Source organism: Pezoporus wallicus, unplaced genomic scaffold (assembly GCF_028554395.1).
Source record: "Pezoporus wallicus isolate ANWC-B61680 ecotype Strahan unplaced genomic scaffold, APGP_CSIRO_Pwel_v1 scaffold_6445, whole genome shotgun sequence".
Classification (NCBI taxonomy): domain Eukaryota; kingdom Metazoa; phylum Chordata; class Aves; order Psittaciformes; family Psittacidae; genus Pezoporus; species Pezoporus wallicus.
The window spans coordinates 5,565,889-5,637,977 of record NW_026641753.1 but is presented as its reverse complement, the minus strand read 5'-3'; the positions used below and the strand labels follow the sequence as shown (position 1 = coordinate 5,637,977).

The window sequence follows — 72,089 nt, the reverse complement described above, 5'->3', positions numbered from 1 at the left end:
TGTCTGCTCACCTCACTTAAACCCTGGCACAGACATAGAAATGGATTGAAACAGATGAACTCAGTAGTGAGAGTTGTCTCTATGCAGGGCAGGCATGTAAGGCACTAACACTGAAGTATGCAGCCAGCCAGCCTGGGGTTTTGAGAGGAATCTACCAGAATGATGTTTGTGAGTTCTGGTTTTAATGCAGTTGGCAGTATCCTCTCTTACAAGTCGAAAATTGCTACTCAGTTACCCATGTGTGGATGAATGTTGAACAGAAAAGACTCTGCACCTGGATACATTGTATCTGACAGTAAATGCAGCTGGATACATTGATCTGACAGTGGGGCTAAAGCAAATCTAGTGCTGGTAAGATGCATTAGCATGGGAATTCGAGGTGTCTGTTTCATTCATAGTTTGTACAAGTTGACAGTCAGTGTAGCTTTGGTCCTGAAATACGGGAGAGAGCTGAAAGAGAGAAGGTGATGTCACGGGTTTCATTTTCCTCTGCAAGAATGGTAACATCTGTCCAAGTTTTGATGCACAGCTGGGTGAAGTACAGCTTTCCATTGCCACAGCTGTTTGCTTAGTGAACGTGAGCTAGAGCCTTCAGTCTCTTAGCATGCTATGAACTCATGCCTTCACTAGAAGGAGACTTGAGATTTCTAAATGACTCTTTCCTAGGCTTCCTGTTGCCAGCCGGAACTTCACTTACTTTTATCATCAGAATGGTCTAATCTCAATAAGGGGTTTGTACCACTCTGCTGTGTTAAATTTTAATGGACTGGAGGGGAGGGTGGCATGGCAGCGTGTGTGTGTGTGTGTGTTTGTTAAAATGTGAATGCTCTCTAGAGCATGCTCTAAAACATGCCCTTTAAACAGACAGCTTACGTAGTTCTGCATATGTATCTTATTTGCGTTTGGAACATTTGTGAACATACAGAAAAATCAAATACAGAAGGGTAAGGCCAGTGAAGCATTTTGCCAGATTAATAGCGCATTTAAGCTTTAGCCTCTTCCTGTAATGGCAAGGTGTAGTTGGCATTTGTAGGTTCATCTCCAGGCACATCACTTGTGCTTCTTGCACTGTAGATGCTTCTGGCATATCTGGCAGCTCAGTCACTGACATTTTGGTGAAAACTCTAAAGCTCCCTCTCAGAGCTCTTCCTGAAGAGATCTGGCTGAGATGTGAGAGCTAATGACTGGAGATGGGCAGGAAGCTAGATCAGATGAGATAATAGTCTTTTCTGACCTTAAAATCTTGCAGTAAAAATAACAACAATAAATCAAAATACCTCAAAGTTTCAAGTATGACTATTACAGACTAAAATTTACTTTGCTTGCTGCCACGCTGATGTTTAGTTTTAAAAGCTTACTTGGTTAATTCATAATGCTCAAAGGATTGCATATTATGAATGCTAAGTCTTACAGGTTCTGAAGACAACATAAAACTTTTCTGAATCCTAGACTTTAACTGCAGTGCTTATACCCCTGCGGTTTTGATGTTCTGAGTATTACTTCGATCACCTTTTTATATAAAGTCTGTAAATCAGCATTTAAAAATAGTTTTTGCTTAGAACATTATCTCCTGTGGCTGACTGCTTGTGCACACTGATATTACTTCTTCATCATGGAAGTGGTCATTGGGGTGACCATCTACATAATCAGGACATTAATTTTGTATCATAATGTTTAAATCAGGTGAGAATGAGTACATGCATTTTCAAATACATGCATTTTCAAAAACTAAGTTGTGAAATAAAACTACTTTTTTTTCTGCCTTTACTGGCTACATTGCTGCTTTTTCATGTACAAAAGGCATAGGATCTTCTGTTTGCCTTTGGTCTTGCTATAAGTGATGTGCTCTCTATTTTTTATTTCTCATTGTTTATGCTCTGTCTTGCAGATTCAGCAAAGATGGGCAACTGAGACTTGAAGTTGAAATAGAAAGCAATCATTATTTAGTTTTTTAACACTGAACCTTCCTGTCTTATTGATCTATAGCTCATTGATTGATTGAAATAGATCACATGCCTCCCACATCAAAAGCTGAGCTGTTGCTACCTGCTCTGGGGACAACTGTGTCCTGTTCAGGAAAGCCGTTATTGGAACAAGCTGGGATGAGTTATCACATGCATTTATTGAACATTCCAGAATGAAGGATGAAATTTTTGCCCCAGTGAAGTCAGTAGGAGTTTTAAAATAAATTTCAGTGGGGTTGTGTGTTCATAGAGGCTTCCCATTTCCAAACCCCTGGACATTCAATGTCCTCATGCTATTGCTCTAGTATAAAGAAGAACTATTCAGGCCCATATGAGACAGAAAACACAGGTTTAAGCTGCCCAAAAGATCATTTCTATCAATTAGAATCTCTTCAACATTTATTAGGAATTAGGTCATGTTGTAGCTTGGGAGGTTAAAATTAGTTTGTCACATCTTCCATGTAGGAGCACCTCCTGCTGGACTGCCCAGCAAAAGATCAGAATACAGATGTCTTCAGAATGCCAAGACTTGGATTTAATACTCACAGAGTATTAACCCAGGACAGATAAAGATGTTTCCAAACTGAAGTTACGAGGATTTTTGTGCTTCATGGACTCCCAGGCATTCCTAGGATCTCATTAGAAATGTGTTAATAATTAATATAAATCACCCAAACCTGGATTAATAGACTGAACATTCCTTTCTGTCAGAAACACAAGCTATCTTTATAGTAGCAATCTTACCTGCTTAAGAAGCTATTTTGTTTTTTAATGGGGTTTAACCAATATCCACAGGTGAAAATTTCCAAAAGGACTTGGAAGAAGGCAAAGAACCAACTGTGTAGTTGTAGTAGTTCCATACTGTGTGTAGAAATGTGAGTAAATACATCTGTATACAGCCATACATTTATGATGTACACTTCCTGTATTTAGCTTTGGAAAATGCAGAAGCACAATCTCCTCCATTCACATGTAGCATACTAAGCATCATTTGAGCAGTAGCTAACACTATCACACTAATAACAAAGCAATATTTGAAGAAAATCTGTTCACTTGATTTTCATTTCATTCCAAGGTGTATGCATATATAGTGGGTATCTCAGGATTCATCTTTCACACCTGTTTGCAGTACTGTTATATCAAGGAAGGATTGCAAACAGGCTGTATAATCCTCATTGCTGTGATATTATTATGCCTGTACAGAGAAAAGCTTCGGAGCACATGAAACGATGTTTTCTGGGCCCTATGGTTCCCCTGCATAGCTTTATCATTATTCCTCTCAAATATTACATTTTATGCTGCTACTTTCTGACACTGAGATTGTTATCTGGGTGAAATCAGCCCACATCCTCCTAAGGGTTAAGGAGAGGGCAAATGTGTTAGCTTAAAAGATGTGCAGTGTCAGTGCAAGCATGGAAAGCAAAGTCAGTAGGTGCAAATCACTTGTAAAGTATAAAACTCAATGCATGAGAATAGTAATGAAACATTATTTACAAAATATTAGAAATACAGATTAATTCTTTCTGTCACCTTGGTTTAAATTCTAATGAATGTACACCAAGACAAAATGGCACTTTTCCAGAAACCCATCCTGTCATGTGTTCACCCTCAAGTCTTTCACAATGATTATCTCAAGGTCCAGACTGGTGACTGTGTCAGGCAGAGCAAGCAAAACGACAGAGACTTCCTCTATTGTTCTCTGGAAATTGCTGTGGCCTCTGCAATGTCATTTGCTCTTTCCCTTCCACTTGAACTCTCAGTTCCTTCGCCAGCACTCTGTAGCCATGTCCCATCTTCAGTAAGGGGAAGCTATGATAATGAGGGGACAGATGGGATCTTCTTCATGAACTCTAATCTCTTTCACTTTCATTGGTGACAGGTGGTGGAATGAATTCAGTGCTAATGGGAGCTCCTGAACTACCGGGTAAAATTTAAATCCCTGGCAGAGGAAAATTATCATGTGGTGAAAGTACCAGACTTTGGTTCAGGTGCTCTTCTGAAGACTTCTCTTTGATTTGTGGCATGACACTTAATCTTCTGTGCTTCATCCATAAAGTGGGGATAATATTGCCTTCTTTTCTTAGTCCAAGAGAGGGTGATGATTCACACAGGCTAGAAAGGAAAAGACATACAAAATTATAGCTTGAATTTCAAAAGGCTCATATTAATGCACTGTGCAGAGTATCTGGAGCAATATTGAATGAATTATTATTGTTTTCACGTCCTATGAGCCATCATTTCTTTTCAGCCCTTGAGCATCCCAAGTTTCTGATACAAAGTTTACTCTGAGCAAACACCTCTCAGAATTGCTTTTATTTCAGATTGAAGGAGAGAAACGGGAATAAATGTATTAAGGAACTAATAGAAGATCAACATGAGAGAGAAGGCAGAAACCATTCTCTTTATCTCAGCCATTTTGAGCAGCTGTTTTGTCCTGTGTGGAAGCAGAGAACATGGGACTGCATTATTTAAACAGATGCAAATGAAACAGAGAATCAGGTGGCCCGCTTACACCTCCAGAACCAAGAAACCAGTATTTTAGCACAAATCTCCATCTCTCTCTGGGGCAGCACTGTATCACTCTTTCTCATAAAGAACTGTCTGCTGTTCATGTGTGAACTCCTGTCTTCTTTCCTTGTCAGCCAGGTGAGGTGGGGTCTGCAAAGGGAGGAGGTGTCATTAGGAGTGCAGGGGGGCACAGGCTGATGACCCAGACCTCCCTGCCTCTAAGATGTGTGAGTGCAAGAGAAACAGGTTTGGCAGATGGCTGCTTCCTCAGTCGTGCAACAGGGTAACTTCACAACTCCACTGGAGAGGTCCCTCAGAAGAAATAGCTTATTCCTTCATGTAGAAAGTATACTGTCTTCCCCCTTCCACCCCAGTTTCCCCAGAAATGCCCTAGTTAGTAGAATTTCTTCATCCATTTAATCCAAATATTTTTTGTCCTGTTTCCTTTCACATGAAACCTGGGATCTTATGTCTCAATGTTTTCAGATGTTGGGACTGAATGGTTTGTATGCTCTTGGATATTGAAATTACTTTTCTTTCTTTCATGATAACCCTTCCATTATCATTTGCTTTCAACTACTCTCTAAAAAAACCCTTTCACTTCAGTGCTGAGAGAACTTGCTAAATGTCATAAAATTATTTGTGAATTTCTAGTGAATTTTCTTGAGGAGAAGAGAGCAGTAAGGGTCAGAAGAATGCTGATAATACATGACTCGTCTGTATAAGGCTTTTATAACAAAACTTGGAATCCAGTCAAAAATAGATTGCAGATAATACTCTTATTCCATGAAGTACAAAGTTAAAAAGGGGTTAGTGCTCTTGTAATCCAGCTTACTTGTGAAATTTAGGAGTATTATAAACTCTGAACAGTTTGTGACAGATGTGACATTTCAGTGGCCCTGGCACTTTCAGAATAAACTTTGCTAAAAGCCACAACGGCAGGTTTTATTTTGTGTCTCTTCCTTTCTGATACTGGGTGGAAATACACAGATATTTTTTTCTCTTTAGAAGTTTTGTCTCTGATCATCATTCAAGGACCTTTGAAACCTTATATGTAAGACCGAATTAACCAAGACTATAATTAGGAAAATCAAACATTGCTTATTATAAAAATGAGTCTTTTTCAGTTCATTTTCTTAGCATGTGCTCTCATGCAGTGGTTATGCCTTGTGCAGAATGTGGGTGCCAGGGGAAGTGACCACAAGCTGCACAAAGAACAAGTGGTATTTTCTGTTTTGTTACATCCTTCCGTTATGTAGGTTGTGATATGATGTATTAATAAAAGGAAGATGATCTCCTACCTGTAGGTAACAGGCTTTAGCCAAGGACTATGCAGTTCAAGTCGGAGGAAGCTCTGTAGTATCACAGATGGACAGAGAAAGATGCAAAATGGCTTTTGCATAACTACATGGATAGGAGGGTGCAGATGACTGTTTTCTCTTACCGTGCCCATATTTAGCTGAGAACTCTGCATGGTGGTTGTTCCCTTCTCACCTTAGCTTCTTAACAGTCTCTATTTCATCTTTATTGCTATATTTTTGATAACAAAAAGGATTTTCCTGATCTGTGGGGAGTTTAGCTGCAACATTAGTTTATTAAAGCTAGAAAAATGTGAGTTTTTCTTCTTTTTATTAAACTTCTGTAGAATGGTTCTTGTCCTTGCTACTCTAAGTCTGTGTAGTGTCACATGCTATTTCATCTAGTAACTCTTCATCAGCCTTGTACACACCAGCTCATTTTTAACTGCAAGCAAACCTTGTATCTGCAGTGAAGAGGATCACTTCTGCATATGCTTTAGCTCAACAAGAGAGTATACAAGAGAATAAATACATCTTAAGTATATAAATTTTTTTTTTTTTTTTTTTTGGCAACAGGTTTGCTGGGAAATTGCAGCATTCTGAAGCTGGTGAGGAATTTCTCCCCATGTTCATGTTATAAAAGTGGTGCTTGGGCAAAATGCACTTACATGAGAGAGGGCTTTTTCTTTGAGTACAGGCTTTCTGGTTTCGTCAGGGTCTGGGTTACTCAGTGCTGAGTGCAACACTTCTTACTGTGATCCAAACAGATACGCTGCTAGGAAGCTTTTATGTTGCAGTGTTCAAATAACAGGTCACTTCTCACTGAATGTTTCTAGCCCTAATTTTAATTAAAAATCTACACAAGATTTTCTTTTCTATTATTTTTTCTGCTTCAGGCATTTGTTTGTTGTAAGAAAGATAAAAGATGAAGGATTTCAGATAGCCTCTCTTTTTGGAACAGCTTGTAAATCACTCTGTAAACTTACTTATGTTTAATGCTTTCTGATGGCAATAGCTTCAGCTGTGTAGACAGATTAGTTTTGTTTTCCCCCAGTTTTCCTCCTGTGGATCTCGGCACTTTGTCACTTGGTTAAGAATACTTACCAAGCTCATGAAGAGCAGGCAGGAGCTGCAGGAAAGCTGGTTGTGTATCAGCTGGTAGGCAAAGTGCTTGTATGAACATCCTTGTCCCCAGCTGCCTGGCTCAGCCAGTATTGCCTGTGTGAGGTAGACGGAGGAATGAGAACTGCAGCTCCCCTTCTCACACTGTTCTTGGGTGCTGTTGTGCAGACCCACCACTGTCAGCCATTGAGGCTTAGCTCTGCAGACGGAGTGGGGAAGCTGTAGTGGAGACTTGGGTCCTGCCAGCCTGGTTGAGGAGGTGGTGAACACTTGCAGCCATCTTAAAATGTTGCTGATAAATCTGCCCATGTTCTCCAAGCAGATCTGTGAGCAACCCATGAAACAGCATTGCTGAAATAGTCTAAGAAATGAGTCTGTTCTAAGTCTGTTCTAGGAACGTAATCACACAAGATCGCTGATACGCTGCAAGGTCTGCTTCTTGACGTAGGTGTGTCTATGTGGTAGTCAGACAAAACCCCAAAATGTTATACTTTGTGAAGAACACAGCTGGCCTATCATCCAAAATGGCCATTTTAATTCATTCTAATGAATATTATGCATGAAGAAATTTTGGATATAAATGAACACATTTTATGTCCTTATAAAGTTAGTGTTACATTTGTTCTTAAAGCTTGAAAAACTTGTTTGTTTAATGTGGCATTGTTAGTTAAAAAAGCAAGCTAATAACTAATGATAGCTTTTAATGCAATAGCAAGCATCTTAGTTTTCAGGAACAGATAAAATACTACAGATGAATGCTACCTACCTATTAATTTCTGGTTTAATATACACCAGGTTCTTGTTACCACAGTTATGTCCCCCTTCCTATTCATTTCCATTTGAAGTTGCAGTATTCCAATCCACTATGCTCGCTTGCTGTGTCATTAGCCTGGAACAGCAGAATGTACTCTGTCCCTGGGAAGGACTCTATCTGTGGTGGGTTTACACTGAAAAATGAGAGAAAATATAGCAAAGTATGGTAAGGACAGCCTGTCATATATTTCTGTACCAGAAAAAAAAACAAACAAAACACCTCTGCAAAAATCAAATGAGCCCTCTCCTTAGAGCTCACTTAGCAATTTATCAGAAAAACAAATCTTTTACATGGGAGGATTTTGGCTTTCTCATGTTTCACTGGCAGTGTTAAAGAATTACACAGGGTTTAAAACCCATGTAGGTCAGTTTAATCGACCCAGTGTCTCAAGATTTCTGTGTATCGGGTGTATTTTACTGGTACTTTCTTTAGGGTAGAACTGTATCCTAAAGAAAGGGATCAGCTTGGACAGACTGGCAAGGCTGTCATTCAAGAAGCATAAACCTTCTCCCCTGTGCAATTAGGGAGCACAGTCACTACTGACCGGCTAACCCTGCCAGTTACGCTTCATTGAGGAGTAACTTGTCAACTGTCACTTTTTAGCTTGAAAACTAGAATTCCTGAAGGCTCTTTAAGATAAGTAGCTGCTGCAAGGAGATTTGTTTCCTTCAATAAAGAACCTGCTGAAAGTCAGAGCCACGGGGTTACTGGGTCTTCGAAGGCTCTTAGGGCTCAAATCAGTCGTCAAATAGGGTACGCTTGGTCCAACAGCAGCAAGTCAAAGGTACGGTGGTGGTTCTTTGGCTCTGAGACAGTGACAGGAGGTTGGGGGATCTTCTTACTGAAATTCATTTCATTGTTTTCTCTTTCCTTGAAGAACAGCAGGAGCAAAATAAGCAGCAGCAAACACCATTCCCCCTCCTGCTTTTTGGAAGGACTCCCTTTGGCTCAGAGTCTGTGCTGCTTTAGGAGTGACAGCTCACTCCTCAGAGCTGTAGTTCTGTCTTCACTGAGCACCTCTGAAATAGTGTAGGAATTACATTACCTGTTAGCTGTAGACTTCTCTCTGACCTCTTGTCTCAGGTGGTAGCACCAGGCATCCTCTTTTGTGATTTTACCATAGAGAGGAATTTAATCTGAGTGTTTAGTATTCTTGTATTTAAATGAGATCAGTTAACATATTTGCTTCCAGCTCCCATAGAGGAGGACCATTAACACCTCATTGCTTACAATGTATCTACAAAACTCTGTGCATATCAAGTAGTATTGGAAATTGCCTCTGCTGGCAGATTAGCCACCAGGCTGTTGTTACTGATCCTGAATTCCAGTAGGCTAACGGAAGAGTTGCACGTGTAATATAGTACATGATCAACTAATGCAGCTGGCTGGACCAGCTGTATTTTGTTCTTGAAGCACGGACTTCTCTGAAGACCTGTCTGAAATAGGCCATGATTCTGGTTTCTGCACGAGGAAAGGGTTAATGCTTTAGGGGAGGGTTCGGAAGCCAGGATTGACAGTAGCCCGCTAAGGAGTGAGTTTGACAGCCAGAGAAACCACAAATGCAAGCCGGTGAAACTGTAAGAGTCAATAATTGCAGGACAGTTGCCTATTTTTTAGCAATTGTCCACCAATGAATGTGAAATAAAAGTCCCCAGCACAGAGACTATTGATAAACTTTTAAGGCAGAGACTGTAGAACAACTTCTCTAACTAGTAGTGTGTCTAATGTTTATTGCATTTGATGGTAAGCTTGGAAGTTTTGTTAATAAGATGGTCAGGAATCAGTCAAACAGAGAAACTATAGCCTGGGGGGAAAAGCACCTTTTTGCTCTCTTGTATTGGTTTAAATTTTCTCCAAGTGAGTAAGTCAAGCAGAACAGGAAGTCTTGAAAGCATTTGTTCTCTTGCTCCTCTAAACTTGGCTGCTCTGCAGTGCTAAAATCCCCAGTCAGCAGCTGAAGAGGTGAGATTTAAAAACTGGATACAGTTTGAATTAAATCAGCATTTCAAAACCTGAATTTCAGTGTTTGTGTGCTAGAAATGAGAGAAGCTACTTGTACCTACTTTAAAATAGCTTGATGATGTTCCCTTCCTCCTAAGTGTTGGATTTATATGGTATTGTTATTCTTCAAGGATATGGCACTTTTCACTTCCCAGGTGTTCTCTAGTACTTTCAGGGTTTTAAAAAGCTGTTGTTTTAGTTCTAACAATCCTCAGCTGCCTGGAATAAAAGAATGATTTTGGATCCTTTTAAGGAGAGAAAGAGAGAGGAGAGGGAAGTGTTTGTACCTTCGTGTTTCTTGATGCGTAGCATGTGTAGACCACTACACCTGTGTTGCTGGGTTTTCTCTGGCTTTCATGAGGAAGTGGAGATGTGCTGGGGAAGCATGTCATCATCTTCTGCGTTCCAGTTCAGATCTCTCATAATGTGCCTTGTGAAAAAGGAAAGGGAAAACTATAAAAACCTGAAAACATCCTTTAACTAAGTTGGTCTGAGTAAGGTGCAAACATGACTGCTCTATACCATGTTAGAGGTGGTTGTATTGCGTGCTGTGACATGACTCTCAGTGGCCTGGTGCAAATTGATGCATACTTTTCATTGCTTTCCTGTCTGGACTGTACTGCGTCCTGAAACAAGCAGTTCACAGGTAAAACTGCCCTGCTGCTTTATGGAGCTGTTTTACAGAATACAATACTACACTCAAAATGTTGTTGTCATCAGAATTACCTAGATTAACCTAACATCTGTGAGGAAACATAGCGAGGCTGACAGCTTGTTTGCTAATCATGAAATAGAATATTGTTAAAACTGGAGAATGGGTCGTCTTTGATTAGCTGGCTTAAATATATGCTATGAACAACATCTAATGCAACGATCAGTCATTTTGTGCTCGTCTGAGTAATTTTAGAAGTGAAATAAAATTGACTTTTATGGGAAACAATCATACAGGAGATAGCTCTATGCGTGTGGTTTAATTGTTGCTGCTTTTCTCTCTTTTTATGAGGTTTCAGAATATTATGCCTTTTTTACAACAATTCACTGGTGTGCTGGGGACCAAGGCTTTATGTACAAAGAAGAGTAACTGGATAAGAGCCAAAAAGAAAAACACGCACACTGTTAAATTTATAGCCTACATGAAATAGATAATTCTCTATTCTGCTTATTAACCTCTCCTGCAGTCTAGTTTGCATTCAGGAAATGAAATCCCATACTAGTTAAAGGGCACTGTGTTACGCAGTGTAATAATATTAAAATACAAGATGTGTAGCTTGGTGTCAGGAAAAAACAATAAAATCCCTCAAACCCAAAGGAATAATTGACTTGTCGTAACAAACACAGCAAGCTCATGACTTGGTTTAAGGGTCTTTTCTGGCAGCTGACAGGTCATTTCCTCCTGTCATCCCTTATGGTTACTTGCACCCTCACTTAAAAAACTTATGGCCGAATATATCTTGGTACCTACATGCAGTGCAGTTCTGAGGAGTGGTAAGCCAGCACAGGGATAATGAGTGGTGGTGTTTGGATGTTTGTTGGTGGTTTTGGTTGGTTGGTTGGTCCGGCCTGTTCAGGTAGTTTTTGTTTGCTTATAAGGTTAATAATCTTATTTTCATTTTGTAACTAAATATTCTGTACTGAGTGATATTGCCCACACATTTAATGTTTTACCAAACCTCCCTAGAATAATGTGTATTCTCAAACGTGACTGTCACGAGCCTGCTGTGATTATTTTCAAGGTAATTCTGAAAAGATTAAACTTGCTTAAAGAAAAACAAAGGAAAGGTAATGACACCTCTTCTACTTCATGACTAAAACCTGTTTGCACTTTGTATAAGAACTTCACAGTATCTTGCAAGGTGAATCAAAAAAATGATGGAGGTTTGCCAAAAGCAAACAAAATTCTTGATCACCTCATTCTGGGGCTGTGACTGTTGCTCAGGCAGCTTCCACAGTTCTGTCTAGAAGCAGACAGGATTGTGGAGGGCACATGTCCAGGCAGAAAGGGAAGTAGTAATTTATACCCCAATGAAAAATACTGAGAAGTGCACAATGAAGTATTTCATAGTTTCTTGAAGAGGAAAAATTCATTATGTTTTCTTCAATACTTATTCAGATTATTCCCTTCAACTAATTATTTGCTCAGAGATGCTTTTGCATCTTCAGTGGAAGCACACGAAATATCTCCCTGGGTGGTTATATTGGTGTTTGTTTAGGGTAGATTCCTGTTTGTCTTCCAGATGTCTTCATCTCTGCTGTTCAAGGAGAAGAAATTAAGAGTTTACTCAGGGACTTTATCTTTGTCTCATCAAAGAATGCTGACTTTACGAGGTAGAGAAAGTAACACAACAATCAGAAATGCACATTTATTAAATGTAAGTATTAGTATTCATGTGGGGTTGAGAAAAGGGAGGAGCGCTTACAGTGTTAGCAGACCAATGTCTCAAGGTTTTATGTTTCTCTCTGAACATGTTTTAATTTTCAAGGGCAACGTATTATTCAAAACAGGATATTGGGCAAAACTTAAGTAAGCAAAACACTACACATGTTGTAAACATTGCTTGCAAACTGTAACTGGAGTTGGAAGAAAATTGCCCCTTATATAATTGATGAAAGGAGAAAAATAAAGAATCCTAGTCTGTTTGGTTTTATTTTCGCTCTGGAGCTTAGGAAACTGACATGGCTGTATCCCCATGCTCAACTTAAACCCCGTCTCTCATTTTACCAGAAGGGAAAGTGTACTTACAAGAATATTTCCAGGTTTTGTGATTAGCTGATGCCTGTTGGAGGCAATACTGGAGAGAGTTGGCATTGCACAGCCAAGTGCTCAACATGGCTGCACGTGCCCAGAGCACACATCCATGCAGCAGAGCTCCTGCTGCCCCTTCCAAAGCCTGTCAGAGGGTGACTTTCCCAGAGCTTGATGATGTCTGGCCTTCCCAGAGCCTGACACCATGGGTGTCCTTCCCAGAGCCTGATGGAGGCAACAGCTGTGTTGCTTCCAGCTTCTCTGGAGCTGGAGACGTTCTCCGATTCACCCTTGACAGAGGGGGCATGGGGACATTCTGTGATTCCCCCTTGTCCCCTTCTTGACAGCAGATGTCTGAGAAGGGAAAGAGCAACCACTGCTTTAGTTCAGAATGAGCTGTCTGAAGGAATTGTGTTTATTTTTTCTTCTGTTGTGGCACATAAATGGAAAGGGGTTGGCAGCACTTATCGCAGTAGAAAGAGCAACACTAAAAATTACAAAAGAGGACTTGACAAACATGTAAAGTGGTTTTTAATTTCAGACACCCTGGAGCATGATGCATTTGAAAATTTTTAATTGAGAGCTTGAAGTTTGATAGATTTAATTGTGAAAGATAGTTGAAGTCCTGAGCCCAATGAGAACAAACAAGAATGTATAGCGTTTTAAAGCTTTCTTTTAATGTTAGAGAGCCACCCTGTGCATAAATATGCCTTGTTTGTATCATTCCTGCTGTGACCCCTCCTTCCACAAGCGACTGAGTTCATCTCTAATTTTCAAAGCCTATATTTTTGTGTCTCGGAAGCTGTAAAATCACATATTAAAAGAACATGAGTGGGGGGACTCATAAGCCTCAGGCCAGCCGCGTAACCACAGGAACCACACAGGGCTTTTGTGTCTGCCAGTATGAAGGCCAATAGCGCTGTGTGTAGGTACCGTGTGTTGTCAGCTGTCAAGTTAAAACCACTCCACTATATCCTGAATAGGGTTTTAACACATTTCTTCAGGAAAAAAAAAGAGTTTGTATCATCTGTTGGTTTGGGGTTTGGGGGGGGGTTGTCCTTTCTTAGGCTCGCTTTATGAATACATTTATTTCAGTAATTCTTTCAGTTTTATTCCAAGTTTCCAGCAGACAAATTTCAAATATATATCATCATATTACTTAAATACAGGGTTGGGGTGTGTGTGTGTGTGTGCATGTTTGTCTGTTTTTATCATACTGGCATGGTGTGCTCAAACACCACTCAGTTACACCCCTGTTTACTCAAATAGGGAGATCTACAGGGATATATATAGGGAGAATTAATCAGGTCCATCTGTGAGTTAGCAAACTTGTGTATTGCTCAGGTAAATTGTCTATGCTTCATTTAGAAGGGGGTTTTATTGTTAGGCACTGTTAGTGCCTGGTTGAAGCTTGGAGAGCTTAGTGCTGATGATAATTCTGCCTACATGCATGTCATATAGGAAAAAGTCTCCTTCATCCTGGTCCCTGAAGGTATATCTATTTAGAGGAACATTTTTAATTACTCTTTATTATGTTGCAAAACTTCCTTTGGGCTTTGTAGAGACAGTTACTGATAGAGAAGGAATCTTAATATGGAAGCCAGGAAAAATGATCAACTCGAGCTGAGATGAGAGTTAGAAATGCTGATGTGTAAGCAGAGTGAAAGACAGGTTTCTTCCAGTGTTAGAGACTGCTGGGCCAGTTACTGCCAATGTTACCCTGCTGCCTACGGTATCCAGAGGGTCTCCAGGTGTTAACCCAAGTAAACACCTGCTAAAATAAAACTAAGCATTGTTAGAATAGGGTTTTTTTGCTGGCTCTTCAGTTTTCAATTGGGTATTTTCCCAGACTCGTTTGATTTGGAGCTTGGAGGTTGATTTGTTTGGGTTTTTTTTCTTCTAAGTTTTATTATCAAGTGTCTCGTCTGTTCAAAATATTGGCAGGGAGATATTTGGAAAAATAAATACACTTATGTAACAAAGAGATAATTGGTGATAAATCATCTACATACAAACTTTGCTCCCACTTCCCAAATACAAGCAGCTTTTTTACAGCAGAACTTCATAGTTCTACTTAACCTTACTTTGGAATAATCTAGGAGTAAAACATTGCTAATATCCTAGCATTTTCTCAATCACAATGGGATGCTGAGCTATGTAATTTTGCATGTGCATCATTTTTCTAATACATACATATGCACTCTGGGTGGGTAAAAGTTTTCTCAAATGGGTTGAAAATAACAGTCATATAATAGTAGTATCTTATTCATTTATCTGTTGTACTTTTCAGAAGATCAAAGCTTTATAATTCATTGGAAATATCTTAAGAATTGCATGGTTAAGTTAATGTAGTGGGTTTGCTCTTCCACTGAGTACAAACATCATTAGAATTGAAAGATTATTACTGAAATATGGGCTTCACAGGGTAACAAGGTTTAGGGTAGCTATTTTGCATAATATTCCTTTCAAAATGTAATTACTAAAAGTAATTTTCCTATGAATAGCTTGTATGGGGCTGGTCAAAATAACAAACTTCTTCCAAAGAAGTGGAATTGTTTCACTTTCACACATCAGCTTCTGAAGGTGGGGTACAGGTTTCTTGGATTTGTATTTCTGTTGAAAATTCAAGACATTGGGGGGAGCGGAATATATAAGAAGGAACAAAAGGGGGGAACTAAAATAACTAATGAACTTCTTTGTATTCATGTGCCTTGCTGGGAAACTGCTCAGCTAGTTGTGGAGAATAACCTGTTTGCTGTGGCATTATATGGTCTTACTTCCATGGAAATGACTTTGCCATTTTTATAGAGAAAAGGGTACGTATGTTTCAGTGATTAGTTAATTATTCTCTGTTGCCATCCTGCCTTTCTTACACTGTAAGTTAATTTTCTTTTAGCTGAATAGCCAATGAAAGCAAAGAAGCTATGAAAAAGTAGTGGGTGGCTGGTAACGGAAGGAAGGAGAATTTATCTTCCAGTCAGTTGCATACTGAAAAATGCAAAGTTCTCTAAAATGTTACTTTGTTTCCTGTAGCAGTTGAGCTATACTTTTTCCTTTTAATTCTGATCTAATTTTCTATACTTTCTCTAGAAGTAAGGGACTCGAGGCATTAAAGCTGGTGTTGAAGTAGTTTAAGGATTTAGGTCAGGATTACATATATATACACACCCTATATGATGTATTTTATGCCCATGAGGAAGTGATAGGTATCTTTTGGAGTTGCTGGGCTCTTGCATGAAGGAGTTGAGATTTAAAGACTTAGTACTGGTGATGCCTTGTGGGATTCCCCCCCCAAGCCCCTATTTTTCCTATATAAATGTTCCCTTTTAATCATAACAGCTCTCTCTCTCATCTCATTTTTCTGCCCTCTTCACATAGATGGCTAAAATTGCATCACCTTAATGACAATTTAGGGCCACTTTTTAAAGATGTCTGGTTAATATTCCTCTAGTAAGAGAGTTCTTTTTTCACACATTATAGCCACCAAATCCTGGCCATTAGTCATTTGTTATCTACTGGTGACATTTTCTTAGAACAGTTGGCTATTTTCATGATCATACCTGCTCATCACACATTATTTCATTATTTTGACAGTTACATTGCAGCAGGAAAGATGTTTTCTTTCTCCCCATTTCTTCTCAAAGGACAGTGGCAGCTACTCAAGCAGAAAGCTGATGTTTCTGATCTCCTGGCTTTTTATCTTTGATAAACTGGCACTTGTGGTATTTGGGGACCTTGAACAGTGGTGCATTTCTGACTTCTTCTGTAGATCATTCTTGTGTGAATGACGTGAGCTAAAGACTGAACTTCCTAAGGTATGTTTGAGAAATTCAGAAAAGCGTATCTTGGATTTTTGTTATGTTTGTCATTACCAGGATTAATCATATCCACTCACACTATTTATATCTTTATGTTCCTTCAAGCAGTCAAGATCAAAGCCATTTCTAATCATTAAAAAGTAAACATACTACATCTCAAATGCATGCAGAAAGCAATGCAAATTATAAAGAAAACAAATCCTGAAAGAGCAGCACTGCAAAACTGTGCTTCCCACACATTCCTGTTTGACTGATAGTCACTTAGTATTTTATTAAGTAGCAAAGTCTAATCCCCTTTGTGAGACCTCTCCCCCTGCCCCTCCTTCAGAATATATAACATTTAAATCCATCTCTCTCTGGTGAATAAATCTATTTTTAACCTGTTTTCAGTACTAATCTCACTTAACCTGGTTTTAGTATGCACTGGGCAGAAACAGTGTAATTTAAGAATTATGACATTTTTCAGTGGGAATGGGAAGGCAATAATTGATTCTTATACTTCAATAAACTATTATTGGTGAAAATATACATCACATACAAAAGAATGACACAGTAGGTGAAATACAAACTTTGCTTTTCTTACCAGACATGGCACAAAACACAAAGTGCAAGAATCATAGCAATTCGCCAGGGTTTATGTTAACTGCCTGCTTCACCTTGGAGCAATGAGTATTAGGGTATTGTTATTCCCATGGTGCTGGTGAATATTCTATTATAAATGGCTTTTCTTGCACTTCTGGATGAATGGCAGGAAGGGACCAAAGGTCTGGGCAGTCTAGGCTTTGAGGCTGCAATTGATTTGCTGTTTGCTGAATTTGCTTTATATAAATCTTAAATTCACTGTGACTGTGGTACATGGTGAAAAATATTTTAAAATTAAAATAGTTCTTTAAAAAAACTTATCAAATATATCTTCACTTTAAAAGACAATCTGGTTTCTGGCTGAAGAGGTGTATTCAGTGTAAGAGAGAATCAACCCTTACTTTTGAAGACTAAAACTAAGAGGAGAGTTACAGTGTACACTGCCTGTGCTGATGTGGTTGCATTTGTTATCCCAGCAGTTCCTTCTGAATGTTCTCCCTTTTGGTTCCAACACAAGCCAACAGAAGAGCCAGAATAACCAAAAGCTTAAATTTAGTCATTTGAAGAAAACCTTGCAGATGGCAGAGGCTTTCAGATAACCTCTCATTTGCATGCCGGGAAAGGTGTTGTCAGTGGTGTACAGTTTCTGGTATTACTTAAGCAGAACAAAGGAAACTGCAGTGTTGAAGTGTGGCTATCTTTTCTATGAAGTATTTCATGTATTTTAATTAAAACTGTCATAAAGGTAGCTGTCAAGTGGTAAAGTAGTTATATAGAAGAAATGAAATACATATAGTTAAGCAAAGTAAAAGGAGGTGGTATTTCATAACTCCAGATTTAATCAGTGCTTTTTCCCTACAACTATGCACTTGAATATGCAAGAAAATTTTGATCTGGCACTCCTTACAAGTCTGCATATACTGACTTTCACCACTTAATCCTGGGCTCTTTCACTGGAATGGATTTTCTAAAATGAATATTGAATCTCAAATCATGAACACTTTGGCCAAGCCAGTTGGCCTGGGTGGGACAGTTTTATGAGGTTTTTCTAACAAAAGAACATAAACAGTGCCATGTGCTGCTAAGCATAAGGTCTGAACTGAAGGAGGTTGTGTTTGGTTGAGCCCTGCAGCAGCTAAGGACCACAGAGCTGCTCATTCACCCCCCTGCCCTCAGCCAGAAGGCAGAGAGAAGAGCAAAAACAAGAAAAGTCAGATGTCAAGGTAAAGTCATTTTAAAAGATTAAGGAAAGATGTAAAAACCAAACTCTAAACGATTGCTGCATCGGTAATGGTCACCTCCCACAAGCAGACCACTGCCCAGCCAGTATCTGAGCAAACGCTGCAATGGAAAGAGTAATGCCAGTTGTAGTGCTGGGCAGGATGCTGTCTGATGTCACATGTGATGTTACACAGCATGGACTAGCCTATGGGTCTGCTGTGGTGGCTGTGCCACCTCCCACCTCTTGTCCATGTGTCCAATAAGTACATGTGTTTGGTTGTAAACACACCTTTGTTTGTTTACCATTTTGGTGGATAAACAAGGAACGGGTCAGGGTTTTGGAGTTTTTGTGATCAGTATTTATTTCCCTACATTAAAAAATCCATATGAAGACAAAATATTCAATTGAAACCAAGACAGTATGTGAAATAAATTAGTGAAGGAAATGCGACCTGTTTGTTTAGTCTGTTCCCATTACTGCCAGCCTCCTCGGCTTTGTCCCATATCCATGGCTGTAGGGAAGAATGATATTTGGCACTTAACTGTTTGACAGCCATATACTCGGTTACAGGTAGATGCTATTGTTCATTCAGGTTGGGGATGTTGGATGTTGCTGAATGTTGATAACCCGGGTTTGTTCTCATTTTAAAACATGCCAGAAGATGTCATGCAGATGAGCTGCACTCAACTGCATCTGAGTCCGATTAATTGGAGTGTACTGTGTTAAAAGATTGGAATGGTTTGGATTGTACCAGTCATATCTGTAGATAAAACAAAAGCTTTCAAAGTTTCAGTTTTCAAAGGAACATTTTCTATCAGACAACAAACATTCTTTGTGATGTTGACCCTATTTTCACACACTGCAGTATTTTCAGTTTCTGATATTTTCTGTCTTTCAAAGAAAGTCAACTCTATCAAAATCAAGCCCTTGCTTCAGTTTCTGTTTCCATTTGCTCTTTACAAATGTACAATGGATCTGAAGATTTATTTTTTTTTCATCTAAATCTTTGAACTATGAGACAATTAAATCTTCCATGGTAGGAGCAGGTAGCAGGTTACATGTATAATGGTGCTCTGTTCCCTCAAGACACTGAAAAATGAGAACTTTAAGAAGAAACCACTATAGCAAAAAAGTTTGTTATTTAGGCTTTAATAACTTTCCCATTTGGTGGAATTAAGATAAAATGAAATGACTAGGAATATCCTAATTCCTAGAGAGGAATGCATATATTGACTGAGTAACAGAAAAATTATGTACAGATCCTTCCCACTTAAGGTCTGTTTGTTAGCCTCTGAATCAATGTGGTTGTAGTGCTTTAGATTTCTAATAGCTTTTTTTTACTCTCTGAAGAGATGCAGCTTTTGTACCAATGTGTTTTGATGGTTCACATCTATTAATTCAGAATAATTAAGTGAAATGTGAATCCTACATGAGCATTCAAGGTCAAACTTAGAATTCTGTGAGACATGATAGTCTTCATTTTTCAATATAAATGAAGTCATTTGAACACAAAGCCCCAGCTTTTCATCAAAACAATTGTCAGCAAGAGGGTCACAAGTCCCTGCAGTTGCTGACAAGGAAACTTCTGGAAGTGCCAGACCAGGTTTTGGCTATGCTCTTTTACTCCAAGGCATTCCTGCTTTACAAATTTTCAGGTTTCCTTTATACTTCTTAAAGTGGCTCTTCCTTTTCTGAGGAGTCTTTTTGTAATTCACTAGTTACTCTGTAATCTGAGTTACGCTAGGAGTAAACCTATCATTTCCTCCATCACACAGGAACTCTCACATACGCATTACATGACACACGTTTCAGGTGTTTACAAATTAAGGTAAACTTTTCACTCACTGTGGTTTTTTAAAATGATGTTTGATAGCAATTTCTTGTTGCTCATCTGAGCTACAATTTCAATTTCATGTATTGTAATGATGTATCATTGCTGTAATCAAGACGGTTTTCCCTTAACTTGATTGAAAAGTCTGTTTATTTCTATGCTGCTTTTCTTTTCTCTGTAGTTGTCTTGGGAATATTAAAAGCCTTTTGTTGTTGTTGTTGCCATTGCGAACTGTAAAAGTAAGAGTTCGCTAAACCATTTTTGCCATTTTTGGGGTGGTTTTGCATGAACAACTTGTTCACCTGCTCAAAAATTGCTGTTGCTAATTCAATAGAATATTTTCTCAATTTCAGCACTATTATGTGCGGTACTTCATTACTTTAGGTTCTGAATTGTAGCGAGAATTTTTACACCACATAGTGAACACCAGTTACTGGCCTCAGCTTAGTGTATATATGCCTCTGTATTTCAGAGATGAGGACTTACTGTTAAAACATGTTTGACTTTACAAAGCGTGCTGCGGAAATGACAGGAACCACAGTCTTCTTTTGTCTTTTTCATTTTTCTTTTTCAATTGCAATATTAGTTTGTTTAATTTGACAAGCTCTGATGACAAAAAACTGACGCTGAAAGGCTTGAATAATAGCTCAGATGATTTTGTCCTTTTGGAAGAGAAATAGGCCAGAGACAAGCTGTCCTCTCTGGCAATCTTATTAGGAAGATTGAGAAATGAATGGAGTTATTAGAAAACCCAGTTAGAATGTATATCTGAAGAATTATGGCTGTGCCCACAGGGGTGAAAAGCAATGACTCCGTTTAGATTTTCAGAATTATGGTTTCTAGAAATGTAGCTGAGGAGTGAAGAAGACTCCATCTTCATTGTTCATCACGTAATTGGCTGGGCTACTGTCAAGGTTCACAAGTCTCCTAATGTTGTCGTTATTAGTCTCAAAATTCCAAGACAAAGGTAAGTTTTTTGCTATGACATATAATCAAAAAGATATTACTTTTTAAAGATAAATAGTTCATTCTATTCCCTGATACGAATCTAATAAGCTAAGATCAAAAGGAAGCCTTTTTTTTTGTTATGTTATGAGATGCTACTTCTGGAACAGAAGTCAAAGATTATTCTGTTTCTTCAGGACTGCAATTCTGCAAAACTGGACCTTATCAAAGACTATCAGTTGTTCTTATTTCGTGAGTGCTTCAGAATTATTGGATTCTGATAAAAGCTCTAAGCAGCTGATGGTAAAAAATTCAGCACTGTTAGTTTTTAGAATGCTCTGACTTCCTGGTTACGTCCTCATGTCTTTATGTGTGTACATATTATGTAAAGTTTATTGTAATTAAATGAAATAGAAAATTAGGTTAAATTAAAAGGCTTAAATAGGTGTTCAATGCCAGCAGACTTCTGAATGTTCTACAGTCTGATATCATTGTAGGGTGGGGGTTAACCATTTTTCTTTCTTTTCCTGACCTAATACTTATACGGAGCTGGTATATTTATTGGGGTTTTTTTGTGTACTGTATTTTTTAATCATTAAAGAACAGGTGGACAAACAACATACAATGAATTAGTGGGTTAAATCTGAAACCTGGCATATTCAAACAAGAAACAACATGACTTGGTGGATTTAATATGTATGATTTCATAGAATCATAGAATAGTTAGGGTTGGAAAGGACCTTAAGATCATCAAGTTCCAGCCCCCCTGTCATGGGCAGGGACACCTCACACTAAGCCATCTCACCCAAGGCTTTGTCCAACCTGGCCTTGAACACTGCCAGGGACGGAGCATTCACAACCTCCCTGGGCAACCCATTCCAGTGCCTCACCACCCTAACAGGAAAGAATTTCCTTCTTATATCCAACCTAAACTTCCCCTGTTTAAGTTTTAACCCGTTACCCCTTCTCCTGTCCGTACAGTCCCTAATGAAGAGTCCCTCCCCAGCATCCCTATAGGTTGTTCAGCTTTAATACATATCATTTATTTTTATGGTGTTATTGAAATTGTAGTTACTTTTCCTAAGGGTTTCCTGATAAAAAAAAGTTAGTGTTTCACTCAGGTGGTAGTGACCAGTGTTTAACCAGTACCTTCACACCAAAGCACCACAGAGGATGTCTATTCATCAGCATTCTGAGGTGAAGCAGCAAAAGGGTAGAGTGAGATGGAGGAAAGGCTGGCACAGGGCTACCATCTCCTGTGCAGGCCACTGTTGGCTACTTTCTCTGTCAAGAAAACAAATTCTGGACAGGGAAGCTGGTCCATGGATCACAGACTGGTCATTTCTGCCTTAGGGCTCAGCTGCAACTGCAACCATGTTTGCAAGCTAATTCCACCCTGGTGATTTCCTTATGGATCTGCTGCTGTAAAATATTAATGTAACAATAATGCAGTTATTGTTAACTAACTGTGTAGTTAACAATAGTTTAATAAAAGTTTTGGCTGAATTATCTGGTAGGCATGCCATTTTCTGACAGTGGGTTTGTGCAACTACATCCTGAGGAGCACTTCCATTTGGGATACTGTCAAGTCAATTGAATGGATCTCTGGGTTGTACTGATTGCTCTTGATCCATGTTCTCAGTTTATTTTACTTCTGGGACTAAAGACAAGAGTCTCTTTTCCCACTCAGAATATGTCGGTTCAGTGCCTTTGAAAGAGGTGACTTGAACATTAAAGTTCTTTTTGGTTTGTCAGGGCCAGTTTGAATAGGTCACAGTAAGAGCCATGCTCAGCAAAACCCCATTCTACTACAAGAGGGTGGTGGTGGTATACAGGCCCTTGTGACTGATTTAAAAACTGACAATTTTAATTCCTGTATTAGGTATTTCCTTCTTCCTCATGCTCTGGATTCCATTCTCATGGCTTTCCCTTTCATAACAGTGAGTACAGTGGGCGAACAGTGATAGAGAATCCAGGTCCATGTTTCATCCATTATCCTGGAGGACCCATAAGGTGTTGTAATTCCTTCCTAGCCTGGGGCATCTGCCCTTGTTCTGTTTTTCTGAAGGTGTCTGCAGCAATCTCTGCACTGCTGCTATCCACCAAGTACCCCCCGATTTGACTGGTTTCTGCTTGGTTTCTGACATTTCTTAGGTGGAACTTAAACTTCTGCTCCATGTAGTGCTTACCACACTGCTGTTGCTGCAGTTCTTTGAGGCAGTCTCCTCTGATTAAGACATCATATAATCATTAATTAATTAAGACATCATATAATGGTGCATTTTCACATTCTGAGGAAGTGAGACCTCCTGTGGGTTTGTGGTATTCATGGGAGGGAGCTGAGTCCCCTTCCAGCCCCAGGGCTATAATCCCAGGCTGAGATGTCGCAAACTAACCAGGCTAAATCCCTTCCTTCAGCAGGGGTAAAAGGAGATCCCAGCCTGTCCTGTTCTGTCCTGGCTGTCCTGTCTAACGATGGGACAAGAAACAGGCTGCCTGCAGAAGCGGTTGTGTCACCATCTCTGGAGGTATTTAAAAGATGTTCTAAGGGACATGGTTAATGTGTTGACTTGCCAGTTAATGGTGGACTCCATGTTCTTAAGGGTCTTTTCCAACCTAAATGGTTCCATGATTCTCGGGGAGCTGTGGGGATCCTGTCCAATGCCCATATCCTCTCTGAACTCCCAAACTCTTCCCCTCAACACATCTCCAATCTGGGGGAACGTTGCTCACCCAAGAGCAACTCAGGGTGCCATGAGACCCAGGTACCCCCTGTTTTCAGCACATGGGAGGTCCCCCAATATAATGTGCTACCTACAGGGAGTTTTGGGGACCCCTCCCCAACCTCCAAATGTTTCTTGAACCCCCAAATCCCTCCAAACCCCCAAATCCCTCCCATTTATGGTAACAGGGCTATCTAGGTCATCCAGTGAGATTCAGCCGCTCTGGGATTGATGGACCCTGCATTTTCAGGAGAGGGGGAGTCCCCCAAATAAATGAGACACCCCAAGGAGTTTTGGGGACCAGTCTGAACCCCCAAAATCCCCCCAAACCCAAAGCCTGCAGCTCCAAAGCCACCCCAGCTCAGCGCAGTAGCACAGACCCACTAAAAAAGGGGTGTCCCTAAAAGTGCATTCCCCCCAGCACCTGCCCTGGGGGTCCCCCAAGATGCTCTGGGACCCTAAATCCACTGGAGTGATCCCAACATTGCTTTATGCTCAGTAATGAATTCAGGGGGCCAGAGAGGGTGGATCCCCCAAATGGGGCACCCCAATAAAGGGGCACCCCAAAACCACAATGGCCCACCAAAAGGGCCCTGGAGGCACCCAGAGCAATTGTGGTGTCCCCCAAAATCCTGGGGTACCCTGAATCTCCCTGAAGCACCACAAGAGCAGTCAGGACCCCCAAATGGGGGTCTTGGGACAGTCCAAAAGTCACCTGCACCCCTTCAATGGAGCTGGTGCAGGGCCTGGAGCACAAGGATGAGGAATGGTTGAGGACCTGGGGGTTCAGTCTGGAGAAGAGAAGGCTCAGAGGGGACCTTACTGCTCTCTACAACTGCCTGACAGGAGGATGGAGCCAGGAGGGGCCTGGTCTCTGCTCCCAAGGCACAAGGGATGGGACAAGAGGAAATGGCCTCAATCTGCCCCAGGGGAGGTTTAGATGGAGCTGAGGAACAATTCCTTCCCCAAAGGGTGCTCAGGCATTGGAACAGGCCGCCCAGGGCAGTGCTGGAGTCACCGTCCCTGCAAGTGTTGATACAGCGTGTAGACGAGGCCCTCAGTGCCATGGGTTTGTGGTGGCCTTGACAGTGCTGAGAGAACAGTTGGACTGGATGAGCTTAAAGATCATTTCCAACCTGGTTGATTCTATGATTCTGTGATCTGTATGGTGTAGTTTTATGCTCTGGCTTGTCTGTAGGTTTAGCTTTCAGTATTGCATTTCATTAGTTTTCTGTGATCTCTGCATTAAATGACTGTGCTGTAAATGAGGGTGATGTCATGCACCTATCATGACAGTTAGGTGCCTGAGTGTTGGTATGAGCTTCTGTTGAAGCAGTATAAAAAAAGGTGTAGGGCATGAGGCAGGAACAGGTGACTGTAAAAATACATAAGCTTTAGTACATTTGGGGCCTGCATTCTTCCTGTTCAGAAAGGGTCAATTATCTTGCTTAATACTATGTCACTTTTTTATCTTTGGCACCTTATGTAAAAGACTTTTTTTTAATTTCTGTTTAACCACAGCATATTTTTTTTCTTCTGCTCTGTTTCTGATGTCACATACAAGGCATGTTATTACAGATCGACGTCATAATTAATGGGTAAATGATAAAGTTGCATTTTATTTTGAGCGCATAGGGCCTGAATTAGAGAATTTGTCAAGCATGCTAACATCTTTTCCATTTTCAATTATGATTTTGTTGATTACTAAAAAAATACATTATTGAGGCCAGCAATAGAAACTGTTACAGTTCATGATAAGCTCCATAGTTAGTCTGTCTGCATCACTAGATTCTGAAGTGCATTGGCAGTTCTATACTCTGCTTATTATTTTTTTATGACCAGCTTAACTGTTGTTGCTAACCTAACTGCAATTTCCTTTGTACAAGGTAGGGATGCTTATACTATCAGAAAAATATTTTCATGTTTAATATATTTAAAATTTAATTTTCTATTTATTTGAGTTTATTTTGTTTCATACTTTCAGTTTCAGTTCTGTTTTGTATTTAGTTCTGGATAAATATAAAGGACAGCAGAAGATAGCTGTCCCAAGACAAATGATCTCATGGACAAAGTAAAGCATTTTGAACGGTGTATTGCTGCAATAAGGAAGTGAAGGACAACTTCATACTAACTCTGATGTGTAAGTATCCTGTGGCTTGTTTTGAGATTTTGCATAGGTTCTAGTAACAAGATTTATGGAATTCACACAACTGCTGTTGAATATCTTGGTTTAGAAGGGCAGAATGGCAATTAAACTTAGACGATTGTTGATTATAATAGAGAGTTAAGTTGTTATAGCAACTGGAGCTCTCATCTCACCACTGAGCACAGAAAAGCACATACTAAACAAAAAAAAAGGGAAAAAAGACTGATCTTTTCCTTTCTCCCAATAGTCTGCAATCATAATTATCATAATTGATATTCAGAATCTTTCCTTCTGTGGCTTTTAGTTCCTTAAACATTACTGTGCAAATACAATTAATTCTGCAATCCTCAGACTTACTTCACTGTATTATTTCTTGTTTTGTTAATACTGGATTTCAGTGTTCTGTATCATTTTAACCATTTAAATAAAAATATGTAATTCTTTCAGTCCTTTTACAATTTATAGGGAGATGAGGTTTTTGTTAGTTTTCATTCCTTTTCAAGCGTTAAGGAGATGTAATGCTGCACTCTGTCATACTGTTGTTAAAGCTTGCTATATTCTGCTGATTATAAACCATAACAGGGCAAGCAGTCAAAAGCAGTTAATGGAAAAATTGAGGCAGGAGCAATTCCTCTGTAGTCAATGTATTGGATTACATTAAAAGGTATTAAAAATGCAAGTCCAAGACTTTCATTCCAATTTATACCAGGTGATTATTTGGACTGGTTAAATTGATGTTTTTCATCAATTCATGGGTGTCTTGGGGAGTTTTCAGAGAAGATCTTAGCTGGCAATGTTCTCTGTGTGTGGCATGACTGAAAGTTAGGAAATCTTGAATATATTTCCTGTTGTGCCCCTGATCTGAGACACGAGCTATGTTACGGATGAGGAAGAGCCATGGTTTGCTACCTGTGGAAACCTTGCATTTTGCAACATGTGAAATAAGCCACAAGTTTTTAGTAACATTTTCCTAGAGTGATTTCTGAATTGCTCCCTTCCTTGAATTAATGATGCTATAGAATAGGAGTATTTGCCCTCTAAGTTGGTCATCAGAAGATGTGAATCCTGGAGACTTACCAGCCACAGGGAATTGTATTTGGACTTCTGCCTTCATTTGGTTAAAAGCACGAGTATTCTGTGCTTTGTTTTACAGCAGCTGAAAAAATGTGTTGTTTTAAACTTAGAGGTCAAGGGAAGTTAGTTTTAGGTGAATGAAATTAAGAGTACTCAAGAGTTTCAATTTTCTTAATAACTCTCAATTATTTGTTTTGAATATATTTACCATTTCTAAAGAGAACAATTTTAGGTTAGAGCTATTGAGAATTGAAATGTCAACTAATAGTTTTAATTACTTGCTCATGATCCTTTCAAAGGTAGTTTGAAAGAAAATGAACACATGCTCTCCATTAAAACAGATGAGATTTAAATGTATCAAATAATGCCTACTTTCAAGGTTTAGAAATTTAATTTAGGTGAAGTGGTGAATGGACTGTTTTATAGAACCAGGTCTAGCAAAGTTGGGGTGTGCCATTAGCATACCTAGCAGCAGAAGAGTAGTTAAGCCTGATCATTAGAAATCCTTCTCATCAGAGTTTGCTATTCAGCTGTAGAAATTTGCTCCAGGCTAAAAATTAGAATCAGCAATGCCCAAAATGCGAGGGTTTAAATTGCTTTTAGGATATACACAAAACAACTACATCAGTAGTTCTCTTTTAGCTCAATATTTGATGTACTACAAACTAAGTGCTCTGAAAGTTGATTGAGAATGCTTATGGTCACTAGGCTAGAGCCTGTTTTCCTATCTGCTAGAACCTATTTTTCTGTCTGCTCCACGTTTATTTCAAGGTCTTTTATGGAGCCTTTAAATCACATCTGTACAAAGTTGAAGTATTTTATTTCCCCAGATTTAGCTTTGTGGTTTCCATTTTTAATAATTTTAATTTTCTTGAAGTATGATATTCAAGGCCATCTGCTTCCTTCCCTGCTTTTTTTAAGAGAACTTTTCTGGTTTGGGCAGCTTGCCTTCAGCTGACCACGGGGTGAAATAATAGAATTGTCCTGATTTGACTGGCTCCCCAAGCCAAATCCCTCTGTAATGCAGGTGCAGCTTTGTTCAGCTTTGTGTCTGTAGCCATAATACTGTTTTGTAAAGAATCTTTCCAAAACACAATATTGTCTAATCTCAGAGATGGGAATGAAGCATAATGCAAGGAAAGATTTAGAGCTGTAACAGTATGTAAGAAAAAATTTCTGTCTTTCAGAGGGTTTTGATGTTTTGCAGTGAGAGTGATTGGTTGGAACCCAAAAATTCCCTGGGCAAGAAAGTTCCACACTGGCTACAGCAGTGCTGCAGACCTGGGAAATGCAGGTTTTGGGCAGGCTGCCACTTTTGCTGCTAGTGAGCCAAGGTTATAACTGTGCAGGGAGCTGTGTAGGTCTCAGTAGCTTCTAAGCCAAGAGAATCCCTTATTCCTTGAGCATGGATCCCTGTGTCACTTATCATACAGACTATTGCCTCATTCTGTGTTTTTTAAGAGCTATAGGTTTTATGTACCACAAAGCTCTGTTTTCAGCACATACCTTAATCTCAGTTTCTGATTGCATCAGAGGTTATAAACCAAACATTTAAATGCAGTACAGTGAGAGGCAGGGTCAACGTAAATGACACCTACTTTGCCTTGGAAGTACAGATGAGCCAGGACACTTTGTGATGGCCACCTATAGAAATGGGATTTCACCTCTGCTTTTCTTTTGGAAACTTCAGTAGACACTTGTACAAACTGCCTCTGAAATAAATGAGGTTCCACATAACGTAGAATCTGCCTACTCACCATCTTTCTAGTACTGGGAGTTAAATATCTAGATCTTGCAGATGCAGCTTTCTTGATAAGTTACAAGTAATTATTTTAATTAATCTCATTTAGTCACACAGCTGACAACACAATAGCTGTCAACATATGTACCATATTACAGGTAGCATCCACACTTAATACCACAGTTTTTTCCCTTTGGAGTTCTAGATCTGCATTCATTGTGCTGTTACTTCAGTGCTATCTGCACCAGCTTCTGTTGCACTACGTTCCAAACCTCATCAAGTAGTAGTAATCAGATAAAGCATTTTAAAATGTTATTTGTAGTCTTTGTCCATGAATGTGATTATGCACACATTTATCATTAATGCTGTGATATGCTTTCAGTCTTCAAGACAATACCTGTAATACTTGGAATTTCATATGGTCAAACCTTTCCAGTTGAATGGCCAGATGTGCTGTTCTCACTCTTTGTCATTCGGAAGGCCCAATTTTGGTGGGCTAACAGAGATGTGTAATTCTCACCTAGTTCTAATCTGAGAGTTCAGATACTTTCAAAGCCACTTTCAGTGAGGCAGTGCAAGTAAGAGCTGTACTTGGTATTTCACCTAACTGCTTTATTAACACTTTATAAGGCACTTCAGCAACCTTATCAACACCGAGACATACATGTGGATGTCCTTAGTTCTTTCACTGTGATCAGCAAAAATGTGGAAGATTCTGTTTTACAAAGGAGAGCACAAGTAGCTAGCTATGTAGGATAGAAATGGTAAGCTCCTTTCTTGCTAATGCTGTGATAAACTAAATAAAATGTGTTACATTGTGCTTTTAGAGTGATTTCAATTTAGAAAAAACTCTCAGTAGTTTTCACAATTATCCACATGATCTGAGTCTACAATTACTCCCTAAAGCTTAGAAGGTGTCTGGGACCATGTTTTCCACAAAAGCAAATCCTGAAGAAGGTATTCATCTCCAGCTTGAACAAGATTCTTGATTTGTGAAAGTAGCTTTGAGTGTTTCAGCCCAGCTCATTAGTTGCAGAAATGCTGCATTGTGTACACTACATGGTTTCTTAGCTGATCTAAAATAATGGTTGGTTGTTTTCTTGGGTTTGAGATGAGTCAAAGTCAATCCCATGCATTTTCCTGTCTATTCCAGATGAGAAAATCAATCCTAAAATAAAAATTTCCTTGGTGTTTGAAGGGATAGTCCACTCTCAACCCCCAGGTATACTCCTATGCCTTTGGGCAATATGCGTTCTTAAATAAGTTACTGAAGGCAGAGGTCGCAATTTCTTGTTATTCCTTTTTCATTTGCAGTTAACACCGAGAAAACAATCCTGGGAGAACTAGCTATTACATTTGTTTTGTTTTCTAGAATAAGTTAACTTGTGTTCCTGTAAAGGTTTTGATTGAAATCAGTGCAGCCACTTTCAAACCCTAAACATTGATGTCTGTGAAAACAGAGCATGTATTAGGAATTTTTTGCAGGGCTACAAAAGCTTATATAAAGGGAAGAGAGAGAATAATTAACCATAGCTTGTCCTGTTGAAGACATTGAGACCAAAGGAATGGAATTGGTTTGGTATTTTTAAATCGATTTGCTATTTTGAAAACTGTAAGCATGTAAACAAGAAATCTGAAGAATGTTCAGTAGAGTTTTATTAAGTTATTATTTTGAAATAATGTTAATTGAGTAAACAAAGCTGGTCAACTAGAGCATTATTTTATTCTGAAACACTAAAATCTGGACAGAACGGATGTACTTTATGTTTCTGAGTATTTGAGGAGATATGCCAGTTAACTATGCTTTCTTCTGTGTAGTTAACCAGAATAATTAGCCTCTAGGAGGCAAATTCTGAGAAATATATATTTTTAGCATACTTTATAAAATAGGGTTACTGGCTAATTGTTTTATCTTTCCAGTCAGAACATAATACTCTTTAGTCATTTAGGTACAACATTTTAGATACAGTCTTCTTTCTGATCAAGCAAAAAATTGATGCAAATCCACCAAAATTAATACCTGCCTTCCCACCAGACAGCCACCTTTTGATATCATCTGGAAGAGCAGCTCCCCCTATTTTGCATCCTGAGGAGCTGCACTAGCCTGATCCTAATCTCCCTTTGCTGAATAGGAGACTTTCAAATCTGCCAGCTGGGATTTAGATACCTGAATTGATAGCTGTCAACTATATATACTTGTCTTATGTGAAGGGCAGTCTGCTTTAAAGTTTCTGTATGTCTCATTGCAGGAAATGCAAATCCTGCTGTAATGTTAGCAAGAACAAATGAAGAAGGAGGAAAGTGCTTCTGGCATCATGTTTTCCAGCAGGCACAAGTTAAAGGCAAGTATTTTGCTATCTTCCATGCTTGTAACTTCCATGCTTGTAACAGATGGAGTATTCATTAGGGAAGTGTGGCCTCTTGGAATCTTGCAGAGGGCTTTTGCCTTTTCCGTTATAATACTTTTCAATTTAGAGTTGGTTAAATGTGACCGTTATTTACTTTTGTGCAGACTTTGCTTTTCTTTTTCTTCTGTATATTCATGAATTTCTCTTCTCTTGCCACCTTGATGTTATACATTGTTCTTTATAACAATGGAGACCTTTCAAATACTGTCTAATTTTTTTGTCCTCTTGAGGAAAAAATATCCTATGAAGTCTTCAGTAAAAACAGAGTAGATACATAAAGTCTCTCTGATTTTCATGCATTTTAATCATTCCAAATGTCTCAAGCATTTTATTTGAAAAAAAAAAAACTTTGTGGGATTTTTTGGTAAGGCTAGGACAGTAATATTGTCACAGGAGGAAGTGAGGGTCTGATACATTCAATAGTGCTAAATGTCAGGCAGTTATGTTGTTTTTTATATTTTACTGTAACCTGTATAGTGTTCCCAGCATGCAAAGAAATCACAACCTTTCCCATTAAATGCCATTAAATACCATTATATTTAAAATAAATGTCATTGATTGTAAATGAACATTAGAGAATCTCTTTGATGGGATATAATTTACACTGTTTTGAATTGGAATCTGAAACCAGCACAAATCGTGAACTAATTACGCATCAGGCAGATTTATGGCATGGATTTTTCTTCATTACCAATCATTTTGAAAATTATTTTAAAAGTATTTGTCACATTAGGGGCCTGATCCTGCAGAGGCTTGCATGCAGAAATAGTAGCTCATACAACTAGATCTAAAATCAGATAGTTGGTACAAATGGAAAGCTGACCATGACTTCTTTACCAAGCTGAGTGCTCCAGTCTCAGGCAACCTACTTGAAATAGGCTGTAACTTCTCCATTTTATGTTTGTTCTGATTATGAACAGGTAATGAAATAGTCTTTGGCAAAGCCTAGCACCTAAGCCATAGAACCTGAAATCATAACTGCTTCTTGACTGTTTAATTGTTCACCCCTCAGTAGGCCAGAACCATTTAAGCATCTGGTTAAAACATTATTTCCTTTAAAATGTACTTAAGCATGTGTGTAACCACTTGCCGAGTAGAGAGGTAGATGGACTGTTACATCTAGGTCTCTCTGACCTTGGTACTGTGTCACAGAAGTGTCATAAAATTGGCAGGCAGTTAAAGTGAAACAGTTCAAGCAATACAAAAGAAGACTCTAAAACCTTATCTTGCTGTATTGGTCCTGCTTTCCAGTCTTGCTGCATTGTGGATAAGCAATGGTATCATTAGCTAGGGTACTGAGTCAGCCAAGTATAGTATTTCCAACAAGGGGTTAGGAATAAAGGAGAACATTAAAATTTAAGAATCAAGTATTAGAGTATTACAGTTTGATTCAGTCATGCTTGGCTTATTTTATGCACCAAGAAAATGATTGCAAGTGAGATATCAAGACAATTTTCTTTATCACATTTAATTATTGCTTGATTAATATTTGATGCAGGGTTTGCAGAAAGAGATTTCTTTTTTTTTTTTTTTTTAACGCAGAAGAACCTCTTTTGGATAATATAGGTGTTCTATCTCTTACCAATCAATAAAATATAATCCTTCTCGTTAGTGGGTGATTCTGCACTTTATTGTATCAGTGACAGTCTTTATCCTATACATCTACTATCTACATTGACCAGAGCAGAAATTACTGCTTGTACCCTGCAATTTATAATCCACTCTACCCAGCTTCTCATCAATTATATTTGCTGCAAAATGTAGTGCCACTGATAGGTATTTTATCTTAGTGCTGCATTCCCACTGCCTGCGGACTGTTGCTTTGAAGAGTCTTAAAAGCATTGCTATTTAATACTACTAGCCAGTGCATCTGCTCTAAAATTTGTTCCAAGTTACTCGGATTCTGTTTTTAACAATACACTTTCATACATAGATAGTAAACACATTTTGTTCTGTACCAATTTTTTCTAAAGTGAACCGTTCCTGAATTCTTAGTGAGACTATGTTAAAATGTAGAATTCTGTGAAAAAATTGCTCACAATGTGAAAAGATAGTATTTTTCCTTTAAATTACTGTAATAGAGTTTTATTTAATTAAAATGTAAGCTAAATGCTGTGTGCTTTAAAGAGGACATTGTGACCATTTTTCTATTATTGTGTTTCTGGCAGAAAGGTTTCTTTCTAAATCCTTACTCGGTGAGAAGTTCTCACAGACTAAATGAAAGTACACCAATGGATGATCACGACCCATGTAATAATCATCTCATAACCCCATTTTCACAGGCAAAGCTCCCCTAAAAGGTGCAATGAATTATTCATGTATGTGGTGATCTATAAATGTGTTAAAGCCAATGTAAAAGTACACTTGTATGTCTTAAATAAGTTTCCTTAAAATAAAAATTTAAACGTGGACAGTAAGTGAACTCATTCAAATTTACACACTCTTGAGGTTTGTGTGTGTTCTGGAAGATTTTATATTTGGCTGTTAAGTATTGGTTAAAGTGCAGTGTATATATGATGCCATCTGGTCTGGTTCTGTGTTCCTCTCATAATGGCTGTATTGTGGACTGTATGGCTGTGTGGGTCGTGAGGTTCTACAGACTGATAAATCCCACGTTCTTGTATCTATACACCTTTTGGTAAGTGAAACCTTTGGCACCTTTTGCATCTCAAGATCTTGATTATGTGGTTTTGAGGGTTTGGTTTGGTTTTTTTCCATATGCTTGCCAGAGCTTTTTGTATTCTGGCAGCTGTCTTCTGTTTGTATATTGTTGGTTATGCTTCGGATAGGAAGATGAATTTATTCAGGGTTGCAGATTACATTTGGCATATGGCAGAAACATCACAGATTGTTACCACATTTAGGTCTGCTAAAGCATCTAGAAATCATTTTGGGTATTGACCAAGACAGGTGAAGTGGTGTCAGGAAGATAACTTTTTCTATCTAAGGATGTATCTGCTATTATAATTTCTTAACCAATCTGTTTTCTGACTTACATGACTTTGGTAATGGCATAAACGAAAATGAAAGAAATCTTTAGAAGAGATGAGTTTTGAACACTGGGTAGCTATTCTCTTGATTATGTAGGTCAGTCCTTTTTGTAGATGCAGCATGAGATGTAGCTCCATTTATCCCTACACAGCGCATGATATTTTATGTATTTTATCTTTCAGGTATCATTATCTTACCAGATATGAACTGTAATGTATTGCTGGCTTTGACTAGGTTTTCTTGAAGTATAGTAACCAAATCTGGGATCAGCAAAAACTTGGATGGATTTCAAATATCAGTATCATTAAAAGAAGTTAGGTAAGAATAATGCATAATGGGAGAGGGGTAGGGAGAGGGGTAGGGACAGGAATGGTAAGACCAATAATTTAAGTGTGGAAGAGACTGCTCAAAGAGCATGCAGTTTGAAATCTAGAACCATGAGCCAAAGTGTGAAGAAGAAATCTGTATATTTTTTAAGCAGAAATTAATAACGTGGTGGTGTAATAGCAAAGAAATAATCTTTATGTTAAAACCTGATACGAAAACATAGCAAACTGCAGGTCTCTATCGGTGTAAATAGCACTGAGATTGTACTATTCCTGCAGTCTGTCAGCTTTTGTGACTTTGTTAATTACCAGTCAAAGAGGTGCAGGGAATGCCTGAGTGAACATACAACAAATAACAATTGTACTGAGTATCAAGTTCTGTCTTGGTAGGAACCATGTTTATTTTTTGTCTAGGGAAACATCTGTGCAACCCTCTCTATACTTTCCTGTTCTATCCAGCAGTAGCTGTTGTACTAGCAGCAGCAAGAGCAGAAGTAAGCAGGACATGAAAACTCCAGCTTTAGATTTAGTCTTTTTTTATGACAACTTTGGGGTGTTGTATTGCTTTCTGTGAATCAAGTGAATTACTTTTATGTGTGGTCATTTTTGGGAAGATGAATCCTGAGTAAATGTGTGTGCAAATAATTTCAAGCAGCAGAAAATTTTCACCATGAAAAAGTTGAACCACAGTAGTGATTATTAGGGTCATACACACATCAGTTCTATGTTAATACTCTGTCCTGCTCCTTTCTTTGTGAGCAACCAGTAGGTGGTAAGTAATCTCTTTTTAAGCTATCTTCCCCTCAATATGTCAGAGGAATTATTTGAAATAATTATGAAAGAGACATAGAATATAAATGTCAGACTAGATGTAGATGGGAAAATATTACTACAGAGGAATTTTGCAATATGTTGGAAATGTCATTTACGGTTCTGTTTTAATGAATGGCTAATTAGTTGGCTGAACATCGGCTCACTTCTTAATGGAATCTTAGTGGATTAACTACATGCCTCATTCATATTATCCTACAGAAAATTTCTGTCTTCTTATAATGAATAATCTTTTTGCAGGATGCCAGTATGAAAAAGGACAGGCTCTTTTAATGTAGAGATTTTGTGCTTTTGTTCACTCTTAAATGAGCATGGATTCTGATTTAAAATACTTAAATACCTATTTTGGTGCTCTTCATATACTTCTTTCTGCAGAAACAAGCCATGTTGCTTTGGATACTAATCCTAACACCTGCGTTTTCTGCATTGTTCATATTTTGTGTTTTTTTGTTTGGTCATTTTTTTTTTAATAATTATATATTTTGACATTTATTTCATTGGTTTGCATGGTCTTATTAGTTTGTCTCTTGACATCACTTAGGAGATTCCACTTGCAGAGGTCCTAGTTCCTTTGTTGAAATGGCCACTCCTGTGACACATAGCTGTGTTTGCCAGATGTCTCACCCAGGATCCAGGGCTCCATTATTTACTAATGTGGTAGGTGAAGGCAAGAACATGCCATTCTGCTTAGCCACTTGTATTGTATCCAGAAAACTGTGATTTTTCTAATGCTCACACATACTGTTCGGACAAAACTGTTGGCTTATGGCAGTCAAACCTTTTAGTCTTGTTTAATATCCCTGCTATCAACTGACAAATTGCATTCCTGAACTTTCATGTTCATCTGGTATATGGCTTATATGGCTTATGGCTGGTATATATGCAGATACATACTTTACAGTTGTCCATGTTCAGATAGAAAAGAGTAGGAGTGTTACATAAAATTAAGTACTTCTTGCCTTAAAAATCTCCCAACATAAATGCCTAAGATTGTCTCTAGATTTAAATGCTGATTTCAAAGTCTTTGTATTTTAAATCCTATAAAACTTTAAAAATCTTAGGATACCGATTTTTGACTCCCCCTAAAAATGAACATTGAAGACCCAGGTCACCTCTTTGCTTTTCCTTATATATGAACATGTTCCTGTGGGAAATTTGTTTATTTCCATAAAAGCTCTTAACATGCAAACTATAGTACTTTTTGCCTTTCTTAGTGTATATTGCATCTTTGTTACAGATAATATTTTACACTTACTGTTATGTATTTTCCAAAACCTGTTTCTAATTGGGCAGATGGCTGTCAAGGCATATTAAAAAAAAAAAAAAAATAAAATCTGTTTAACATTTAGCTCTGCTGTTTGCCCTAAAGCTGTAATTACTTAGGTATTTTTTTCATGTCACCAGCTTATAAACTCCTGCCACTAGGTTATAGCTTACAGAAAACCCTCTTGTCTGAGGCACTCTGCTTCTTGCTTATGTTACATTCACATTTGTGTGTTGCTAGGATGAACAGGTACATTTCTAAAACAGAAGAATGTATGATATACAGTATGAATAAAGACAACTTACCATTGTTATGTCTTTTCATTGAACCAGGAATTAACCTACTTCCTGAAGTCTTTCTTGACATATCAGAATCTAGTTATTAAAAGAGAGAAGAATAAATACCTCAATTTTTCGTGTGGCTATTTCAGAGAATTCTGGTACAGTTGTGAGTAAAAAAAGTAAGTATCAATATTATGTGTCTGTGTTAATATGAATAAACCTATGTCTGTTAGTTTTACTTGAAAAAAAAACAAACAAGACCAAAATTAAACCCAAATCTTCTAATTTTCAAAATCAGCACTGGACAAATCATCTGCTTGCTACATTATACCCTTTAGTAGCATTATGTGCTTAGAAAAAACAAAGTTTCAGCTAAAATAACTTGGATTTATAATGGGTTTTCATTTTATTTTGTTTACAATGTAGCAAAGCGTTACTTGCAGTGAAATTTGGTATCTCAGCTGAGCTATTATATTCAACTGTAATTAGAATAAGCTGTCAGCACGAATTACTGTACATTGGTTTTAGAGACCTGTTTGGGTACAGCCATTTCTTACCAAAGCAGAAACAGCAATTCACTATCTAACTTTGTACATTCACAAAATACACTTAGTGTAAAATTAATTAGGTCATTAGAAACCTATTATCTTGCCTCAAAGGAACTGATTTTAGAAGTAAGCGTGTTTTTTGTAAAAGATGGCATCTCTGCATTCAAACATAGTTGTGTGATTCATTCTTGAGGTTTTATTCTTGATTTTCTTTCTTCATCAAACTAGAGAGGAATATAAACAGGTTTTAAGTAATTCTCATTATTGTGGTGTATGCTAAGGAATTAAAACTAACTTTAAAGGCTATCATTCAATGGCATTACTCTTATAGTATCCAGTAACTTACATTCCCAAGATGATCTGGAACTTGATCCTCTCCTATAGTGGCCACATGAAGCCCAGAAGATTCTGGTATTTGAAAAAACTGTCTTGATATCTGAGGGAAACAAACCACACTTCTGTGAAAAAGGAAGGCTGTGTTATGCAGCTGAGGAAGGAACAGTTTGCCTGTTCAAAAGTTAGAGACCTTCCAAGCTGCTTAAGCAATTTGGGCTCCTTGGTTTCATCTATTTTGATAGGACCAAATGCTCTCATATGGGGACGTGTTAAAGCCTGGACTAACAATCTGAGCTAAATGTCTTGAGTGTATGCCGAGTTTAATTCACAGACGAACAGCTGTGGTTTAGAATGCACTTCCTTTTTTTTTTCTTTTTGAATAATTGTCAAGGGCAGCTGTTCTTTTCTCTTCTTTAGCTATTTTTGAGCTCTGCTTACTCCTCCCACCCCCAAATTATGAACTGCCTGTTAAAGATTCATAGTTAATCCAATCTTGAATATTTTGAAGCTCCTGCTGACTAGTAATGATGAAGCAGGAATGACTCCTGTCTTTTAGGTAAACACTCTGACAGGGGCATCTTTCAGCTGTATCACCCCCATAAGGCCTATGGCTATTTCTGAACTCCTGCTTTCAGGACCAGGTGATGCTGTACCTATTGCTCCCATGCAGTTTATTCTTCCTGTGCTTATGGCTATCAGCTGAATCTTTTACTGACCAATTCATTCAAATACACCCCTTCACTCTATCTCAGTGTGACCCTCATCCTGTCTGTTTCCTAAACAGAATATCTGTAAGGAAAAAAGAAATTGTCTATAATGAACCAGCCTTCCATATGTGCATGTGCTTTTCGTGCCCTGAAATGCTTTTCTGTCCACCCCTCAAAGTGGGGAAATCTGTGTAGACCCTTTTCCTCCACAGATGTCCTGCAGGCAATTTAACCAATTTCACTTCTCACTGGAATTTTTATTTAGTACATTTCCCTGTGCTTTCTTTAAAGCCACCTGCCTAGCTTTCCCTCTCTTTTGGAGACTTCCCTGCCGGGAGTCTGAATGCTGCTGATCATACAGGCAAGATTCAGTTCAGAAAAACACAGCAAGTATAATTTACCTTTTAGCTTCCAGTCCACGTGTTGTGTCAAGGTTTTGCTTTTGCTTTCAGTGAATGCACAAGCTTGCCACAGAGATTGGTTTTGCTGTTTTTAAAACATAGGAAATTTTCTTTTCACCTTTTATATTCTAAACTTTTAGCACAGAACCCTAATAGAGAAATCCAATAGGCATGCTTAATGTGACAAAGAGTTATTTTACAATTAGACTACAATATGTCAAGACACTGTATTAGATAAAGGAGAAAAATAGCCACACTTCATCTATTGACCTTTGTTCTGAGACAGTAAACCAGAAGTAAAAACCATCAGGCTTAAGAACTGTCCTGAAGGGCCTGCTTCAAGCACTTCTCCAATGAATACTGCTTTTTAGCTTGTGGCTTTCATGGACTTACAAGCATAAGGCATCTTCCTTTTTGAGTAAAGAGACTAGAACTTTCTCAGAGAAACCTGGAGAAAGTTGGATTGATCACATCTTAGTCCTTAGATATTCATTAAAGGTATGATAATACACACCTGTATTTTAATATACTTGGTTTGAGACTACACTGGGTGTTCAAATACTGAAATAAATCTTAACTCCAGTACATGTACAAATGCTTCACAGTGTGAACGCACATAATATTGATACAATCAACACTTTGGCCTCTTCTGAGCATTTTAAGGGTAAGATGCAGGAGACTGACAGGGACTTTACAGTTTTGCAGTGTCAGTTTATCTGACCATAATATTCATCTGATAGTTTACAAGCTAAAATATCATTTCTGCAGAATAGTCAGAATACAGTTAATTAGCAAAGTGCTGACCAGGCACAAATCCAGATCCCTGTAAAATATTGAGATGACAGTAAGCTGATCCTGCAAGTTTGCTTTGTTTTTAATTGTCTACTTATGGCAGGCTTGCCCAATATTGATGCATACACATGATGCAGACAACCAGTAGGCATTCTAATACCTCCTTCCTGATGTAAAGTCTGATGTAAACTTAACTTCGCAGAAAAACAGCTGCAAATCCAGTTTGAGCCAATGTTGTGTTTGTTTTTTGTTGTTTGTTTTTTTTTTAAGATAACCTTGGCAAAAGGTCTTAGATAGCTGAATTGATTCCGCTAATCTCAGGAAGGCAGAAGACCATTGCAATTTTGCTTTGTCCTTTCAAAAAAACAACAGATTTTGCTGACTGGCCTCTGCTCCTACCTTGCAGTAATTGATGGCAAATACAAAGCTAATTCCTTATTACACAGTATTTTCTGGGGGCTAATGGGCAAACGGTCGAATACAAAATCGTAAGCCAATAAGGTGGTACCTAGGAGAATAAAGATCTGTAATTCATATCCTCCATGGCTGCATTTTTGGTTTATGTCTCTTCTGTGTTCTCTTTGATGTAGATTCATAAACCAAATTCTTACCCCTCTTACCATAGTGGAGAACAGTTGAAAATATGAATGCAGAGCTCATTTATTGTTTCTTAGTCTTGATTCTCTCCCATTTGTTTTTCCTTTTTATTGGCAGCTTCATTTTCAAATTAGGATAATAGCATCATATTCTTTCTCTAATTGTGTATATTTAAGACTCTTTGTCTTGGGGGCTTTGTGTTAGCATAAAGAAATCTGGTGGAAATTGAGTGTTCTGTTATATCATCATGGGCAAGCTTGGTAATCTGAAACTAATGTGCTTTTATTACAATGGCTCCTCACCCCTCCTTATATCCTATCTTCTTTCGAAAAACAATTATAACAATAACAAAAACAGAAAAACACAGCAAGAAGATAGCAAGCAAGGCTCTGAAGACTTAGCATCTTGAGTGACTCTTGAGTTTTATGTCCATGCATTTAGAAGGGTATGTCTGCTATTGCAGAGAAGTTAGGTGAGCTCCTTAGAGAACCTGAATGGTGCTACCTGCCACTTGTTTCAGAATGTTATTCCTAAGGCACTAAGTTTCCTTTGGAAGTTTTATGTACAGAAAGGGTACCAGTTCAATTTTGTGTTTCATGTCAAGTTTGCACAGTTCTGTATTTCTAGAGTGGATAATCATAGTTCACATTCTGGAGTGCAATGAGAGCTGGTTAACACATGGTTAACACATGGTTAACAAGTATTCTGCTACAGAGCTGTCTGCATTACATGGAACAGAAAGGAAGAAGACATAGAGTACAGTTTTGCTATTTTATTTAGCTGAATTGTATCTGGATTGGTTGATTTTGCATGGATATGAAAATTAGCAAGGAAGAGAAGGCAAAATCCATACATGTTACCTTAAGAGATGAAGAAAAAGGTATAAGGGTTTGGTTTCCTTTGCTTTGGCTTTACTGCCAGATAGAAAGCGGGTCTTATATTTCTTGTGTTTTCTCCTGGTGTTCTGTAGGCTTTTCTGTTACAGGGATGTTAACATGGTATTTAAAGGAGAAAAAATAAGATAAATCTTGCAGAATGTCAATGTAAACTGCTCTTTCCTGCCTCTTAGGATGGTAAACAACCGAAGGCATGAGAACTTTGTCCTCATGCTGGACAAGAGCTGTGCAGGGAACATCTGGGCACTGCACTTCAACTTTCTAGACTGTAGAAAGACATGATATTTTAAAAATTGGAAATAACCCCTTTTATGTGACATCTGAAGCTAGGGATGTAGAGTGGAGATAGTTACATGTATAATAACTGAACCTAAACATTTAGACTGCTGCACTCCCATCTGTGTATTGTTTTATTTGTGGTGGTTTATACAGCTGTGTGAAGGAGATTGGTTTATTTGTGAATAGCAATGCTAGCAAATTAATAACATAACAGGCATGCTTCCTTTAGAAAGGAAGAGCTTTAACACAGAGAAAGTTGACTTTATTAGAATCTATTAGATGCTTTTGCAGCCGTCCCAAGGGTGGAATTTCAGACAAGCCAGAACTGTGAAGCACCTGACAAGTCATTAGGAAGGTAAGCCCCATTTCATCAGAAAAATTGTACAGCTGATAGTGAGATCACATGTGAACGGCAGCTTCACTGTTCTCAGTGATTTATGTTAAGTAAAATTTTTTTTTATTTTTGGTTGTGCAATAAATATTTCCAAGTACTGGTATGACTCGATAGGTGGCTAAAGGTTGGGTGAATAGCCATTTTGAAAGGAGTGTATGTTGCTAGAATGATTCTGGAGAGGTTCCCAACTGACTGCCCTACAGGTTGCTCTCATCAGCTGCCAGACCTCAGGCTACTTTTGTCATTTCTATCCTTATGGTTTTTTTTGTTGTTGTTGTTTGGTTTGGTTTGTTGTCTTTTTTTTTTTTTTACCCAGTAGAATGTGCAGATTTAGGGATTTTGTTTTATGAGCATTTCCCTTAGTGTGTTTGCTGAGTGGAAAAGGGATGAAGGTACATAAGAGCTCTTGAGGCTATTTAATAGAACCCTTAAATACTTATTTTTCAAGTTTGTGATGATTTGGATTTAGATCTGTCAACTTGACTTAAAATTAATGCTCATACTGTTTTCTTATGGAAAATAATATATTCTAGGTCATTAGGAAGTTAGCTCTTTATTCAGAGCAGCCCCGCAGAGAAGGACTTGGTCAATGAGAAAACGAACATGAGCCGGCAGTGTGCACTTGCAGCCCAGAAAGCCAACCGTATCCTGGGCTGCATCAAAAGGAGCGTGACCAGCAGGTAGAAGGAGGTGATCCTGCCCCTCTGCTCTCGTGAGACGTCACCTGGAGTATTGTGTGCAGTTCTGGTGTCCTCAACATAAAAAGGACATGGAACTGTTGGAACAAGTCCAGAGAAGGGCCACGAGGATGATCAGGGGACTGGAGCACCTCCTGTATGAAGACAGGCTGAGGAAGTTGGGGCTGTTCAGCCTGGAGAAGAGAAGGCTGTGTGGAGACCTCATAGCAGCCTTGCAGTATCTGAAGGGGGCCTATAGGGATGCTGGAGAGGGACTCTTCATTAGAGACTGTAGTGAAAGGACAAGGGGTGATGGGTTCAAACTTAAACAGGGGAAGTTTAGATTGGATAAAAGGAAGAATTTCTTTACTGTTAGGGTGATGAGGCACTGGAATGGGTTGCCCAAGGAAGTTGTGAATGCTCCATCCCTGGTGGTGTTCAAAGCCAGGTTGGACAGAGCCTTGGGTGACACGGTTTAGTGGGAGGTGTCCCTGCCCATGGGAGGGGGGTTTGAACTAGATGATCTTAAGGTCCTTTCCAACCCTAACTATTCTATGATTCTATGACTCTATTCTATGTTATTTTTTTCTAACATCCTACTGAATCATTTGTCAAGTAACTTGTTACGAATGTGTGATTAGTACTTCTAAGAACAGTTTTGTGTGTCACATTTCAATAGTCCTTTTCTCCCAGTCCAGTTTCTAATGAAGTCTGTGAGAAATTATTAAATAGCTAAGGAATTGTTTGGCTTTTGAACTTTACTAACATCAGTATCTTGTATTTCCATATGGAAATTGCTCTTCAGGACTCCAGCTGAGCCATTGGGATGCCCCTTCTCATTCAGTATGCATCTTTAAATGAGGTGAAAGCCTGCTTTTCATTTTAACCACTTGTTTTGGATAGCAGAAATGGAAATACCATACAGATATAAAAGGCTTGAACAAAACTGGTAATGAAGAAAGTGGAAGAATACTACTGGTGGCTCATTGTTGATGCAGTTTTATGGGCCTGTGTGAGAGATACCCTCTGTGAAGTTAGTCATCTTGTATGTACCCACTTCTGAAAAGATGAGTACACCTTGAAAAATGACACATCTATTGAGCAAATATCTTTTAGCATTGAATCAGTTAATGGAAGGCATCAGAATGTCTGTTTCACGTGATGATAAAGGATGAGAAAATACCAAATGTTGGACCAAAAAAAAAAAAAAGTCTGCATTTTGTTGACCTTACCAAAATGACCAGAGCTGTCAGATTCTAAGGTTCACATTCAGGGCTCTTACAAATATTAATATACTTGAAATGTCCTAGAAATATTTAGGAAAAAAAAACAACCAAACATTCCACAACAATCAGTTTATTCCTTATTTCCTGACTCCACAGTATGATTATGTTCACTGATTCTTTACTAAACAAAAGTTAATGTGCTTAAATTTAACTAAATTAGTTCACTGAAAAGTTTATCTGCTTATACCTGTCATTCTTTTATGCAAATGTAAGACAATTTCAAGAGGGATGGCTTTTTAAGCCATAGTACAGTAGGAAACACTGGTGCAAGATGTATTAGAAGATTACCTGTGGGAAATTTATTGTTTGCTATTAATTTAATTTTTCAGAGTATTGAAAATGTTTTTTTTCTTAACATCTGACAAATCAACAGCTTAACAGCTTTTATTAAATGTTTTGCAGTTTGTGTAAGAAATCTTTACAGCAAGTTGTACAAAAACCTAACACTCCTTACACATGCAGTCAGCAAGGCTCTCAAGATAAATGGTAAAGAAAGCATTGAAGACTCTCAACCTCAGTTTTCATGAGGAAAGAAGTCCACAAATCTGTCTGAGTGGGGGTAAATGAGGCAGAGTTACTTTGCTTTTTGTTTTTGTTGCAGAGAAGGGGCCTGTAGTAAAACAATAATTGTATTCTGTTTCTTTGAAGCATTTTGAGGATCAAAGGTAAAAAAAAAAAAAAAGCATAATAGAAGTTTCTGATAGAATGTGAGAAAAGGTGAAATCTCACAGAAAACTATGAAAGGCGAAAGACAGAAATGAGCCCAGAGTAGAATTTTTCTTTATTCTGCCTGATATTGTCCTTCAAAAGAATTGAAAGTTTTACTCTAAAGTCACAGCAAATGTGACTGATCTGATATCAGTTGTAGCAGCTGCACAATGGTACATACACACACGGATCTGAAGGTTCACAATGACAACACACAAATACCCTTCACTGGAGAACTCTTTGTATTTAAGTCGGTGGTAAATACTGTTTTAAGTGAAAGCACACCAGACAAAGATAAAGGTTATAAACTATCAGTTGAGGAATATTACTCGTACTGTGTATTATTGCCAAGAAAAGAATGACTTGAACAGGTAGACAAGACAGCATGATTTAACTTCATGCTTACATCTTAGTCATATTAACTTCCTAGTGTATTGCATTCATTAGTCTTGGATGTTATCTCTAAAAATAGCACTTGAAACTGCCTATGAATTAGACTTTATGACATGAAAATGTCATTTCTGAAGTAATCAGATATTACACAGGATATGACAGTGCCCAGTGACCAAACTGGGAGCAAAACATTTGTCTTTCCCTTAGGTGTGGGTTGAATGCTAACTTTACATACAGGTTATGTTATGTACACTTAAAAGCTGGTTGGTTTTGTTAGGTTTTGTTTTGTTTTGGCTTTTTATTGATTCTGAGGTCCTGGTCCTTAAAATATCATTGAAAAGCTATCTCTAATTTTAGGGGGGGGTTGTTGTTTTTTTTTGTTTGGTTTTTTTTTGTTTTGTTTTTTGTACAATAGGTTAAATTCAGGAGTGACAGAGATTGTAAATCAAGCAAGTAAATGTGTATAATTTATAGCATTGCAGAAAGGATAGGAAAGATGTCCTGAAAAGTAGCTTCTTGTGGGCATATATTATTAAAAAAAAACAAACAAACCCTAACTAAGTACTTCTTTGTGTTAAAATTCATAAAGGATGGTTAAAGCAAAGTAAAAATACATCACTGTAATAATATTACAATTGTAATATGTATATCAAGTGCTGTACATTCAGTGAAAGCAAAACATTTGCTGAAAGCCATCTAGATTGAATCCTTTATATAGTACAAATATCTTCAATAGTAAATTGATTCCTCTGGTCTAGATAGTCTGTTACTGTGTGAGTCCCAGCTCAGAGATAAAAGTCTTGCTTGACATACACAAAACTTTCTTTGTGCTGCTGAAATAACCATGTTTTAATTTTCTCTCTCTAATGTCCTGAGGAAAGCACTGGTAACTGACTCGTGGAACTTCAAAGTAGAGCCTATGTGATACTAAAAGTGGATGCAACATTGTTTATCTCTGTACAAGGGCAGTGTGTCACTGCTATTCCGCTTTTAGTTACAGTGATGTTACTTTTTTTCTGCCCTGATAGGACAGCTATTCCTTTTTGTTTCATTGTTTGTTCTGGTTGGGTTTAAGCCAGCAGGAACATAGAAGGAGGCTTTTTGTTATTATTTAGTCTCTAGTAAACACAGACCCATGTCTCTGTCACTACCTGGCATTGTCCCTTTTTCTTATTGTCACTTTAATATTCTTAATGCCACAATAAAGAAACTGAATACGTTTTAAATGTCTGCTTTAAGCCATGAAACCATCTAAAATGGTCTTTCGAATATAGACTAAACTGATTCATAGACAAGTTGCAGTCTACCATCAGGCTTTTTTGGATTCTTGTAATTGAAAACCAGACTACAGTAATCCAGCACAATATTTAAAGACTTCTAGCTTTAAAACTAAATGTCTTTGACTAAGAGATTTTTCCTAGATGGAACAGGGCTTGTATTTTTGCTCAAAATGAATGAATACTGTTCATTTATTAAAAAAAAAACCACAAAATGTAAGTATATTAGTGGTGAACATTGTGTGCATTGAACTAAAGGTCATTGAAGGTACACAGAACTGGAGCCAAAAAAGGTGTTACCAGTGTCATTGAGTATTACTGAGATTTTGATTTAGTTGCAAAATAAATCTGGAATTGCTGATATCACTTAAGATCTGTTGACTTACTGTTCTTATACCCCTTGCATTTGGTGTTCAAGTGTGTATTTAGTGATGGGAATTCAGCGCATAGAACACCACAGCTGTTAGCAGTCCAGCAGGTTTGAAACTAGCTCTGCTGAGAGATTAGTACAATTAAATGCATTGATTCTCCCTGGTCAAGTTCTTCACGGGAGTTAAGCTGTTTGCATTGAATACAGTGGTTAGAAACATGTAAAGTGCAGAATAAAGAATACTTCATAATATTGATGTTAAGGGTTTTTTTTTCAGCTAAGTCATAATGTGAGAAAGAAAGAGTAAAATCTCACATTCTTGTCTGTGTTACAATTTTATACATACCATGTCTAGCTCATCTGTTCTCCACTCAGGAGCCTCACATACAGCCCTGAGCCAGAGGGAATACTTTTTTTCTTTTTTGTAACAATAACTAAATAAAACTAGAAATCTGTTCACTGAAGTTTTGAAATAAAACACTTTTCGTTCTGTATTCTCTGCTTACACATATGTTGTAGGAGGAGGATTCTTTTGGCAAGTGAAAGAAGAACTGAATTTACAGTAGATTCGGTGCCTGATCCCAGGAGGTGCGTATCAGATGACTAACTACTTGCAAAGTCTCATCGCTGAGAGTGAAACTGCAGGTACCAAGATCTCCACCCTTGGAGACAAATTCTGTGGCTTCGTTGGAGTCCAACAGCACTTGGAAAAGTGACATTACTGTTGTAATACAACTAAATATAGTGCTGTTCAATGCAGTATTTGGTTCAGTGTTTACTGTGATAAGATTTGAAGCTGCAAAAGCTTGAAGAAAAGCTATCTGGCAAACACTTTCTCACTGAGGATTTTTTTTTCCAAAGCTTTTGTATCTACAGAGAGTTAAGTTAGGGTCAGTGGAGAGTTTAAAGTTAATAATTAGGGTAGGGTGAAGTAGTAAAATGCGTGATGGAGGAAATCATTGAGGACATTAGTGAAGGGCAGAGAAGTCAAATATTAAAAAAGACAAAAGTAGTAATCTATTGTAGAAAATATGATGAGAAGACATACTGTGAGAATCCCACCTACTCATTCTTAGCTGAATAATAATGTGTTATAATTATGCATGTCAAGTATATATGATTATGGTCACTTGCTGCTTGAAAATACTGCCAGAAGTATTTGTCTAGTGTGATCTGATAATGTACACTTAATCATAGTAACTGAATTAGAGAGAAGTTATTTTACTAATAAGTCAAGAAGTGCTCTATAGGAATTAAAGGGAAATAGAAAGCCTCTAAAAATTTGACTTGACACAGAACAACACAGCTAGTGTTATACCTTGCTATTAATTAATAACCCAAAATCTGGGCATCTTGACACCACTGAGATCAATGGTAAAAAAACTATTGTCATACTGGGAGAATAAGTTTATTGAAAAAATAATTCCATGCTTTTAATCAATTTTTGCCAGATATATGGTGCTTTTAACAGTGCCTTTGCATATCTTTTTTTTTTTCCTCTGGAATTAATACATCACACTAGAACATGTTGCCATTGTCAAAGGATACTGTATAATCAGCATGCATAGTGATACAAAGGGAATTAAGAGTATTCTCATGAAACATAATAATGCAGTGTTAGGATACCAGTCCTAGTATAGAGACATGTCAATGATGAGTGACAGGAACTCACATTGCGTTGTATAGGCAGATGTTATGAATAATAGTTTACTTAGTGAGGGTAGACATTCTCTGTCTCAGGTGGGCCTGCAGGTTTCAGAAGCAGGTCTCAAATGCTTGTTTTTCTTTCTATTGCATCTTGATTAGTGTGATGCAAACTGAAGACATTGGAGAGATTGTGCCGACTGTACTAAAGAAACTGAAGATAATCAGTGAATGCAATCATTCAGCAATTCCTCTCCCAAGTCATATTTTAAGATATTGAACCAATATACCTATGGCTTGATGGGTGAAATGGATTAAAATCCTTAGTAGGTGACTGAAGAGAGATCTGGGAAAGTATTTGCATCTGATTCTTCTAGTAAAATAAAAGAAATATTTCAAATTGTGATGTCCATATGACTGTTTATTTCCCTTCATCTTCACTGTAGGACAGCTTTATGGGTTTCTCTTTCATCCTTCCTTGTGAAGTGGAAGAAACCATGACAAGGTAATTTCTAATGGCACCCCTGCTGAACAGTACCGTGAAGAGGACAGTATGATTTCTGACTTCTTCCAAGGTTCCCTCTTTGAGACTTCTTTTGCATCAGTAGAAAAGAGATTAAATAATATTCTGAGGAAAACTAGCTTTTGAATGTCATAGTGGTTAATAAGCGCTGATGTGTGGATAAAAAAAAAGACAATCAATAGATCTCAGCAGCAAACAAAGTTTTCTTGCTTGCATTATTCTGGCTGCAATGTACTGGATCAGAGGAACCCAGGTGTGCAAGAGTTAAATGTTACTTTCAATAAGAAATACTTATGGGAGAAAATGGAGTAACAGGAATAATGTCTGCAAGAAAACACAGCAAGAAGACAGCTTTTAGCACAGCCAGGACCACAAAGAGCATGGAGAAGACGCAGAGGCAGTCCACAGAACTAATGAAAAATAAGACTTTTTTCAGTTCTTCTAAGTAAACTGTAAAAAAATGTATTGCAACCAGAAAGCCCCTGAAAATCATTTCATGGACATCCCAAAGGAGAAGACCCCCTTCAAAGTCAGTTAACCCATTTTATTTTTGTATTTTTTTTCTCCTGTATCCTTCATTTTTTGGAATTGACAGTGGTCATTGTTCTCACATCTGTTCTGATGTGAGAAAAGATATATAATAACCTTGCTCAGGAGTTTATAAAGCCCCTTTGTAAAAATTGTATGCTTGATGTTAGAAAAAGATGAAGGCAGTACCACCATTTCTGTATTGCTTTACATCAAGGAAAAATTAATTAATATTTTGATTGTAATGAATAATCTTGCTTTTCCTGTTGTCCACCCTCAAAATTAAAGATGCATTGCATCAGTGGTCGTCTTGGGGGAAAAAAAAAAAAAAGGATATGAATCTCTTTTGCTATTTAAACAGAGGAAGGGATTCAGCACTGAATAGAAGCTTTAAATCTGGTTTAGATGTTTTTGGTTTTTTTTATGACTCAACATTACACAGCTGGTAGAGACAGTAATAAACAACTCTGTATGTTTCAAGTATTCTACCATTTCTTCTTCTGATTATCTAAGTGTAGCTTTATTTTCCTATTCGCTTGTTGTCAGTGAATATATAGTTGTTAACAACTGATGTCTGAGGATGCCATCAGTCCAGTGGCTTGGTGGTGTCAGTAAAATTTGTGCAAGATGTGAGCCCAGACCTCAGAAACTACTGTGCGGCCTCGGTGTAAGTACTCTCATTTTATCTGAGATAGTAAACCAAGAACATTTAGGGAATCTTGCTAAAAGAATAAGTAAAATGCTGAAGAAATGTTATTTACTAAAGTGAGTTAAAAATCTGGAGATAAGCAGAGACTACCTCTTAGCTCTGGGATTTCATTGCCCAAACTTTGTATTGACTGGTTTTTGCTAACTGTGGTGGCAGAACTGGGTATATGGTGTTTCTCAAGGCCTTGCCAACTCATGCTGTGTTGTGTTTCTTTGCCTACAGCTAAGTTTATTGCTCACTCTAAACCTAAAGTAAATTAAAAAATAGATTGAATGTACTCTTGGAGTAAAAAAGAAACAAGAACATGTAGTCTCCTAAGGTTTTCTTAATGAATGTAGAGGTAAACATTTGAACCTAAACAAAATGCTTTTCCTTTTCTATAAATGGTTAATCTGTCTCACACAAAGAATTAAAAAAATATTAAACTCTCTGTTTGAGAGCTCATACTGTGGAATTCCAGTGACCCGTAAACATTTTGTGACCTCAGAAGGCATCTCCTCTTCTTTTATGAAGAAAATTATTGCAGCTTAGAACAAGCTCTCTCATGCATGTCTGCATACAAGTAAAAATAAATTTTTGATTAGATGAATTCTGATCTAAGGCTATCAAAAAGTTTTAATTTTAGATTAAAATCTTTAGTTCTTTAGCTGAAATAACTTATATCCTTCAGGTGAAACTAGATGAACAAGAAACAGCCAACAGCCATGACTGGAATATTCAGGTTTTCTTATATCTAGGAAAAGATTCTTATCAGTTCCTGGATTCCATTTCGCTTCAGATTCAGCAGAACACTGTCATTAAAATACGCTGTTTATCTCTGCTTCTAGAAGATCCATAGATAAGACTACGTATGGCTAAAATCAAAGATGCTGTATTTGTACGGTAGGGCATGAAACCAGTAAGTGTGACTGACTTTGGAAATATGACCTGAGTTTTGTCTTTGAATTACACTGGCATACTACCAAAAGCCAGAAGAACTAAAAAATCCATCCTTTTGAGGTATGATTACTTAAGCATTTTTCCAGAAGAAAAATGTAAATATTATAAAACTGAAAATGCAAATTTTGAAAAAAATAGAACATCTGGTGTCAATTGCTTAGATTTATTTTGCAAATTATGTTTTTCCCAGTGGCATTATATTATTTTAACTGATTTCCCAATATTTGGAAAAAATACAAACACACAGTGCATGCCAGTGATTAAAATAACTCTAATAATATAAAAATACTTCAGCATTCACACTAAGTGGTGATATTATTTGGCAGGTTAGTTATCAAAATAATATTATACTGAAATATATATAGACATTCCTAAGCTATTCTTGTTGGAACAGACATACCAGTGAACAACCTGTGCTTGTATTTGTTGTGCCAGTAACACAGGAAAAGGTAGAAGAGTTGCTGGACTTGAAATGTAAAAATCAAGTTGGGAATGGCTTCCCAGTTTTTGGGGCCAGACTGAAAGGTGAAGCAGCATTTGAAGATATAGTTGAGGAAATCTATATGCTCTGTGGAAAATGAATCGGCTTCATTATGAAATGGAGAACTTTTTGAAATAAAGGAGTAGGCACAGGAGAAATAATCGAAGTTGAATTGCTAGCATTAAAATTAAATATAGACAAAAGAGTGAGGAAAAGCTGTTGTACGTGTAAGAGCACATCACTAAGGTTGCTGCAGTCTTTGAAGCAAATGTGTACATTTCAGCAAATGAGTCTAAGAAAACCTATTGGAAAACCTAAATTTACATCAGCTTCTGAACGTAATACACATGCTAGAAACTAGCATGCTAGAAATATACATAGTGAAACATTGCAATACCAAGGCAAGGGAAACACTGAGTAGATACTGATGGAAAGTTGAATGCAAATTAAAACTAAGAAAAATCAGATATGAAGCATGTTAGTGGGTAACATAGACTTTGTAACATATAAGGGAAACCAGTATTTGTCTGTAATACAGCTGTGAAACAGGACAGCGATAGTCAGTTCAGTGTGTTAGGGGAACACACCCCATGAGAAGGAATCTCAATAAAAAGATTCAATTAGGTAAGACAAGAAATGTCACGGGAGGTGCAGTGCACAGATTCAATTTTCAGATTTCATGAATAACTACTTCACATGGCATAGTTTGGTAACCCGTAGCAGATACAAATCTTGGCTTAGTTGATCATTGCCCAAGAAATGCTTCAAAATTAGCTACTTCTTACATTAGTAGTAGCATATTTCTGTTTAATCTTCCTACAGAAACATTTTTTTTTTTAAACCAGCGCATATGTAGCTTTAGAAAAGGAAACTATGTGCAAACGGGAAGTCCTGCTAAAAAGAGAGTTGAGGGGAAACCAATAGGCAGAAAGTTTTCAATTGGTAAGTAGGGTATTTAAAATACAATGTTGATAAATGTAGTGTAATTGCATTATAATGTACCAAAAAATACTTTAGGAAATGTGTGTGTGTGTGTGTGTGAAGAAATCTACCATGACTTTGATAAGGAGGTCTACAAAAGTAAGTTTTGCTTCAAGGAATTGGAATGCTATCTAAAGAATAACACTAAAGGATATAACCAGGACATCAGCAAAGAGAGGTAAACATTTTTCAAGGAGCTTGCATAATTATTTTCAATGCATCTTTGAAAATATCAATAAGAGAAAATTTTAGAGAGCTGCAAAGCCACTGTAAATGGACAGTCATCAAGGTGATCAAGGTACAAAATAACATGAACCCAACTAAGGTCTTGCCAGAAAGTTAGGCTTTTGCATGTGTATTTACTAGTGAAGAGCTCAAGGTTGTTTCAGTACTGGAACGGGGGAAACTCAAGTTTAGGTATTAATAGAAAAAGTTAATTGGCTGGACCAGATGGCATTAACTTGAGTTCTAAAGAATTTCATCTTTGAAAAATCTGTAGTCTGCAGTCTTTTCTTTTAGACCTTCTTTGGCATGAGTAAAAGACAAAGTAGCAGATCTTTTGAAAGGAATTTTGGAATTACATATATATCTGCTATTTGTAATTGTATGCACAGATAAAAAATTAAAGCTGATTGTACTGAAAAGATCAGTGTATCTTAATAAAGGGAAGTTATACCTAGCAAATCATTGAAGGAATGGAAAAAATAGGCAGACTGCATATCTTTCTTGCACTATATACTTAGATTTTTTTTTTAAGCTGTTCCACCAAGAACTTTTAAAGTGCATAAGCTGCCTTGAGACAAGAGGAAAGCTTTCATATGGGTGAACAATGTGTTAAAAACTACAGTAATGTCTAATAGTAGTTAAAAACTACTTAATGTCTAATATGGGCAATCAGGTTTAAGTCTTGGCTGTTGACATTCATTAGTCTACTTCCTTTTTGGGGAAGATTTATAAATACAAAAGCTTGACATATCCTTGATTTAGTTTGCTTTGAAATGGAAAACCTTTCAACATTTCAGCCGTCTTTATGAGATGGGAAAGGCACTGCTTAAGAATCTTAACTTCTTGCTGATCACTTCCTGAAGTCATCTGAAGAATTCAGTGATGAGATTCAATGACTGAGTCCATAAACACTGTCCAGCAATTTGAAGTTGATTCAAACCTGTTAAGTCATTTGAGTCTTCTGTACAAGAGTAAAAGTCTATTTACCATCTCATAACTACATCAGATTTGTGTTGGCTTATTTTTCTGTTGTTTTTTTTTTTACAACACTTGGTATCAGTCTTTATAAAGAAACAGAATAGTATGTTTCAAGAAAACTGATGGACATGAAAGAATTCTGTATGTGTTGCAAAGCTGTGTATCTTTCCTCTCCCCTTCCCCCAGTTATTTAGTGGAGCCTTTGGGCACTTGCAAAGATGAATAAATATATTAAATGTATACACTGAGTAGCAAGATCTTTGTAATATAAAAACTAGATTGCATTAAGTGCAGCCGTCTTTAGCTTGTTACTTAGACCTGTGAGACTATGTGTAGTTTTAAAACTTTATGGCTATTTTTAACACTGTAAACCAGATTATACCAACACAGAAAAAGAGTGTAAATCATACACGTTATTCTAAAGCCATAATATAACCATTTGAATATGCCAACTGCAAAGCAAATCTATCAAATACTCAAAGGAAAGTGCTAGCAAAAGATGTGATCTTTATAATGGGCCTTGTGTATGAAGAACTTTCATAGTAAGTATTTTAGCCAGATTGATTTTTACTATTTAAATAGTTAAATTGATGCAATCCCTATGTGAATAGACTGCAATAAAAATAAGTTTATGTCAGTATGTTGACTCTCATATGTGATACATATCTTCTTACTGATATGATTCATGTTCTGAAGGAAACTGTTCCTCTTGGTCGTTACGTAGTTAACATAATTATGGCCAAGGTCACAGGAACAAAATTCTCTCTTCTCACTCCTGGGAAGTTCAGTGCAGAAAAATTCACGGATAAAATAAATATGCATAGCCTTGTAAAAAAATATTTCCTTTTGCATGATTAGGCAGCAAAGAATTTAGATTTCTGATCAGCAAGAACAGTTTGCACGTAGGTTTTCTTGAATATTTCCCCCAACAGATTTCTCTTGATCCTGTGTTGGTTTGTACATTCTTCATGGAATGTATATATACAACTGAGTGTATATATACAAATTACCTTGTGGATTATAGGTCATGTTTTATATGGCCTGAATTTCAGTTTTTTGCTTTCTAGTCTATTACAATTTCAGTGCTGCATTGCTCTTTACTTCTGTCATTGCAGTGTTGACAGTAGTCCTGAGATTTTTGCAGTAGAACGTAGCACTATGGTGAACATTATTTTGCAAGACAGATAAGGTTTCAGTGAATCCATTAGCAAACCATTATGACTCTTCCAGATAGCACCAACAAGAATAAGTTTGTGAAAATTTAGAAATAACATGCAATTAGTATAATGCTGGTGCAACTAAAGCTTATCTCTGCTAAGGCTAGTAACAGCAACAGAAATTTACTACATTGACAAAATGTACAGTAAATTTACATCTGACGTAAATGAGTTATCTGACAATATCTCTGTAAATGAGATAGATATATGAGTGAATATCATGTCTGCACAAAGAACATGTTTCTTGAAATGGCAGGAGCTGCTTTTGGTGCATTTGTTGTTTCTTTTTAAAGCCCACCCTGAATGACACAAGAAAATGCTTATATGAGCCTGAACTTTTACAGGCCTTAGGTACAGGCTCTGTGAGAAAAATAATTGAAATAAAGCAAACCTCTGGGGTCTGATCTTTGTGCAGGGACTATTTCTGTTCTCATTTGTACAATGCCTCCTACAACAGGGATATAGCCTCTAGGAAATACAATATTGTATATAATAAATGATGATGTTGGAAGCAGGAATTTTATTCAAGTTATACAGTAAACAGCTGGAAAAAATATTATGTGCCAGCCATCTTCCAAAAGATTCTCTGTGCGTGTTTATGTGTATCAATTAAGGACAAGGAAAAATAGAAGCAACTGGATTTTGAGTTTAGGAACGGCCCATACTTTCCTTCCGTCAATTTTCCCTAATACTGTGATGACAAAGTGCCATCGCTGCATGTTTAACAGTAATAGAAGTGAAAATCAATGGAAATTTTGTGGGTTTGTGAATCTTTCTTCATAGTGCCATGTAGATATCAGGGTTTGCTACGAACAATATGTGAGCTGAAAGAGGAAGGATGGCACAGTGAAAACTGGTATGGTGCATGTCCAAAATGTTTGGTGCTAATGTCTTGCTGATTCTGAAATGTCCAACCTTCTGATTACCTTGCTGAAAATTGGTAAGTACCTATTATATAAAAAGGGTGTTGCACTGCCTTCTGCACTGGTGGAAAGTCCATAACCTGTTCAGGTGGGTGGCAGTTTTTACAGAGACCAGAACTTCATGTTGCCATTACCATATGGTCTGGAAAATTACAGTGGCACAGTTTAAATGAAATACATATGCTACTCTTTATGGAATTCTCATTAATGCTCTAAGTTCTACATTTAAACTTTAGCTTGGAATGGACAAAGATTCTTAATAAACATCCAAATGAATATTTTATCACAACAGAGACTCACATGAAAAGGTATGTGTTGCAAAAAAAAAAAAAATTTATTAAAATATATATTTTTTCTTTTAATACAGGCATTTGAATATTTTCAAATGGGTTTATGACAGTTTTCATAACTTTGACTTAGCCTCCCTTATAGGTGATTCTAAAGGTATAGCTAGCAAAGGTTGTTTATCAGTTGTGGCATGTTCTATTAGCCTCAATTTTGACCACTTGGGACCTAAACAAGACTCCTTATGTATTCACAGTATGTATTAGCTCTTACTTTATTGTTGCCAATGTAATAATCGTTTCTAATGAAGTCTGTAGGAATTTTCCACTTGAATTCTCTTCACTGTTGCAGTTTTGGAGATCTAATTTTACAGTACAAATTCAAATATGGTGATATCAAGAAAAACGAGCTACAAGAACTTAAAATTCTTAAACGCTGGCCAAATTGCCACCTTTTCTAAGTGAGAAAAATCAAAATTCTGGTTCTGCTGAAGGGAAAAAAAGATTTAACTGTAGGACTAAACAGGCTGTGCCCAATGCTTTACGTAACCACAGTACTTGCCTTAAATTTTGTTCTGTGTTTCCTCAAAACTTTCACTGATTCCCCTGATGTCAATATACTTAATGAGTTGTAAATCAGTGCCAAATTTAGCTTCTACCTGAAGCACTAAAACAACAAAAGCATAGCAATTCTGAATTCACTAAATCTTAATGTTGTTTTAAAATAGTTTTTAATGGGGTTAATTTCTTTAGGTTTTTCTTTCTCTCAGGGTAGTATAACTTGATTAATATAGTTTCCTTTCATTTTGACATTGTAACACGGTCTCATTAGGCCTGCAATGAAATTGAATTGCCGTCATAATATCACATCATAAAGGCATATTAACAAAATCTCTATAGACCTCTATTGGAATTATTTTTCCATCATAACCTTAATGTCATTGAAGAAGGCTCTTCCTGAGTGTAGGAAGAAAGCATCAGAAGAAACAAACTGGCTCTGGGATTCTCATCTTTAAGACCCAGATTCATCTTATATTTATTCACAGTTCTATCAAACTAACTGGTTTAAATTTTACAAATACTGTGTAGTATCTCAGTTGTAACTCCAGCCAATTCTGTTGCTTACTGTTTCTGGGATTTCATCTCACAAAAGTCTTACTAGCCAGTTATGTTTCACTGTTTTGTAGAATGCTCTTCATAACTGCTGCTCTTCTTACTTAGGCAAATAAGATAAATTTTATCCATTTATAAACCAACAAGATATCGCTGACATCTTTTGGTGGCACGCAGGAGTTGTCAGACTTTCAGCTATCTTTTGATCCTTGTCTTCTCCACAAAATGGATTCTAGTTATCTACACTGATTTGCTGTCTGTAATTCTGATTATTTGGCTACATTTTAAAAAGCTGAACATGTTACACAGCTGAACTAAAACTGGTTTTGCCAGTTGATTACAGGGCAGGTTTTAAAACTTGGGGAACTGTTTTTTAAGGTTTTTGGAGACTATTTCTAAAGTTAAATTTCTGGATTGAGCTCCTTTGTTTTCATTAACCTTACTTGTTTTAACAGTGTTTAGGTGGGTTAATCAAGGAATAGAACTCAGGCAGTATATAAAGTTAGATATATATATATTATGTCCTAGTAATAGCCATAACATATTTTAATGCAAATTAAATGCTTCATTAGGGAACAGGTAAAGTATAAAAATTCTTAGTGGTTAGGTTAACTTTATAAAACTGTTTTTTTTTCTTCTATGATATTCTGTCCTTTTCCAGGTGCTCTAATAAAGCTTTAAAGAAGATCAGCTGCAACCTCAAATAATGTGATTTAGATGTAGTTTTTTCCAGTCATCCCAGAGACAGGAAAGGGGATGTGGTAGGAAAAGTTCAGATTCTGCTGAAAATAAAATAGTTTTCTCTGAAGATGGAATCCATGATTCACCTCATTCATCTGGAAATTTTCCTTCACACAGAAAGGTAGAGAAAAAAGGATTACTGTGAGTAGTAAATGACTCACATTCGGTGGAAGTTTAGGAACACCACCATTTTCCTCATGTGCAGTACGCACAGAAAAATCTAATTCCGCAAAGTACATGTAGTAAGCTGGAATGTATGTGCACGAGCAGTGAAGTTGTGGGATACAAGTTTGGTATTGGAGCTATTCTGTATTCCTTAGTCCCTTCTAATTGGAGCCAATTGGCCCATACCTCTTACAGTTGTGTAGAGTCTCTGGCAAATTTTATTCCGTTCTTCTGATCAAAACTTTGTAATTGAATTACTTTATTTAGCTTAAGTGTTTTTCTAGTTAATAACTTTTTCTGCTGCCCTGTCACTGAACAGTTGCAATTCATACCACGGAATACAGATGCTTTGGAAGAGTGCATGCTACAAACACAGCTTTGCAAATTGAAATATCTGAAGACATTTGCATGATTAACTCCCAGACTATCCTGGGATGATTAGATCTGCTGGAGTCACATGTTTAAAGCATTCAGCCAATTTAATCAGTCTGAAAAGGCTTAATTTATTTCCAAATGTTTAGTGTGATTATTGGTTTAAATCATAAACAAAAGTTAAAAAAAAAAAAAGAAATATGTGGGCGGCACATCACTTATTACTTTATGTAACAAGGCACACTGATGTAATGTGGCACATTCTAACACAGAATGAAAAGTACATGCAATTTTTTTCATATTGGCAACTATGTATTATGTTAAAGTAAAATACGTAACAAAAGCAACACCTCCCTCTTTGTCAGCCCCCACTCTCCTTCTAGCCTGTATGATCACAGCTTGAATTTTCACAGCTCCTGAAGCACTGAAGTACATTTTCAGTACAGAGCTAGAGAGTACTGAGAAGTGATGTGACTAGCAGTGCTCTTTCTCACTTTCCTTCTCTCTTGGGTATTCCTCCCAGTTCTTTCAAATGAGAAAGAAAATTAATTTAGGTGAAACTAAAAACTGTTTATAAGGAGCCTTGAAAACCAGAAAAAATTCTAATTATAATGGTTTTGTTGCTATTTGAAATAAAGCACAAAAGCAGTCTGCAGTTTTTCACAGGGCATCTTTTATGAAGATATTATTAATCTAAGGAACAATAGCATCATTTATGAACCTTAGCTGTGTCATCACTAGGCTTTTGTGTTTTGAAAGTATCATTAAAACGTTAACCGACTGCTTAAATTAAGCAGCATCCCTATGAGGTAGGTAAATATTATTAAAACTGCTGAAATGTGTATCCACAAATAACTGTTTGATTAAAAATTGCCTGGTATTATTCAAACCGTTTACTTAGATGACTGGCAAGATGCTTCCCTGGCTTACACTGAGAAACCAGGAGTGCTGATGGGGATGAGTTTGCCTAGTGTCAAAGAGAAAGCCAGTTTGAGAAATCAGCTACAAGTCATTGTCTTTATTGATGCAGTATCTTTAAACATACTGCACTTCCCTCTACAAGGGCACCCTTGGAAAATCCCAACAGGCTGTTTGTACAGCCCAGTATGGTGGCTATTTTTTACTTGTTGTGGTGCATGTACTTTTTTAGTAAATACTTCTTATGTGTTTCTTCTCACAGGAAACTTTTCCTTTGTTTGTTTTAAGCATATCAGAAAGAAATGCTTTCCTCAACCTATTCCCCAATCAAGCAGATTAATCTCTTATTTGCACACAAGGTGTCACTACTGGTTTGTATGGTGCAGTGCTCCCCTGAGCTGGTGGTGGTGTGGAAGGGTGCTGCTCCTGGATACACCAAGTCCCATTTTACTCTGCAATGATTAGAGAAATGTTTGTGTGTTGTTGCTGATATTAATGAATATACTTGTAATTCCTGCTGACTTCTTAATTTCTGTGTACTCAATTTCACAAACACATGATAAATTGTTGAGACTGTTTAATCTCTCACCTTTCCAAGTTCATCTTGAGCAGTTCAAAGTGAATACGGTGTTTATGAAGTGTAACAGGCTGGGCTGTGGAAGGGTGGGTGCTGCTGCAGTCGTGGCACTCTTGTTCCTAAGTGTGGCAGCATCTACAGTGTGATAAATCAAGTGGAAAAAATAACCTTCAGTAATGGCTCTGTAGAACACTTCAGAATAAAACTTAAATAATTACAGTGCTGGGTAAGTACAATATAAATATAATCCTTACCTAATCTGCATAGCATTCTGTGTGTGCAAGACTTAAAAGTATTTCAGATACCACAACGTACCAGTATAAACTTCAAAGATATTCTTAGTGCCCACAGAACTTCTTTCAACTCACTTGGAAAATAAACTGGTAATTCTGGATTTTGTTTCTAAAAATGATATTGTGCTTTTAGGCTTCTGGTGTGCTAAAAGGGCAAAACGATCTTAAGAATTTGCAGAGGTGGTTTGGAAAAGAATAGGATGTAGCTCTGAGGGGAGAAATAAAAAGTATGCCATGTGGGTAGTGCCATGGGTAGAACGGCCTTTGACTTGGAGATTTTTGAGTGAATTTAATTTATTGGAGATTAATACCGCCTTACCTGGTATTATATAAAAAAAAAAAAAAAACAAACCCCAAACCCCCCCAAAATAATACCCCCCCCCAAGTCAAACATTTAAATAAGCACACTTTTCCCTCCTTTCTCAGTCTCCATTTCACCAATTACTTCTCCCCTGGCTTCCCAAACCCGTGCCTCTGCCTGTCCCCAGCCTGGAGTGAGCTGGCCACGGTCCCCACCTCAGCGCGGCCTCCCGCCGCAGCCGCGCACAGCCGCCATGCTCCCGCGCTTCCTCCTTCCCTCCCTCCCTCGCTTCTCCTCACGCGCACCCTTCGCCCCTGCGCGCGGCGGCGGTTCTAGCGTGCACGCGCCGCTGCCGTTAGGCTGCAGCCGCCCGGAACCGGTTGCGGCCGGTTGGCGCCTGCTTCGTTCAGGGAGCGCTGCCGCCTGTGGTGCGCAGGTAGGAATGAGCCCTTCCTGTGTAAACACGAGCCAGCCGCAAGTGGTGCGTTCGACGCGGAGGTTGTTTCAGGTGTGGATTGGGCGTTAATCGCCCACGTTAAGATGTGAAAAGGCGGCCCGCTGCCGTGTACTAACAGGAGCCTGGTTTGAAACTCGCACACAAAACAAACTTTAGCTGGTTTGGCCTGTGTTTCACCTGGAGTTTAGGATGTCGTGCAGTAGCCTTCACCGAGAGGTAAGGGCAAGGATCGGGGGACGCTCGGGCAATCTGCCCGATGGGGGGCAGAGTGTGCTGAGTCGTTAAGTGTCTCCAAATTGCTTCAGAGAGAAAAGGAATAATCTGTTTTCCATTGCTTCTGGGGACAGGATAAGGAATAATGGAATTAAATTGGATCAGGGAAGATTCAGGCTAGACTTGAGGAAAAAAGTTCCAGTTGTGGAAATGGTCATGTCCTAGAATACACTGCTGGGGGAAGTAACGGAGTTTGTCACCGCAGTACTTGCGGTCAGACTAAATAAGCATTTTACAGAGGTAATTTAAGCAGAGTTGTTCCTGCCTGTTCCTGCCTTGGTTTATGAGGATGAATCATTTCAGTTGTCCAGGGCCACCTTTCTGTTCTGTGATACGTATCACTTATGAACCAGATGCAGTTGGTTGCTTTACGACAGTAGTTAAGTGATCCTTCTCTCCTGTCCACCATAAGGATGAGGACAGAAGAAACACAGGTTAAATCTTATTTCAAGCAGTTGTTACTGTAGTAGAAAGGCTTTTACTTCCAGACAAAAAGGTGTTTCTTTTGCTGTCTGCTTCCTTGCTGTGGACTATAAATTACAGCACTTTATTTTCTCTGTATGGTTTTCACTTTGCTTTAATCACAGCTGAAATATATTTGGTGAAAATGTTGATCTGCAAGGCTCATATTGTGTGCCTGTGCATGTGCATAAATGCCTTGCTAAACCAAGGAGAATAACCTGTCACATTTAGCTTGCTGAGTTCATTAGTGTGTATGGCTTAATGTATTAAAAATGAAAATTTACTACCCTCACTTGACTTCCTTAATTTATAAAGAATAATGTCATGAGATGGGTGACTTTTTTTTTTGTTTTGATGCTAGCCCAAGGTAGCAATCGTGCTGTCTAACTTTACCATAATGCTAGTACAGCATGTACGAAGAATGCCCCCTTAAAAATAGCAGACCATACTGAGCCTTCAAATGTCACTGCTTCTTTCTACTGTTGCTTGCTTATGGCAATCTTTTGACAATTTTATTGAAACAGTTCATTCTAACCATATTTTCAGATAGAAGTTGCATGTAATTTTTGTTAATTAAGGAGGAGTTACTTTAAGGAGACATCATGACAGATCGAGGAACTTTTATTTTAGAACAAGAATATTCCATTTGTATTTCTGGGTGATGCACTGGGTCTTTTGCTTGGTGAAAGTACAGTTTGTGGTTTCTTTTACTGTCCTTTGGCACAGGTATGTTGCATCACTGTCATTGTGTTAAAGATATTGCTGTCTGAATTAATTTGATTTTTACCTCGATTAGACAGTCACCACACATTTGATATTTCAACATGGAAAACATTTTGGTCTGAAAGTATGCTGTAATTCAAAATGTTCTCAGGCAGTAGTTACTGAACTAAGGGTATTTTTTGAGAACAGATCTAAAATGGTTGCAAGGGAAAATTTTCACCACTTAAAAATGCTCATTTTTTTTTTATCTATAGTTTCTGGCCTTTATTCATGACATAAATAGATATACTATTTTTTTAATATCATGCTGCTACCTAGGTTTTGTGGTGTGGGATTTCTTTTTTTGTTGGCATGTAGGCATTTCCACAAAAACCTCTCAATGTTTAGCTGAGTTTGGGTATGTGCCATGTCAGAAAGATTAATTTGGTAGGCTTGCTGTTTAGAAATTTGCACTACTGATTAAAATATTTACTGGAGTTTGTGTGCAACTGTAACAGAATGTCCTTTGTAGCAGAACAGGATATTAAGAAGTATACCTAGGAAACAGTTTGGAAGCATCAAGAATGGCAGGTGGCACTATTTAAATTTTCTAAATAATACTGTTAGCCTGTTCTCACTAAAACACCTGCCATTACCTGCAAATGTTGTATTTTAAGAACATGATGATTAAAAAAATGACAAAGTTTGAGTCCTGTGTTTGAAAAATTCATCTGCTGTAGATTTCTATTAAAATATATATGTGCAAATAAAACAGGTTTTCAGCTGCACAAGTCTGCCAGTTTCAAGCAAGAAAATCTTCATCTCTGCCTCAACATGATTATATTATGTATAGGGTTATGTATATATAATGCATGCACAGAATCGTTCTGGTCTTACTTTCATGCTCTCTGTGCCAAATTCAATTTGGATATATTAACTACAGTCTGATTTGATAGTAGTCTGTGGACCAGGAAATATTTTTGGTGAAATTTTAACGGTCACATCACGTTACGTGACAAATGTATTGTGTCATGTACTATTCTTTCAATTTCTAGCTGTTTAATGTAATGTAATGTAATCTGAGATGTAGTAAGTGATGTAGAGGGAGGCTACATGCAGTGTGTCAGAAACAGGTTTAATGTTCCTGAATGTTCCTTAGCTTTCTGTCCATTTTACTGATCTGGAGCAGTAAGTAATATGTCAGCAAAAGTGCAGGTATGGCAAATGTAGCAAAAATGTCATGGGGAAAGCCCTGTACAGGAATCGCTCTAATGAGTGGCTTCATTACATTTGGATCAGACCTGTAATCTTGACATTTACACTGTATGTAGTCTGCCTTATAGCAGACATTAACTTCACCAGGGAAGTGGAATGTGTTTGTTGCAAGCAGTACTTGAGATAATCAAAACTTCATGCTGTCTCCCATAGACAGTTCAGCCCGTTCTTGAAGTTCAGAACATGCTCTGTCATTCTTTGCTTTTTTAATTGTTTCTTGCTCATTGAAAACTCACATCCTGAACTCTGGCAGGAAATATTAGGTCAATCCCTAGGACCCGATGATGTCTGACGCAGCTTGGTTCTGTCTGGATCTCAGAAGCAGTCAAGTCTTAAGATTAAAAGCTGAGTTTGTGTTCCAGTAATTTCTTAAATGTGTGTTTAAACAAATGATTTCACCAACATCATCTTCCCTTGGTTGCTTTTGTCAGATATGTAACATCCCAAATTCTTAGTATCTCTTCCAGAGACTTGTAATTCTTTCAGACTGCTTGTTTATTGACACCTGTTCTCCTCTTACCCACTTCTCTTCAAAGATGAAATTAACATCTTAAACAGTATCTGTTTACAAAATCCTCTCTTAATAGATGGGTTCACAGGTGACAAGCAGAAAGTTGTCATTCTTTGTTGTTGTGTTAGAATGCAAATCTAGCAAGAGTAACCAGGGGAACAAGCAATTTTCTGTATTTGTAAGCTACACAATTTCGTGCTGGAAGTATTGTAGGCTCTGTGTTATCTCTATATCAGTGGAGCGCTCTGCAAACAGAATGTAAAAATAATGCATATATAAAGGAGGGAAAGGTATACATTATGTAGATTTACTAAAAAGCTGTCAGAATTACTTGTGTGAAGTAACATGGAAACTGTGATTGTAATATATATGGAGACCTTTTCCTGGCTTTTTGGTGATTGTGCTTAGTAGGAGTTTGTATATGTCAGATAGATGTGAAACTTTTTTCAGAGGTCAGAAATACTCTGCAGTGTGCAGAAGTTCAGTTCACAGCTGTATAGGGTAGACACAAAATTGGTGTTGAAGGCTGAAGATAAACTTGTGATCTATATAGCATGCGTTAAAAATACAGGCAAAGTCATGCCTATCTGTCAGAAAATATTCTGGTTAAGTGTTAATGCATGGAAGAAGCGGGTGAAGTCAGCGTTTTGTGATTCTCAATTGTCAATCTATAGTTAGTCCAAAAAAGAAAAACGAACAAAAACTTTGGATTCCTGCTTTCAGATATAATATGATTTGGGTAGCTTTTTGTATTGCTGTATCTTCTTTGCTGAGTTACTTATGTCATGCAAGCATTAAGTTTACCTTGTCTTCTAATACTTTGTGCACAGTGGCACTAGCTTGTAATGAGATACAATGAAATACTGAGAAACTCAAGGTGACAAATAACAGTCCTATTATTGCAGGAGCTGACTCTCTTGCACAGTGTACTGAAAGTTTGGTAGTCTGTGCAGTGGAATATTTCCCAAATAATAACTAATGGAACAGGGAAACAGATGAGGAGGCAAGTCATGGGACTTGCTGTGTGGAAATCCCATGTGGCAGAACTGAGATTTTGCTTAATGTAGGACTGTAAGATAAAGAACTTCACTAGAAGCAGATAGTCTTCAGAAAAAGTGATTTCTGAAATGTCTCAATACTATCCATGGTAAATCTTGGATTATAATTTAGATTATGAGAAACATCTGCTTTTCTCTGATGTTTTCAGTGAATGTAATAACTTCAGATTTGTTTGTGCTTTGCTTTGCATTTTGTGTTTGGTTTGTTTTTGTTTTTTTTTTTGTTTGGTTGTTTATTTTGAGGGATTTTTTTTGGTTTATTACACACACACACACCCCCCCACCCCCCCAATTTATAGGAGAATTTTCATTAAACAGCATGTTTAATTCTGCAAGAGCCACTAGTTGCCAAAAGGTTAAATTAAGTTATATGTTGTGCCTTAATGTGAAGTTTGCATTACATAGAGGAAAGGAAAAGTTCAGGTTGTGTTTTGTCCTGGTTTTGCACTCAACTGAATTTCTTTTCCTCCCCTTTTAAGTATTTTTACCTTGGAAAAAGTCTATAACATTTATATTGTATGGTGCAGGGACTCTTGACAAGATGGATGGGAGTATGAAGGAGAAGCACAAAGTGGAACAACACACAGCTGGGTGCAGATGTTTTGGCTACTGTTTGGTGCTTGATATGCTCCACTGAATTCCCAAGCAGCAATCTGACAAAGTCTTTTCTGTCTATGTCTCTTGTGTGGAAATGATGGATGAGGGGAGAAAAGCATTTATCAGAAGTGAAAGGGTTAAAAATGGGAGTTCAGTGCGTTTCTAAGTGTATTCTTACAGTATCCTATTTACTTACTGCAAACTGCCATAACGCTTGCAGTAGCTTACAATGTATTTGTATTGCTTTAAAAACCAATGCTCAGATGGTAGGGTTTTGAAGAGTGTCACAGAAATAAAGGTCTTTTTTTTTTTTTTTTGTAAGCATGAGTCAAACAAGCCAGCTTCATTAAGTGTTGTGGTTTTTTTTTTTATTTGTTTGGGTTTTTTGTTTGTGTTTTTTTTTTGTTTTTTTTTTTTTTTTAGTTGTTCTGGTCATTAAATAACAGCAGTAGAAGGAGCTGGAGTTAAAACAATAACAAAGGAAATACTTTTTTAAAGTGGTGAACTATGTTGCATTTAAAATGTTTTGAGTGGAACAGTTACCAGGGACAAATCCAGGAATATCTATGTAAGGCTTCAGGAAAAATGTTTTACATTCATGCATGTTCAGCTTTCAGACTGACAGAAACATGTAGAATAGTACAGAGCCTAGATAGTCTGAGATATCCAAGATGTCTTTTGGGGCCTTTTATGATAGACACCACTGCCCTTGGTTGTACTCAAGAACTATACAATGTAGGTGAAATTAACTTTAAACTGGATTTTATGCAAATTTTTTCCAAATATAGTCCATGTTCTAGTGCAGTTCTCCCAGGTGTCAGCTATGTACAGTATTGTTCATGTTGGCTTAGTACAGTGGCCGCTCTTGAAAGCATTGTCTTTTTTTCTGTGTACGTATTCTGAATGTTGGCAGCTGATGTATACCATTCTGCGTTGCTTGCTTGAAACCCCACATCATTTCTGTGGGAGCAGCCGACAGCCTGGGATGTCGGCTTTTGTATTCATTACAGCTGTTTTGCAAATACCTTTGTGCTTTCTTTCCGCATACATTTTATACTTTCTATCCATATTGTTATCATATGTTTTCATACCTTTAAACATCAGATACCAGTCTCTGTTAGTTTGCCTTACAGTACTTGGTTGGCCTTTTGGTTTTTGGCTTCTTCCAAAATGATTTTCATATGAATCAGTGGGGTAGAATAATTCTCCTGTTGTATTAAAAAGAATAAACAAGTAGGCGGTGATTGGTCTTTAGGGAGCTTTGCATATCACTATTTAAATACCAGACTGCACAAAGGCCAAGAACTGTTGAGAGGCTTTGAGATGGTTCCTAAGGTTTGAATACCTTTTCTGTTGTGGTTTTGGTGTTTTGGTTTTTTTTTCTTCAAGCAAACTCGACGCAAATTACTTTTTAGAATTCAGTAGAACTGTTCTCTATTCTTCTTTTGAACTCTGCTAACATTTAACCAAAGTCATCCTGACAGTTTACGAGATCTCTCTGGATTTACTAAAATAAACGTGACTTTCAGTCACTTCGCAGGAATTGGTTTAATTTGCAAGTGTGAAATGGTTGTTGCCAGCTATAAGTGCATATTATATCTAGGAAAACAAGTTTTATTTTAGGCCAGTGACAAAGATACTTTCCACTACACACAGCACATGTTTTTTAAGTGGAAAATAAAACTGAAGGCTAAAAAAACTCTAAATTTGGATAAGGACTTTAAGGTTCACTCTATTCAGCATTCTAACTCATGGATTAAACATGTAGACCATTTACCAGGTACACTTGATAGTTAATCAATAATTCTCTGCTCTATTCACCAGCATTATCGATATTTAACATTCCAGATGAACCTTACCTAATTTTATCTGTGCTATATTCTATAATTAAAAAAAGAATTAATGATCTGTCCAAAATTACTTTATATACTGTGGCATTTAAACAACTCAAACTGTGGACATTGAGGTTCAGGTTTCAAAGAGCTTTGAAGTAGCAATAATATCTCAGTATCATGTAAGTTGTGCTTTAGTTTTGTTAATTCTTAGTAACTTTTAATTCTGCTTTCTTGAAATTCTCTATGGCTTTTAAGATAGGTTCATAATTATTTTTTGAAAGATCTTAGTAATCATCTTTTGTTTTGTTGTTGTGTGGTGTAACACACTCCAGTTTGGAGGTAGATGCATGTTAGAAGTAATTCATACCTATAATCCATATATACCTATAATCCATAGCTCATGCAAAGATACTTCTGAGACTTTGGTGAAATGCAGTTCACTTTTATTGGGTTTGTAGGCAGTTAAGTAGTTTTAATTCCTGGTATTTTCAGAACAATTTAGGCTTTTCAGCTTCTATAAGCTATTTGAAGATGATAAGAAAATAGTTGTTAAACTTCTGCTAATACTTATGTCTGAATTAGTATGTCTGAGAGATGTTAAACTACAGGCAACTGTTCTCTACATCGTTATCCATAAATTTCTAAGGGCATAGAGTGTTTCTGCTTGGTTGTGGTTTTTTTTGTTTCTTTTTGTTTTTTGTTTTGTTCCGTTTTTTTTTTTTTTGCTGTTTGTTTGTTTGCTTGTTTGTTTTTGTTTTTTTACCTCCAAGAGTATCGTGTTGTTGAAGCAACTGACTGTTTTAAAATTATTGAGCATGTGTGCTTTCCAGGGAAAGGAAGATACTAGTTTGTCATCACACCAAGCCTAGAGTTCATGTATACTATAGTATTTTGTCAGAGAAATTGGATTAGGAGGTAAGAAACGCAAATGTATAACAGTGTAAGTAGTATGCTAATGCCTAGAACTTGTCATCAGCTTCTCTTCATTTTTTGAGAAACTCGTTTCAGCATGTATCTAAAGCATTAATGTGCAGTTTAAATAAAACACACGATTCCTAAAACTTCATTCATACATCTACTAGCAGCATATGCAATACTCCAAGTACAATTTAACAGCAGCTGTCTGTTGGACTGATACATGACTGACAAAAATATCCGAAGTACTCTTGGGTCAGATATTTTTAAAGAAATATTCAGTATATTTGAATTTGTCTAAAATGTGAATATTCTGCAATCTGATGTTCTAATAAATCCTGTATTAATGTTCACTCATTCTTGTCCTAATTTCAAATACTAAGTTTTAAGTGTTTTGTAATGCTTTATAAATAAGAACTCTGATGCAAAGAAGCAGTGAAGACTTTTGTGAAGTTTTTCATTGTCTATTATGTATTCATGCAACTCTATATAACTCTAATACTTGGGCTCTTCCTTCTCTGCAAATCTGGGAACTAAATGGACTTCTTGCATGAGTTGATCTTGTATTTAGAAAGGTTAGAAGTTGATTGGTTTTAAGTTTCACTAAAAAGAAATGATCACTGGCAAATTTTTATTGCACTGGGACATTGTCAACGAAAGAGGGTTTTGTTTTTTTTTCTCAGTCAGTCCATTTCATTTGATAGTAGAATAGTATTGTGTTTTGCAACTAACAGTATGTCACCGAGAGAGTTCAGGTCTCAGCCCTGACACATTAATATACACGAAAGTATGATTTGTCATATGTCATGGTATCTATAGTCTAAATATCTACCAAGGCCAGTTATAGTGATTGTGTAACTGCAGAGATCTTAGTGTGAAACACCCGTTTGATACAGTGTATGACTGTATTTTGTTCTAGAAGATAATGGCTGACAGCAGTGATACATGCAGGCTAGGTTAAAATTAGCTCAGATGTGCCTAGCATTGTTATGATCCGCCTTGACTTGGCTGAGGAAGGGTACAAATATCCTCAGTGGAGCAATAGATTAGTGGACATGAGAAAATGTCCTTGTTGGCTAAAAAGGTGCAAAATCGCTGTGTAGGGATTGAAAGATAGGTGGCTGATTAGTGTCATTAGTATCACATTTATACATAATATGCAAATTAATTTCATGTAAATGTTATGAAATTCCTTTTTATTTAACTGACTAATCTCAGAGTAGTAAGAGTACCTCAGGAAAGAAGGGTTATGGTATCATAAGCTCTAATTATAAACCTCAATTATGATCCTTGTGGGCCAGTCTACCATTTTTTAAATGCTTCCTTTCTGTACATAAAAGCAAAAGTTTTCATTATGTTGTCTTCTTACTATAACAGTATTTTAATAAAAAGTTCAAGTGGAACTGGAGCTTGGGGTAGCTAACAACAGTAGCAACTCACTGATGAATAACATAAATATGGTGTAACTTTTTCTCAGTTAGTCTAATCCTAATACCAGAGCTGGGAACATTAAAAATAACATTTTTTATTACACCAGTCTTTTACTTTGATGAAAAACACAAAGCCATTGCCAAAATGTGCATAGTATCATTCTGACGAGTGAATTATTAATAAAACCAGTGCTAAAGTGTTGTCCTGCTACTGGCAATGGCAGAAATTCTGTTGACTTCAGTGGGGTCAGGCTTGTCTCTCATGACTAGGGACAGTGCAGGGAGAAAAGACAGCTGAAAGCCATTTTTGCATTTCACAGTCTTTGGGATACTTTATACCCCTTTTTAATGCAGAGTTGCTTGAAAGAGGATCATGGTAAGTGCCAAGAACTGCCCCAGTGTGTGCTTGGAAACAATTTCTGATCTCTGAGTAAATGATTAGTTTCAAATAGTGCACTCATATCTGTAGTCTTTATCGCCCTTGTTTCCATAATGTGCGGGATTCTCTGTGTCTTTTCTACAGAGAAGGAACTAAACTGACAGCTTTATAAATGAGTCATGCTAGATAAAAATTTATTAGGAGTCACAATGTAGTTATTATCATTTGGGATATTATGTGCCTGCGTAAGTCATTGTGTAAAGGATTAAAAGCCTAAAAAGTGTTAATAATAAAGCCTCTAGATCTAATAACTTTAGAGATTAGAATTAATTGAATTAGTCTTTGATCTTGGCTGTTAAGTTTTAAAAGAAAAGTTCAGTAGGCATTTACCATTCTGTATTCAAAGAAACAGCTATTGCTAACTGTAAAGTTGGAATGCATCTGTACAATCATCTGTATAGCAAAAAAAAAAAAAAGGATCTCAAAAGCAAAGCTGAAGAGACATTTCCATCTTGCATGGTGTCAAGGGAGTCAGAACTGATTTTTGTTCAGAAGTTATAGATGTTTTAGCTTTTAATTTTAATTTGAGTTGTTAATCCTGAACCTGGTCTAAGAGGTGTGTCTGCCCATGGCAGGGTGGGGTGTGGGGGGTAGGGAAGGTATAGAACTAGATGAGCTTTCAAGTCCCTTCCAACCTAACATGTTTGCTGAAAGATCTTTACTAGCTGATGAGGTGGTAATAGTAAAAAACGGTGAAGCCTTTGTATATGGCTGTCTGAACATTATTATTACATAGATTAAAGGAGCACCTACCTTATTCAGTATCCGTTATCAGCTAATACTAAGTATTAGCCGATGAATGCTTGCTGCTGTTGCTCTCTTGTCATAAGCTTCAGGCAGGTAGTGAGATCAGAAACATTTATTCAGGATCATTATTTTTATGTCAAATCTGTAAAGCTATTCTATTTGACATTATTCCATCATCATATTTGTGTCTAATGTAAATGCCTTCAGTTTTATTTTTTGGTTACACAGCTGTAGATGGAAGATGTAATGCTGCTAGAAAAATCCTGGTATGATAGTGAAAGGAAGGCTCTATCTCCTGTTACTTTCCTTACTGTATTAGGAGTGGTAAACATTTATCTTCTCAGCTGCTTGCTTTGCTACAAATCATTATTTTTTTTTACGTTTTTGTTGCCTTTTTTTTTTTTTAATAATTGAGAAAAGCTGTAAGAACTCATTCATTGCTGAGTGAATATAGTGAATCCCAAACACAAATATTTTTTTCTTGTCAGGGGGTGGTGTTTTCTCTGAAGAGGTTTACAACTAACCAGGAAAGTTAAAGAAAGGAAAGGCAAAACCAAAGCTACAGGACATGATTATTTAGGACATAATCTTGGGTGTTTGTGCCTGTCTGAGGTGTGATATGCTACTTGATGATATCTTAGCAACTTTGAAAACCTTTTAAAGCTTCTTTAGTAATATTTCTTACCTTTCAGTTTTGCCTGCAGTGCATTTCCAAGCATGTCTTTGCATTTGTATATGCCTGTATGTGACAGTAGAATTTACTAAATTCCTGAATTATCTTTGCTGTAATAATTAGTAAAGCACAGTGAATATTTCAGAATGAGTAATTTATCCCATAAATTTATCCTCTTAATATACAAACAGGATGCAATTCCCCCCCCCCCCCCCCCTTAAATTATGGCTTAGTTGCAAGCACCTCTGTGAAATGTAGATAAGTTGTATGATAGTGTTGCTTACTTCGGTGTCTTTTAATGCTTACCTATTTATTAAGTTAAATATTTTGCCACATTTTAGATGAGCTTCAGTACCTGACTGAATTAAAGTTTTCCATCAGCAAAGAACTATGTCTTGGCATCAAGAAAGAACTTATTTGCTATATTCAAACCTATAAAGGATCTTGCTTCTCTCTCCTTTTATTTCCCATTTTTCTATATTGCCTAAACATTGAAGTACTCTTAAGCT

At 37.4% G+C, this 72,089-nt stretch overlaps 2 long non-coding RNA genes across 2 annotated transcripts; one reads left to right on the top strand and one right to left on the bottom strand.

Annotated features, from left to right (window-relative positions):
• The first annotated feature begins 36,163 nt into the window (after positions 1–36,163).
• LOC130607798 (uncharacterized) lies at positions 36,164–48,915 on the top strand. The gene is made up of 3 exons (XR_008974359.1): positions 36,164–36,816; positions 46,817–46,939; positions 48,385–48,915. It is a non-coding gene; the product is annotated as an uncharacterized LOC130607798 (long non-coding RNA).
• A 10,310-nt stretch (positions 48,916–59,225) lies between these two features.
• LOC130607797 (uncharacterized) lies at positions 59,226–60,398 on the bottom strand. Its single transcript, XR_008974358.1, has 3 exons — positions 60,314–60,398; positions 59,625–59,747; positions 59,226–59,487 (listed from the first exon to the last, which is right to left on the bottom strand). It is a non-coding gene; the product is annotated as an uncharacterized LOC130607797 (long non-coding RNA).
• Positions 60,399–72,089: the final 11,691 nt, after the last annotated feature.